General features: G+C 36.3%; 1 pseudogene across 1 annotated transcript; it reads right to left on the minus strand.

Moving 5' to 3' along the window:
- Nucleotides 1-28,584: 28,584 nt before the first annotated feature.
- Nucleotides 28,585-29,717, minus strand: LOC308355910 (heterogeneous nuclear ribonucleoprotein D-like; annotated as a pseudogene). The gene is made up of 2 exons: nt 29,215-29,717; nt 28,585-28,928 (listed from the first exon to the last, which is right to left on the minus strand). The product of its transcript is annotated as a heterogeneous nuclear ribonucleoprotein D-like (transcript).
- Between the last annotated feature and the right edge of the window lie 42,372 nt (nt 29,718-72,089).

Raw genomic sequence — 72,089 nt, forward strand, 5'->3', positions numbered from 1 at the left:
ACGGAATAAGGATTAGTTCTAAAAAGGTATGATAGATTACAAAGTCCATAGGAATAGAAATTGGCTGGACTGATGAATAATGTGATAGGTTGAGTGGTTTTTTGTAAAGAATGTGACATGAGATTCTTGCTTAACATAAATTGGTACCTATAGTAGAGACAGATAATTCAGGAAAAGAAATAGGTTTGAGGCATAGATCCTGAGAACATTTTTGGACATGCTGATTTGGAAGTGCAGTGGGACATCTAATTGAAGATTTGAAGGACATAGCTGTGGGCATGAATCAGAAGTTTGGGTGAGAGTCCTGGGCAGAAATGAAAAATGTGTATTGTCAGCACATTATCAGTTTATTGACCCAACTGAAATCAGTGATGCACAAACTCAAAGGTTTTATTTTTATCCAATTATTGCTTTTGAGAAAGAAAAGAAGTAGCCCCTCAGCTGTCAACTGAGAGCTGACCTTGCAGTAACAGCTAGGCCATAGAATTCGTCTGTTGAACAAAACCATTTCACAGAACACCAATATCAGACAAGGTCATTCTGTGACAGTGATGGAGTGAGACAAAAACAAGACCCTTCTGTAATCATGACTGAGCACAGATAAATGCAACAACGCTGTTCATACCACAAAAATGACCAAACATCCCCCTCTCCAGGCTAATTTGAATGCCTACTTCTTTCCTGTTGATGTGGACTTTTGCCCTGTTCTACAAGCTCTCCTAGTTAAAAAGATCCCCAACCACGGTTCATTCTGAATGACATTATCCAATTCGGAGCTGCACCGTGGTGTTCTGGATGTGTGAAGCATTTACTGGTGGTACACACTGCAGATTCACGCTCTTTAAAAAACAGATATGTATTTTTAAGATTTTATTTATTTGAGAGAGAGACAGACAGAGCATGGGCAGTGGGGGGAGGAGCAGAGGGAGAGGGACAAGCATGCCACTCCCCTGAGTAGAGAGCCTGCGTGGGACTCAGTCCCAGGATCCTGAGATCATCACCTGAGCCAAAGGCAGACGCCCAACCCACCGAGCCACCCAGGCGCCCTGCAGCTTCATGCTCTTAGGGATATCATTGCTGCCAAATCCTACTGTTCTGTGGGGTTTCAATAATAAACCAAAGTTGCAGTTACCTTTCCTTTGCCCAAAATAAATTCCTTCGTGTGCCAAATGTAGGAATGTGTACTTTACTGATTCAAGTCTTATCCATTCTAACATGAGTCCTTCATTGTTTACTCTCTCTACTCAAAAAAAAAAAAGTCAGAAAAGTCAGCTCAGCTGAGCTGTTCCATAAAAAGCAGGGTATGGGATGCTAACATTCCTTTCTTGCTCTCATCCCTGATATCTCTGTGTTCCTTGATACACCAGATTTCTGAGAATGGAGCTCCCTTCTTGATATTAATAGTGAGGGAAGGAAAGTGTATATTTTCACCGTGTGGGTAAAGGAAGGGATAAATGTATCAGCATCATACCTGAACTCTTCTGTCCAGTAGAGTAGTCACTAGCCATATGTGGCTGTTTGAATTTATCCAAAACTAAGTAAGTTTTAAAAATTCAATTTCTCCGTTCCACTAGCTATATTTCAAATGCTCAATAGCCATTTGTGGCTGGTAGAATTAGATAGCTCAAATATGGAACTTTCCATCATTACAGAAAATTCTATTAGACAGACTGCCATAGAGAAGAAGACACAGACTGGTTGAATAGAATAGAATAGCAGAACAGATTTATTAATTTATTCATTTTCAATTGCTGTGTAACAAATTACCACAACTTAAGAAGTTGTATCAGCACATATTATCTCACAATTTCTGTGGTTCAGGAGCCTGGGCATGGCTTATCTGGAGCCTCTCCTCAGGGTCTCACAGACTGTAGTCAAGATGTTGATCAAGCTGTGTTCTCATCTAGAATTTGGGATCCTCCTTCAAACTCATTCACGCAGTTGGCAGAATTCAGTTTCTCGTAGTAATATGACTGAGGCTCCTACTTTCTTTCTAGTTGTCAGCCAAAAGCTGCTCTCAGCTCTTAGAATCAACCTGCCCTCCCTCCCCCATGGTTCCACAGACAGTTCATGACATAGCTACTGCATTCTTCCAGGGCAGTAGGAGTATGTTTACCTGACTTTTTGCTGTATGAGCAGCCAGAGAAAATATCTTACTTGTCAAGGTCTTACTTGATTAGGTTAGACCCAAAATAATCTCCTTTTTTTTTTTTAAGATTTTATTTATTTATTTGACAGAGAGAGAGAGATCACAAGTAGGCAGAGTAGCAGGCAGAGAGAGAGGGGGAAGCAGGCTCCCCGCTGAGCAGAGAGCCCGATGTGGGGCTCAATCCCAGGACCCCCAGATCATGACCTGAGCCGGAGGCAGAGGCTTAACCCACCGAGCCACCCAGGTGCTCCAATAATCTCCTTTTTTTGACAGATAACATAATGAGTTATGAAAACAGTATCTGATCTTGATAGGTTCCATCCAAAGTTAGTGGAATCATACAGCGTTACACCAGGAGAAAGTTATCTTAGGGATCAGCTTAGAACATTGCCTGCCACAATTAGCCTTTTCATTCTTGAAGGGGTATGTTACCCACAAAGCACTGCAGGTTATGTGAAATCATTGACACATTTTATTTCAGATTTAGAACCCATTTATCAGATTCATAAAGGGAATCCTCTCTCTAACAACCACACAAAAGTGGTTGAGATCAAGCAGAGAGATTGCATAACATTAGATGAGCAGAAAGAAAGAAAAAATAATCCGGGAGGTCAGCAAATATTTAAGGGGTGGATGGAGGTAGTGGAATAAAGGAAAGGTAGTTGTATAATCTGGACAGAAATGAAGAGAATATTTCTCTGTCATGTCAACAAAGCCAGAGGAATGAGAAATATTAAGACTGACAACCACAACACAGTAAAATAGAGGAAAAAGTTTTGGTTTTAAGGAGAATCACTGATTTATCAATGAGTTAGATGGTGACAAGTATAATAGACTGATGGAGGCAAGGTTTATTAGAAAAAAAGAATTAAGGACAAATACATACAATGGCTATTTGAATGAAGGTGTTGTAGGAGACGTGGAAAACAAGGTCAAAATATCTTAGATTTGTTTTGCATTATATTTTTGTTGCTTGTTTATTTCTAATATGAGAAAGACTTGAGGTTATTTGTAGGCATTAGGAAAGGAGCCAGTACATAATTAAGAGGTTTGAAAAAAAAATTTTTAAGTGTATGAGAGACAAAAAAGTAATTGATAGAATAGAAATCTAGAAGAGAAGAATAAAGGTGGAATGAAAGATCAAAGTATGAATAAAAATCATCCTGGACGGCATGAAGAAAGGACATAAAAATGGGACAGAGATACAAATAGATGCATGCATGTGTAAAGTGAGTGGGCAAGATATCAAAGGAGAATATATTAGATGCTTTTAGATTTCTAAGTGAAACAAATTCAAAGAAACTATCATTTGTTGAGAGTAAGAGTTAGATGCGTTGAGTAAGGAACTTTATTAACCTGATAAAAACTGGGAAAATGCACTGTAACCATGAGATGATCAAAGCTACATAAAGGAATGACAGAAGGAATAGACATGCAGTAGAAGCAAGGTCAGGTTTTTTGTTGGCATCATGTTACACAAGTATGTGACTTTCCACAGCAACAGTTAATCATATATAAAAACAGTGTAGTTATGTACACAGGAGCTCAGCTGTATTGAGAGAGGGTTTACATTTTCTAGTTTGTTCAGGATTAAATAGAGTTGGATTTTGGAGAATAGGTAGGTGACCCGGAGTGGGGATAGCAAAGACCAGGGTCAAAAAGAGAGGTGAGACCAAGACTCTAGAAAATACAGTGTCAGAAAGATTGTGTCAGACAGAATTAGAAAGATAGGGCAAAAGTTGGATGTGAAGAGACAACCTGAGTGTATCAAAAATAAGGGCATTGTTTAATTTTGTTACAGCAGTTTTTGTTGAGGAATTTTATGTAAATAGTTTTGCTTGTTGTATCTGTGATCCTTAGCAAGTTTTTATTTTTAGTTAAGTAGCAATCCAGTTTCTTTTCTAATATGCCTATAAAACGTGAAGAATTACTAAAATTCAGTAAAATGCTTACGAAAGAATTGAGGTAACGTGTAATACTCTGCTTCAGTATGATCTTAGACACACAGAAGCAATGAGATAAAACATGCAAAGATAATAGTGTTTCCTTGCCAAATCGATACAAATAAAGAGTGTGAAAAAAGTGCCATTTTGTGATGATGCAAAGTGTGATTTTTGACATGAAGGTCATGCTCTCAGTTTCTCAGTTCTCAGTTATGGAAAGGAGGAGCCTGACAGTTTGAGTAAATTAGCAAGGGTCTGAAATCACTAAATGCTCTCTTTTCTCTATACAGTTAATGTCTTTCAAACACTATAAACTTGTGTTCTATTTAGGATGATTATTACTGTTTTAATGGGAACTCATAAAAATAGTGTATTTAGAAAATAGATGTACTCCAATAAAAAAAAACACTATTAAAATATGTTAAGAGTAACAAATTCTGATCTTAAATTGACAGTATCATATTGAGAAAGCATATTAATTCATTGTCTTAAAAGACACTTTTATGTAAATTTGTAATGAAAAGCAAAACAACTATATTTCATCTTGACTGTGGGAGCTCCATAAATGATAGTTACTTTGTATTTCAATGAACTGGTGTTAAAGGTTAACAACAACAAAGAAATTGTTTGGAAGAAAAAAAATACAATAATTTGGTCTGTGGAATAATATAAGAATCTATTTCTGATATGAAAAGGAACACCACTCTTATTCAAAAACACATTAAGCTTAATTTTGCACATTTTCTAAGTCAAGACATACTTAACTTATGCATAATGAGGACACATTTTGTTTGCAGTTACAGTAAACTATCTTTCTGCCAATGTCACTAATTTTTGAATAAAATATGGTTATTTTTCTAATGTCCCATATTTTATAAACACATAACAAATCATTGTTCAAAGTAAAATGCAACTGACAGATTTATGTTATATTCAAAAGGATATATAGTGTTGACTTTTAAAATATGCAAAAATATATATATATAAATATTCTCTTCTATCCTACATATGTTTATTTAATGATAAGAGAATATTTCTCGAGAATGGAATGAACATAACAAACAACTGAAATCTGCTGCAGGATTCCACACTGTAGCACAATTGGTATGAGGGTTTTGCTTAAAAGAAAAAAAAATAGTGTATTTTAATTTATTTTCTTGAAATGGCATTTGTGGCGTTATAGTAAGAAATATATTTAGTCTCCCTCCCATTTCTGGTACAGAGCTCCTAAAACCCCCAAATTTTCTGAAGTGTTGAGAGAAACAAAGGTATCCTTTGTTATGTTAATGAAGTAAATTTTTGACCCCTCCTAAGGGAGGGGGCTGATTGCCAGGAGACCCAATGGGGTGGGTAGAGTGTTAGAACTTTTAGTCCCACCCTGCGATTGCCCTGGAGGGGAGAGGGGCTGGAATTTGAATGAATCACCAGTGACCAGTGGTTTAATCAGTCATGCCTATGTAATGAAGTCTCCAGAAAACCCCAAAAAGAGGTTTGGAGAGTTTCTGGGTTGGTGAACTTGTAGTTCTAGGAGAGTGGTGTACTTGGGAGGGCATGGAAGCTCCCCACCCTATCCCTATACTTTGTCCTACACATCTCTTCTGTCTGGGTGTTCCTGAGTTATATCCGTTTACAATAAATTGGTGATCTAGTAAGTGAAATGTTAGTCTCTTAAGTTCTGTGAACTGCTCTAGCAAATTAATCAAACCTGAGGATAAGGTCATAGAAATTGTAGGGAAGGACAAATTCTTCCTCTGCCCTTCAAAATCTTCTAGCTGGACTAAGAATTAAATTTACATGAGATGGATTAACAGGAGAAAAAACCCAAAATTTTATTACTTACACACGGAGGCCCAGTAAAGAAATTGAGACTTACAGAAATGACCAAGGTGACAGTTTCTATACTTTTTAGATGAAGAGGCAATTCATTAGTGAGGAATTGACAGAATAAAGAAAACAGGTATTTGGGAACTTTGATCAGTAAGGAACTGTAAGTAGAATTTGGGCAGCAGTAGTGAATTAGGGAAAAAAAGGAACAAGGTTTGTTTCTATAGCTTTCTCACCTTTAAAATTCTTTATTTCTGGTGATAAGGATGTCTTAGTCCAGGGCGGGTACCTTTATTATGGGAGATTTATTTCCTGCTTTCAGAGGGACCTACTGTTTCCCAAGTAACTTTTATTTCAAATAATCAGTTTGCCAAAGTGGCACATTTTGAGGTGGCCTGCCCTTGGCCCCTACAGAATGTCTGATTTATAGCCAGTTGGTCAAAAGTACAGGTAACAGTCTGGGCTTTTGACTGGCATCTGAAGTAGGGGGAGTCTCATAGGACTGAACTCTTGCCCCTGGAATCCGATGCTGTCTGTGCTTAGATAGTGACAAGATAAGGAGCTGAGGGCAGAAGGCAAACTGACATTCAACACACCCCACCCCCTCAGGCACTCCTGACTGCCCAAGAACAAAGGAAGGAAAAAGCCAGGGGTTAGATGATAAAGATCACAGTCACTAAGGACTTGAAACTCCATCAGTTTGTCACTGTCTTAATTATTTACAAGAAAAACGAGGTCTTAATAGCCAGACCTCCAGGAACCTATAGACTCCATTTCCTGGAGCCCTAATATCACCCTCCTTTCCATAGGATAGAAAACCTTACATAATCAATCACCCCTCACACTTATAATGCAGCTTTTTCTGCCTGTGGGTCCTTTTCCTGTGCTTTAGTAAAATCACCTTTTTTTTGCACTGAAAACATCTCAAGAATTCTTTCTTGACCTTTGGGGTTGGTGATCTGACATCAGATAGTGTCAGAATTATTTGTCGATATGGGGGGAAACCCTCTCTTCCATGTTGGACATTAGGTCCAAGAACCTAATTTAGCACTGTATTACAGAGTGACTAAATTTTTAAAATACTCCTCCTCCTCCTCCTCCTCAAATGTTCGTAATTTAAAAACAACAACAACAACAAAATGACTGTATAAGAGTGTTACAATTTTGTAAAAAAAAAAAACAAAAAACTTTACTGCCTTAAAGCTCTAGTTCAATATAAAAGACATTTGTTTTCATCCTTTTTTTAAAATTTATTTTTATTTTGGTACCCTTGATACCACCATTACAGAAAAAATCAAACTCCCCTTTTTATGGCAATTTTTAGACAGATTCTTCTGAACACCCTGTATGAAAGATCAAAAATTTTCTCAAAATATCTCACTTCCCTCTCAATACCAAACAATTCATGCAAAACCTTTTTTTTTTTTTTTTTTTTTTAATCAGATGGAGATCACAAGTAGGCAGAGAGGCAGGCAGGCAGAGAGAGAGAGAGAGAGAGAGAGGGGAAGGGAAGCAGGCTCCCTGCTGAGCAGAGAGCCCAATGCGGGGCTCCATCCCAGGACCCTGAGGTCATGACCTGAGCCAAAGGCAGAGGCTTTAACCCACTGAGCCACCCAGGCACCCCCATGCAAAACCTTTTGCTGGTTGCCATTTAGACTTTAAATACCATATTAAATCTGCATTTCTTGATAAATCAAATTTTAAGTATTTTGACCATTCCAGGTAAAGGAAAGTAGTGCTGATGCAGGATAGCTGGAAGGCAGGCAGGCAGGGGCCAAGCCCCCATCCCCCAAGAGGAAACTGCTTTAAAATCATTTTATACTACCCTGGAAGGAGCCCTCCACCTTTCCCATATGACAGTTGACAAAAACCTGATTGATTGGAGGACAGGTGCAGGGAGGGTTAATCAGATTAAAACAGCTCACCAGCAAGACCCTAAAAGCCCCTAGAACTGAGAAACTCTGGTGGCAACCTACTGGGTCCCCTCCCTCCTTGGGAGCTTTGTGCTATCACTTTACTATCGCTCAATAAATATTGCTTTGCTGCCCACCACTCTGTGTGGTCTACCTCTCCGTTCGAAGTGGTGTGACCAAGAACCAGGGGCACTGATGGAGGAAAAAATCCTGCAACAGTGCCTCTCTATAGCTTCTTCCCACTCATTTCTTCCAATCTTCTAGTTCTGTCATCTATATATTGTCACCTGTATTTTCACTCTTAAATTCACAACGTTTACATTTTAAAAATATTGTCTTCTGTACTATAGCTTATACTTCTGTCATATCTACAGTTTAATCGTATAAATTTAAAAATAAGTATTAATAATGTAACATATTTCTGACAGTAGATAGAGGTAGAATGATTGATCCATAGAGAAAACTTATTCTAATACATATATTTCTGTGGAACAAAGAATTCTACAGAAAGAAGTGGTCTTTGAATACTGGACACATTTATGCATCAGTACAACAAAAGGCAGTCAATCATCACATTGAAGTAGACATTAGACTCTGACCTCAGTCTATGTAATGCACCATTTAATATAACAGAAGATAAATAAAATAGAAACTGAACAAATATTTGTAAGCTAAAATTAAACACTCTGAAAGAAAAGTGTCACAATGATTTGAGAGCCTTTAGGGCATGAAATTTGTGATTCAAGGCGGGATTATTAAAAGAAAAAAAAAATGTCCCTTCTGTTTACCTTGCATTGCCATGAGTTAGTTACCAGGACAGCAGTCCCCGTTCTGTCACTGGGAGAGACTGTGTCAAGCTCAGCTACCCAGAGGAGTGGGGATTGCTCCTTATTTTCTAATTCAGTTAGCCATGGACCTCATGTTGCCAAGTATTGGGCAACTGGCCTTCTCAGACAATTACTGTGAACCGTTACCGGCCAAATCCAGTGAGCAATGGGTGCATTCTTTTCAGTCTTAAAAGCTGTTCTTGTGCTATAGAACAATAGAGAGTGCTATGGTCTGAACGTTTGTGTCCCCCCAAAATTCACATTTCGGAATCCCAATGTGATCACCCAAAGTAATGGTGTTAGGAGATGGAGACTTTGGGAGGTTGAAGGGTGGAGCCCTCATAAATGGAATTAGTTTTTGTTTTTGTTTTTTAAAGAATTATTTATTTCTATTTAGAGAGAGAATGTGAGCCGGGGGAGGAGCAGAGGGAAAGAATCTCCAATAAACTCCACACTGAGCAGAGTCCAAAACCGGGCTTGATCTAACCACCCACGGTGAGATCATGACCTGAGCTGAAATCAAGAATCAGAGGCTTAACTGACTGAGCCAGGCAGGTGCCCAGGAATTAGTGTTCTTATGCAAGAGATCCCACAGGGCTTCCTGGCCCCTCCCACCATGTGAAGACACAGAGAGAAGCTCCAACCCAGAAGAGGTCTCTCACCAGAACCCCACCCTCCTTAACTAGATGTTAGCTTTTTGCACAAAGTGAATCATGTTGAAAGTGAGGAGCACTATCAGAGCTCCTCACCCATAGTATAAGGGCCTTACTTTCCTGGGGTACTTACAGATAAATACTTTAATTAATATATTTAATTGATTAAGAATCATTAGCAATGAGTCAGAGAAAGATGAATACTATATAATTTCACACAAGTGGGATTTAAGAAACAAAACAACTGTCATGGGGGAAAGAAAAAAAAGAGAGAGGCAAACCAAGAAACAGATTCTTAACTGTAGAGAACAAGCTGGTGATTACCAGAGGGGAGGGGAGGGGTAGGGGGGATGGGTGAAATAGGTGATAGGTATTAAGGAGGGCACTTGTTGTGATGAGCACTGGGTGTTGTATGGAAGTGTTGAATTGCTGTATTGTATACCTGAAACTAAATTACACTGTATGCTAACCGAAATTTAAATAAAAACTTAAAAAAAAAAAAATAGCACATTCAGCTAACCAGGATATATATCTCTCTATACTATACTTAAGGGCTTGGTTTTGATACCTGTCATTGTCATTGTGAAATTCATAGTTGTCTTTCACTAACAGTCTTACTTTTTAAAATTAGAATTTACTATTTTAATGCTGAATATTTTGTATAATGCATAAATGATTAAGAATAACAAGAAAACATCCACTTATTTACCATTCACTTTAAGAAGTAATGCATGATAAAATTCCCCTTCCTGAGAGATAACCCCCATCAAGATACTTGGTGCTTTATTATTACTGTGGATTTCTATGCACAGCAACTATATGAATTTTAACTAAACAATATATAGTATTTTGCATGCCTTCGTGAATAACAGTGCCTTTAAAAATCGATAGTAGTTTCCTTTATTTATTTACTTTATTGATTTTTTTTAGTCTTTGCCACAATTTGAGATAAGTTTGAAACATGCTATCTCTATTCTCCTTCAAATTTTGTCTACTTCTGTATATTGCCTTTTCTATGTTCATAGAACTTTCATGACATTTTTCCCATTGGTGGCACCTTTTATTAATAGCCAAATTTATGGAAAATCTGGCAGTTATTATTTATGATCATATGCTAGCTAGATGAGAAAATGAGGATTTCAGAAGCTCTGTAACTTGCCAAGTCTCACAACTAGTAAATGATACAATTGGGACTTGTGCTTAGATGTCTCTGCTTAAAGTATCTTACACTTCACTGGTGTTCTGCTGCTTCTTAGTATATTATAATTATTTATGTATCACTCTTTTTAGCTTTCTGTGTCTTTTGAGAGGGACTGGGATATTAGACAACTTTATATAGGTCTGTTGGACATTGCCTTTCCTTGAATAGGAACTTCCTTTCACCTGTTAATCACTTAAATGAATGGCCTTTTCATGCTTTATTGTTCAAAGGCTAAAGAGACTTAATAGTACTATTAATCAGAGTAGGACAGTCAAGTCACTCAAGAGTCCAGCCTTGCTTGCCCGTGGACATAAATTTGTGTTGTCTGATTTGAATTGACAGATCCTAAATATGAGAGTCTAAGTATTTGGAATGAGAGAAAAACTGCACAAGTATATTAAGACCCATTTACTAATTTCAGGTGTAAAACATAAGAATCAGTCTTTAAAAATAACAAGAAAAATTTTATCAACAAGAAAAAAGTAATGAAAATCCATATACAAATAGGTCATACTCTGAGTCTATGTGATTATAACAGTTCAGAATGTAGGAACACCACGTCTAGAATCTGGAGTGAAATTATTCAACTAAAAGTCAACAAGGAGTAATTTAAAACTCTGTCTTCCAGAGCAGGGGCTGATTAAAGAAGGAGGGCATACAGAGAAAGCACTTAGTGTCTTTACCCAGAAAGAGAATAATATAGAAAGAAGCCCAAGTGTCTGAGAGGAAAAGAAGATGAAAAGAAAAGAATCATGTAAAGCAGATGGGTAGCTAACAGAATATTTATATAAACAATTCTAACTAATACATAATGTTAAAATATTTATTTTAAGTAGATATAGAATATAATTTCTTTTCTATACTGTATTGAAAAATAAAAATTACTATAAAGAAATACTCTTTTTAAATAATTGTACTTGGATAAGAGGTTAGAGATTATATAAGTATCCAACTTGACCAACTCTTAAATGGTGGATCTAGGATTTGAACCCTGAGGTTGGACTCATACTTACTAACAGATTCTTCCTGTGTAGCCATTTCTTTCATGAGGTCAAATACCTAATTTTGCCCTTCTCCAGACAATCACAGTGTACCTAGAGGTGGCTGTCGATATTTTATCAGGCAGTGATTAGTTCACCTCACTTGAATCATGTATCCTCAATCTTAATTCAGTGGCAGACGCCATTGCAAGGATGACTGCCAACTGAATTTCCTGTGATATAGTTATGGTACCCAGTAAACCCGCAGTATATATGGGGGAGTAATCCACTAAACCGGACCCTAACTGAAACTAACAGGTGCAAGCTGCATTTATGAGAGAATCTATGCATCCCTCTTCCAAATGTCTGGTTTGTCAGCAGCAACCGTCATAGCAGTATAACCATCAAGATGTCTTTATGTGGGTGATAAATTGACTAAACAAGGAAGCCATTGGACAGAGGTGATTCTAATACCTTAGCGGTCTATGTAAGCAAACAAAAACCTAAGCCTGTAAGCCCTTCAAGGTTAAGAAATCAAAACCTAAGGACAATGAATCAGTCAACTAGGTCTTCCCAAATAAAGCAAATGTTTAAGCTATGGCCCAGTCATTTCCTTGTTTTGCTTCTGCCTTTTTTCTATAGAAGTCTCTTCCCTAGCTCTGTTTGGTTGAGGGCTAGTAACCACTTCCAGTTTGGCTCTGCCCAATTTGAATAGATTTTTGGCCAAAAAACTTTAGAGAATGTAATATGCTTTGTATCAGAGAGATCATATTATAATTGTGTTTTGAGAGGCAAGGCGGGGAGTCCTGGTGAGCAGGGAGGGAAAAAATGAGACAAGAGGTGACCAGGGGGTGCCCGGGTGACTCAGTGAGTTAAGGCTTCTGCCTTCGGCTCAGGTCATGATCCCAGGGTCCTGGGATCAAGCCCCATATCGGGCTCTCTGCTCAGCGGCGAGCCTGCTTCCCCCTCTCTTTCTCTCTGCCTGCCTCTCTGCCTACTTGTGATTTCTGTTTGCCAAATAAATAAATAAAATCTTAAAAAAAAAAAAAAAAAGTGACCAGGGAGGGAGACAAAGCATAAGAGACTCTTAATCTTAGGAAACAAATTGAGGGTTGCTGGGGGGGAGGAGGATGGGAGAAATAGGGTGGTTGGGTTATAGACATTGGGGAGGGTATGTGCTATAGTGAGTGCTGTGAATTGTGTAAAACTGATGATTCACAGACCTGTACCCCTGAAACAGATAATACATTATATGTTAATTAAAAAAATAGAAAATGCCAATAACTAATATCAGTTAACACTTAGTACTTATCAGGCCCTGTTTGTTATCTCAATTAGTCTTTTCAGAAACATATGAAGCAGGTATTTGTATTATCATCGTTTTACAAACTAAGAAACTGGGACTTAAGGAAGGAAGGAAATTTTTACAAAGCTGGGGTTCTGACTCAGAGATCTGTATTTCTCAGGATTTACTTACTATTAAATATATTAACAAAAAACTTTAAAAGCTTTAAAAAAACATTAAAAAATATTTTCTGGTCTCTGGAATTGACATGAAATTAGATTGTGGCCAGTACTGTAGTGAAAGTACTAGCATCTGGGTGACATACAAGCAGCCATGATTTTAATGACTCTAGATCTTTCCTATCTAGATATTGGTTATTCCTATAACCAAGAAAACAAGTTATTCTTGGCACTGCTAGATTTTTTCTTACTGACTAAATGTTGCTTTGAGGAAGTAAAATCAGAAAGAGGAGTAATCTAAGAGCCAGCACTTCTGACCCTGAGATGGAACCATGATACTGATATTGACATTCACCCTAACTAAACTTATAAATAAATCCACAGAGAAAACTTTAAACCAAATCCTAAACAAACCTCCAGTATAACGCTATCCCTAAGTGCAAAGCTATAAAGGCTTCAGTGTCTGATAGCCCATCTGTCAAATGGCCCTGAACAGTGTGTTGTAGGATAAGCAATCAAAATAGGTCAGGGGACATTGAAAGACCAATGATAAGATGGTCAAGAACAAAATTTTTATCATGATAAAAGTAACAACTTTGTGGCATTGTTGAAACACACGCACAGTGTTTCACTGAATTAATATTAAACTAATGATTACTACTGAAGGTATCAAAATCACAAATATATGAATGAATACACGTTGGAATTTTAATAAGTAATTATAGCAATATTATTTAATCTTCTGAGTAATTGGGAAAAAATATCATAGGTCCTTGAGCTGAATTCATTTTGTGAAGTATCTTGACTCTGTGAAGGGAAGGGCATCAGTATCTCTGTTAAGAGGTAAATAAAGTAAAACAGAAATCAAGTTCATTGGATGAGGACTAATTTTAAAGTGAAAGGCCCTTATGTTGTTCAGGGAGTTGGAAAATCACTTGGAGAACAATGGAGGCTATCAAGGTTTATTTGCTAGAGAAACAGCTTGTGCCATGACATGAAAACCAACATGTACAGTGTGGTTCCTATTCTTTAAGGTGGTCTGTATCAGTGATTCTCAAATTTTAGCATGCGTCAGAATCATGTGGAAGGCTTATTAAAACAAAGGAGTCCAGATTTTAATCCCAGAGTTTTTGATTCAGTAGTTTCAGAATGGGAACCTAGAATTTGATGGTTCTAACTTCCCAGATGAGGCTAATGTTTCTGGCCCAGGGATTACATTCTTAGTATTACTGGTTTTATTTTTTTCTTTTCAAATTGTGGTGAGTGTAAGAATCCTTGTAGATCTTGTTTAACATCCTAACTCTGTAGCATGGTTTCTTCCCTATCCATCCTCATTCATTTGGTTTGTGTGTCTCCAGCAACGTGTGTTTGTGTTTGTGTGCGTGCGTGTGCGTGTGTCTTTTCAAACACCCTAAGTGATTTTTATGATGAAGTAAGATTGTGAAAACACATCCAATACCTGGGGTGGAGAGGAGGAGAATAAAAGAAAGATTGGGTCTGTTTGCCATAACTGTATATGTGTAGAGCCACCTAAGTGCAGATGGTAACACGTTTATGAGGCTGACCCCTGAATAAATTGAACCATCCTCGTTTCCCCATAGGACTGCATTTCTGTCATGATAGAACTGTGGCTTATTATTGAAACTGCTTAAATAAAAATGACTTAATTCAGTCCTTGGACACTCAGCAATCAAAACAACGGCTGTAACTCTTACTCATTTTGAAGACAGAAGGTTCCTGTTTAGAAGAAGATGATGGAGTTTGATGTTTTTTAATTAGAAATCTTCAGTTAATAAAGCAGAATTTTTATCAAGAGGAAGCACATATTTTTTTAGAACAATTTCAATTCCAAGAGACTCTTCAGACAAGCATGAGCTGCAATTGTTGCTCTTGTTTTCATGATTCACACGTCTTTCTTTGATACCAATAGAGTATCTTTGAAAAACATTGTAATACAATTCAGCTGCATAGTGTCAGCCTTAAATATTAAGGTTTTTACATGCTTTTCTGCTTCTGATTTGGACTGAAGTAAGTTCATGGTTAATAAGGGCCATTTTAGAAATAATTCAAAGTTCCAAAATGGAAAATGGTACTTACATATTATGTAACTTGAAGGTATATTTTACTTCTTGATTTCTGAGAACTGAATGCCAGTTGAGCAAGATATTACTGCCCCCCCAACCCTCAAAAAATTCTGCAAGAGGATTTAAAATTTATTTTGGAAGATGTATGGATGACAAACTGAGAAGAATTATGTTAAGTGTCATTAAAAAATTCCTCTATCAAAAAATCTGGAAATGCTGTATGTTATTTCCACTTCTTAGAGAAAATGCTGAAACCTAATGTTTCCAACAACTAGTATGTAACTCATATTTCTAGTCATTCCCATACTTCACAACCCACAGTTCCTGAGGCAATATCAAAGTGGACAAATGGTCAGCCTAATCAGATAGGACTGTAATACAATGTTGCACAAGGTAAGCTAAGTGTGTTTTCTCTGTAAATGCAATATTTCCATAACTCCTATCGGAATAAGTATTTCTGATATAATACCATTTTCTCTGAAAAAAGTGTTAGTTTCTGAAGGAAATCTTTCATAATTCTCAGAAATGTCATTAAAGGTAGTAAACAACTTCATGTAAGGGTGAATATCCATTTGAAGTAAATAGCAGAATTGCAAAACTAGGGGAAAAATCTGAACAACCCACCAATTCAACCATGTAACCTAGAGCATTTTAAGTACAAAGCATTTCATAGACATGCATGTTTCAAGTGGTAGAGGTTTATTTACTGATATTTTTAAATTGATAGGAACATGGCTAAATAGCTTATATGTCAAATTAATTAATCTGAGCATGAAAACTCTAATTCCTTAAGAACAAATTAATGCACAAAAGTAAGGGTCTTAAATAGATGCATAAATGTTACTAGGCAACTTAGAGATAACCCTTCATTTACTGAATATTTTTATATACATTTACTGAAAAATATAATTTTTAATCACTTAAAACAGTGTAAAGTGAATACCGTTCATACTTTCAAGAATGTTTTATTGTGACTATTGTGTAGAAATATTGACAGTGCTTCTAGATGTAGTATAGAAGACTAGTTCTTGTATAATCTTAGATTAAGTGAAAAATGATTTCAAAGAGTAATTAAGTTGACATCTAACAATGGAGTTACTGGTACTAGAAACTGGAGAAAATACAGTTTTTATTCAGGCACCACAGGACTGCAATTCCTCAGAGAAGAGAAACCCACAAACTGAGGCTCATCTCATTTAGCTATTGAATCTTAAGGATTGAAGTATTGGAAGTGAAAAAAAAAATACACTAATAGATATTTTTATAGGAATTCAGAAGGCTGATGAATTTTAGAGTGCTTTATAATTATGTAGTTATTACAGCTGGTGTTGAAATAGAGAAGCCAAAAATCAGTAGAGCAACTGTTGTTTAGTCTGAACCACTTATGAGAAAAGTACAAGGGATCTCTAACTCAAAGAAATCAGTCGCATACAATCTGGCACAAATTAGGACCAATATTCCTTTAAAACTGCTTTGTCCATATCTTTTTCTCTTTGAAGCAGGACTCTTACCATGAAAGTTCAAAATATCACATTCTATAAAAGAAATCCCCCTTTGGGAGTTTTTCTCTGAATTTCCATCAAATTTCTGTTATATCTATACTCATTTCCCTCCTGATTTCCTTACTCAAACACATAAAGCTATAAAATTTTAGTGGCAAGAGTAAAATTACTTGGATCTTCTTTGTATTTTGGTCAGTATTATTGTTTTTTTGTGTTAAAGATGTAGGATGTAGTTTGGGACACGTGGAATTGGAACATGAAGAAATAACATAAATTATTAAATAGAATATGTTTAGCCAGACATGGAGCTTGAAATTTGGTGATCAGGCCACAGTGTTGCATAATTTGGACTCTGTAGGATTATTGAATATGACTCTGAATCATCCAGTGGGGTAGTCTATGAAAAGGAAAATACAAAAAGGAGTGCCAACAAACAGTGGGTCAAAAAGCTGAACACCTCTGTGAAGTAATTCTAATGAGATGACCTCAGAAGGAAGAATCAAAAGGGAATACTGGAAGGAAAAAAAAGAAAAAGGAAAGAGGTGTGATTCCTCCCACATTCTCTGCCTCTTTATATGGCCCCTTTACAATCTTTTGTCTAGAAAGAGGAGGATTTATTTGCACTTTTGGCTTTGTCCACTCATGGTTCAGTCCAGAACCTAGCGCCACCATCATGTCAAAAGGGAGGAAAAAATTGAGAAAAACAGCTGTGAAATTCGACCGCTTGAGGATCATAATGTTTAGATGGTGGTTTCCTCTGTGACCTACCTGCTGCTGTTAACTTTTCTTCATTCTCTGGTAGTTGTTATTTGGGTTATTATGTTCTGAGCTTTGAGATTGTAATGAGCAGGGGAGACGGGTTATAAGGATCTCCCTCCATCTTGCTTGGCAAGGTTGCCAGCCACAAGAGTAATATACCAGACACAACAGAATTTGCATAGACCAGCAATACCAACCAGAATATAAGCACTTCTGGGTTGGATGGCATTTGAGAGACAAAATGGAGAAAAATAAGACCAAATTCCTAGTGAGTGCCTTGCACAAGGGTGAATTCAGATGAAATAAGATGATCTGTAAAACCACAAGTAGTGTGGGCAGTGTGGGATATCACTGCAGTAGAGGGCTGGAAAGCATTTCTATATACATGAAAACCAAAAGGCATAAACTAAAAACCAAAAAAATGAATTTGAATATATCAAAATTAAAAATTTCTGTTCAGTAAAACAAAGCACATCTTAGAAATAATTATCAGGAAGTAACACTTTGAGAAAATATTCTTATTGTTTCAAATGAGAAAGGATTAAAATATACGAGAGACTCTTAGAAATCAGCTAGGAAAAGACTAGAACCCTGATAAACTGGGAGTTTTTAAAGTGGAATCCCAGGAAGCTGAAAATCGTATCGATACTGAAATTCATTTATAACCAGAGGAATACAGAATAAACTAATGATGGGTATTACTTTATGTTGATAAGATTTGAAATGTAGAGAAGGAAGTAGCTATATAAGAACCTTCATGCTCTACTCCTGAGAATGTAGTTTGGAGCAGTCATCATGGAAAGCAATTTGGCAGTATTTACTCAAGTCAAGAATGTGCATGATTTATTCCATTCTTCAATATATATTTCAAATAAATTCTAACACTGGTCCATAAAAGGACACATTAGGGGATATTCAGTATGGCATTATATGTGGCATTTTTGTGACATTGGAAAGTTGGAATCAATCTGTCCATTAGTAGGAGAGTATATCAGTTATTTATAGATTTGTGAAAAATGGAGTGGTTAGAAAATAAAAGCAGATTCAATGTGCTCCAACAACACAAATGAAGCATAGGAATATATTTGAGTTAAAATATGATATGTATATTTAAAAATATATATAAATTTAAAATTTAATATGTCCCAGAAAGAACACATATAAATAAGAAAGCAGAATATTAAAATCATTAGAATTATTATCTTTGGGAACATGGAGGAAACAGGAAAGGTGAATGGAAATGAAGCAGAATAAATACATAAGATGTTTTATTTTATTTATGTTATTTATTTATGTTATTTGTTTATTTATTTGAGAGAGTGAGAGAGAGCATGAGAGAAGGGAGGGTAGGAGAGAGAAGCAGACTCCCTGCTGAGTGGGGAGCCCGATACAGGACTCAATCTTGGGACTCTGGGATCATAATCTGAACAAAGGCAGTCGCTTAACCAACTGAGCCACCCAGGCTCCCAAGACATATTTTAATAGATAAGAAATTATGCAGTGTTTTTTATAATTTTCCTTGAATTCTGAAGTACAGTTAGCTCAACCCCTAATACTTCTTTTTTTTTTTTTTTTTGATGAACAAAAAATAATAATGAAATGGTCTTGTCATAAGGTTTCAAAATATTTTGGATGAGGCTGTATAACAGCAAGAGATTAAATTTCCTTAGGGAATTCCTGCTAATGTTTCCTGAAGAACTTTTTTTTTTTTTTTAAAGATTTTATTTATTTATTTGACAGACAGAGATCACAAGTAGGCAGAGAGGCAGGCAGAGAGAGAGAGGGAAGCAGGCTCCCTGCTGAGCAGAAAGCCCGATGTGGGGCTCGATCCGAGGACCCTGGGATCATGACCTGAGCTGAAGGCAGAGGCTTCAACCCACTGAGCCACCCAGGCGCCCCTCCTGAAGAACTTTTGATATGCATCTTGAAAAATAAACAGAAGGTGGCCATCAATATGAGACAAAACATTCCAGAAATAAGTGTCGGTACTGTACCCTAGCCTTCATCCTATTTTGCAACCTTTCTTTCAGTATAAATGTAATACGACCTGAGTTTGTATAAAACACAAGTTTGACCATCTGATTCCTCCACTGCTTTAAAACTCCACAGCTGTCTGATTTCTGCAAATAGATTACAACCCTCCAATTAGCATTGGTCCACTTAATTCATGTCTCAAAATGGTAGACTGAAATGTTGGGCTGTGATTGGTATTGGGTCCCATCTCTCAAGGTGTTCCCTGTTAAAGTGAGGTCATTGATTGGGAATGAATAAGATCCTGAAAATTATAAAGAGGGCATCTGTGCTGATAAAGCTGCGGACACTGAACCTCTAAATTTTGCTGGGTCTTTTCTGCCAATAGAAGCAGCCCTTTCACTCCTATGTGAGAAAGTTAACCCTGTTTCGCCTGAAGAATTTATAATGGTCTCCCCTGAAGTAGTTGTCCAAGAAGACAGATGAGTCTCCTTAGGATCTACCCCTACCGCCCTTCTTTGCTTCAAGACCTATAACTAGACTCCAGTCCCAGAAGGATCTGAAGGGAGAGGTACAAAGTATAACCCATGAGGAGTTATACTACAGTCTAAAATAATTGCATGAGGTTTTCTAATTTATATGGACAGAATGCTGGGTAATAAAGCGGGAATGGATACTAATGATATGGGGCAATGATGGGGAAAAAAAAAACAAGTTATATCAAGACAAATTTATTGATACAGGCCACTAAGTAGAGATTCTGAATTCATTGCAGTCAAGAGATTAGTAACTCTGTTTGTTTTATTAGCTCAAAAAGTGGCCTACACTAAATGAAGCCAAAATCCAGAACTGATCTGTAAGGAAGGTATCCAAATGTTTAGAGAGATTGGAACTTTAGAAGGGATTTATCATTTAAGACCAGTTTACCCACTCCTCTCACCATGACTCTAAGAAATAAATTTGTGAGAGGAGCTCTGGCATTCCCGAAGAGCTCTGTAGTTGTTCTCCTGTACAGGTCATACATTACGGTGGGAACTATTGCCCTTGATTATGAATAGCCACAATGGGAATAACTGGATATCAGGAGGCGGAGGCCAAGAGGCAACCTAATTTACCAAACATAAGGTCATACTGGTGACTGTAATGAACAGCAGAGTGAAAACACTACACAGGATAGTATAACTCACAGAAACTTATGTTGTTGACTAGCTGATCATGGATTCCCATGAAGGGAATCCCAAATAGAAGGGAATCTACGAAATTCTTGTTTGACTTTACAAGGGGAAGAGTTTTACATCAAGTGAGTAGAAGTCCAACTTGAGTCATGAAAACAGAGTTACAGTCCCTCAATCCCTAGACTTAAGTCATTCTACTGTCCCACACTCTGTGAAGGAAGGTGAAACAGATTTCCTTGAGGAAAGACCCCACAACACTACCAAAAATTTCTACTTTTAAACTTTCTTCCAACTTTCCCCAACAGAACCTATGGCCTATGCATAGTGAATGTGCATTTAGGGAAAAGGAAATAATCAGAGTTTACAGGAGGTAATAGATACTGTCTTTGAACTGACACTAATTCCAGGAGATCCAGAATGTCCCTGTGATATTAGTAGGGATAGGAGCTTATGGAGATCAAATGGTTAATGGGATTTTAGCTCAGGTCCATCTCACAGTGGGTCCAGTGGGGTCTCCAGACCCATCCTTTGGTCATTTCCCTGATTCCAGAATGCATAATTGGAATAGACATACTTGGCAGTTTGCAGAATCGTCATATTGATTCCCTAATTTTGGTTAAAAACAGCAACAAGAAAAAGCCAAGTGGGAGCTACTGCCTAGGAAGAGTAAAGGAAAAGCAACATCCTAGTCCTGGAGGGATTACAGAGACTAGTGCCACCATGTGGGACTTGAATGGTGCCGGGGTGGTGATTCCCATGGAATCCTCATTTAACTTACCTATTTGTCCTGGGAAGAAAACAGAAATTTTGGAGAATAGCAGTGGATTATCATAAATTTACCAATTAATCCAATTGTAGCTACTCTAGTAGGTGTGTCTTTATTGTTCAGTGCATCCCTGATATTTGGTATGCAGCCATTAATCTGGCAAATGCTTTTCTCTTTGCTTCCTTCCCCCCCCCCCTCAGTTATTCTTAATAAAAACCACCAGAAGTGGTTTGTTTTCAGCTGTCAAGGCTGAAACATGATCACTGTCCTATCTCTGTGGCATATCACCTTTCTAGTTCTGTATCATAATTTAGTAAACAGAGAACTTGATTGCATTTTTCTTCCATAAGACATCATACTTGTCCATTGCACTAAGATTATGCTGATTGGATCTGGTGAGCAAGATCTAACAACTATTCTAGATTTATGGGTATGGCATTTGCATGTAAAATAGTGAAAAATATTCTGACAAAAACTCAGAGGCCTTCCACCTTTAGAAAAATGTCTAGTAATACAGTGGTATGGGGCATGTGGAGATACATACTTTTTAGGATGAAGGATAAAATGTTGTTTCTGGCCCTTCTTGTTTTCATTTCTCTCCTTTCTCTTCTTACTTTCCTGTGAGTTATTTGAACCTTTTGGGGAGTCCATCTGAATTTATTTATTTATCTCTTTGTATACTTTTTATCATGATTGCTTTGCATATTCCATAATATGTATGTATAGTATAATATGTACTTAAAACAAACAATTGGTAACAACATTTACCCCTTCAAGTGAAATGTGGAAATAGTCCATTTACGTACCTTTCACACTTTTTCTCTTTTTTCTTTCTTTCTTTCTTTCTTTTTTTTTTTTTTTTGAGAGAGAGAGACAGGGAGATAGAGAGCATGCACACAAGGGGGGGAAGGGCAGAGGGAGAGAGAATCCCAAGCAGACTCCAGACTCAGCACAGACACCCATGTGGGGGCTCTGTCTCACAACCCTGAGATCATGAACTGAGCCAAAACCAAGAATCCCATGCTCGTTAGGCTGAGCCACATAGCCTTTTCCTTTCCCCACTTTTAAATATCATTATCTTAAGTATCTGGTGGTGTTGCACATTTTTGTTTTAATCGTCTAATATTATACAACTCAAGAGGAAAGGATAGTCTGTTGTATGTACTCATCTTTCTATTCTTTCATGATCTCTTTTTCCTTTTGGATGATCTAAGTTAACTTCTTTATCATACTCCTTTTGTACTTCCTTTAGCCTGTCTTTAGGGGTAGGTCTGCTAGTGACAGATTCGTTTAGTTTTCCTTCACCTGAGAATGTGTTTACTCCCCGCTTCATTACTGAAATATAGCTTCATGGTTGCAGAGTTTGCCAGTGACATCTTTTTTTTTTTTTTTTTTTCCTCCAACACTTGAAAAATACTGTGCCATTTTTCTAGCCTCTGTGGTCACCGATGAGAAATTTAGTGCCATTTTAATTGGTGTTTTTTAAATAGATAATGTGGTCTTTTGGCTGTTTTAAAGTTATTTTGTCTTCAGTATTTAAAAAAAGTATAATTGTAATGTCTTGACGTGAATTTCTTTGGTTGATTATGTTTGCATTTTGCCTGTCTTCTTGGGACTGTACATTCGTGCCTTTTGCTAAATTTGGGGAGTTTTCTGCTATTCTTCAAATATTCTTTTAGCTCCAGTCTTTTTTTTTTTCCCTCTCCTTTTGGGACACCAGTGTACAAATGTTGGATCTTTTGTTATTTTCCCACTGCACTGGACCTTGAGGCTCTGTTCGTTTTTTTTTTTTTTTTCCAGTCAATTTTCTCTGTTCTTTTTTGTTTGTTTGTTTTAAGATAGAATGAAATCTATTTCTCTGTCCTCAGTTCACTGAATTTTATCCTGTTTTATCTTGTTCTAATAAAAATCCCATGAGATTTAAATTTTTGCTTTATATTTTTGTATCTATAACTTCTATTCATTTTTTTATTAACTTCTGTGTCTTTGCTGACTATTTCTATTTTCCTTTTTTTTTTTTTCATTTGATTCAAGAGAATGTGCAAATGAATGTTGAAACACTTTAATGAGGATTGCCTTGAAATTGTGGTCAGGTAATTCCATCCGATTGAACTGTATTACTGTTCATTGATTTCCTTTTCTCATTCAAGCTGTGATATTACTGATTATTGGTTTGATGGTTAGTTGTTTATCATATCCTAGACTTTTTTTGTCTGTTATGTTAGGAGGCTCGAGGTCTTATCTTAATCTTCTATTTTAGTTGGCAGTCAATGTTTAGAATTGGTATGTGGGTATTGGCCTTCTTTGGTGTGATGTGTTTTTAATGACAGCTTAATTTTTGGAGACTTTTCAGCTGTTTGGTTTATATAGTGCTGCTTTTGTTCCCATTGGATCCTACAGAGCAGAAACCGGTTGCTTGGCTTCTCTAGGTAGAGGAGGGGCATGGAGGGATCCTGTTGTTAAAGCTGCCCTGTGCTCTTGAGCAGATGTAAATACTCTTGGGCCTGTGAGGACAAAGAGGCTGCCTGGATCATGCTGTTTAAATCGTGGTTGAGTCCCTTCTGTCTTTTCTGCTCACTTGTCAGGCATATCTGGGCAGGCCAGGAAATTCTTGAACACATAGGACAAATAGGCTTCTAGGATAAGGCCACTTACTATGACTAGACCCCTTTTTCTTGTTCCACAGTCTCTCTCCAATATCCTTGAGTGAGGAGGAGAACCTTTGCCTGGAAGGACATGGTTATTGACTGGTATGCTTCCTGTAAGTGGGTCTCTTTTGTTGGTATTGCCTACATACTCTAGAATCTCTTGGCTGGAAAGTGGAGGCTCAGACCTGGCGGCAAAAAAGAATGCTTCCCCTGGCCACTTATTTTTGGGTTCTCAGCAGATTTTCCTTTCCTAATAGTGTTCGATTCTTCTGAGGTTTTCAGAAGGATTCCCATCTAACCTGACAATGGAATAAGTTTTCCTAGCTGCCTTCTGTTGCTAGGTCAGGAATTGGGATAAGGGAGGTCTGACTGCTCTTTATCTGTTTGTTGAAGGGGTAACAAGTAGCCTTGATTTCGTGATGTTTCTTCAGTCCTGCGGCTGCAAACCAGCTGGCCGCCGCCTTGCCACCATTAGGAGTTTTATTTTACTTTTATCTTGTGTCATTTCTGGAGTTTGCAGCCATGATTTAGCAGGATAGAGCAGGGGAAAAACATCATCTTTTTCAGTCTAGACATCTTTGATTTAATAATTATCATTAAAAACATGTTTATTATTTCTAGTTAATTCTTGCACGATTTCAGCTGATCTCTGCCCATCATGAAAATTACATATTTGCTTAACATCTTCATAAATGAATTGTGTTTAGTGACTAGTTTATCTTATTATCTTCTTATTATTTATCTTTTATAATTTATTCCATTTTCATTTTACAGTTGAGGAAAATTTGGATTCAGAAATGTAAATTTCCCAATTTTACTTAGCCACCAAACAGAAGAGCAAGGATTAAAAGACTAATTAGACTCAGTCCTGATACCATTATCTTTTCTTGGCTTTACGTAGCCTTTGTGTGTGTGTGTGTGTGTGTGTGTGTGTGTGTGTGAGAAAAGCACATATAATTGGGTGTTCCTTTTCTTAACATAGAAGTAATTAAATGTCATTTATGTGTGTATGTGTATGTTTAATAAAGTCTTGGATAACACGACTGCCGTCCATTCCTCACAGATAATGTTAAGCATGTCACAAACTTTGTAGGGCTAGTATTTTTAGTATTGTAAGTATTTTTCCTTATGCCAGTGGTATGCCCATTGTTTGTAGCATGACTGAGCTAGTTCCTGGAGAGACTCACATGCATATTTTCCAGTGTGTACTTGACAGTACAACCTATCCATAGTCATTTATATATCTCAATGGATATGTGTTATAAAAATAGGGGATTATTTGCTAATCTAAAAGAATTATACGTCATGGTTATATTTTTGTGATCTTTCTTTTTTAGAGTCATGCTTTTTATTGTTCAAGTTTAATCCAGTTTCTAAAATATACTGATATACATATAAGAACACTCATGCCATCTGGTATTCATTAAAAATAGCATGGAGGCCCCCCTATATATAGTAATTGATATAAGTTCATCATATACTATAGATGTTATCTTTTAGAAGGAAGTGATTTCCTGAAGGAGCATTAGTATTTAAAGGAAGCAACATAAAAAAGTTATTATTTATTATATATCTTTTTGCTATACCTAAAAAAAAAAAATAACGTAGGGCTTATTGTGAACTGTAAAATAAACTTCCAATACTATTAATAAGAAGCATTCTGAGGACTTCTACTTCCAGCCAAGATAGGGAAATAGGGATCAGATTTATCCTTCTGACTGAAATAATTGAAAAATAAATAAAAATATATGCCATAATGGTTTTAAAGCCTTCGAACATTAGCTAATATAGAAGAGTGATCCTTAACCACAGGAAATACAGAAGGTGAGGGGGAAGACTCTCTAGCTTACCACCTTGAGAGATCTTCCAGACTGTGGTGCAGGGAACAGGGGCCAGTGGCAGAGTCTGGCTGACTCTCTGAGTTGAAGGGATGTAGCTGAGAGGTTAGGGAAGCTGTTGCAGATGAAGTTCACAGGGCAGGGAATGGAAAAGAGATCCACAGAGACCTCCAGATATATACACAAATACTGAGTATTGAGAAGAATGCCAGCGAGCTCACACGTGAAGTAGTGAAGACACGACTTGAGAATGGGAAAAGAGCCACATGAAAGGGTCAAAGGAAATAGTACTCAGTATTCACAGAGGCCATGAAACTGGCCTCTTTTTACCATAAGTTATGGAGTTGTGGGTATAGGACACAAAAAGCTCTTGCCTTAGCAGTGAAAGATACTGAGACTTAGACTAAATGCTGCCCTAGACCTGACTAACATATCTTACATATCTTAAAAACAAAATACAACTATGGAACAACAGGTCATTGTTCAATGTGTATGATGTTCTAGTTATGCTAGATGAATAGGTTCCAGAGATCTGCTCTACAACATGATGCCTATAGTTAACAATACAGTGGTGTTTTTTATGTTGAAAGAATAAAAGCCTGGTTCTTAAAACAAAAAACAAAACAAACAAACAAACAAACAAAACAATACAGTGGTGTGTACTTCAAAATTCGTTAAGAAGGCAGATCTTGTGTTAAGTGTTCTACCACTAACACACTAACAAATACTACCAACAAAAACAGCAAAATCAGAGATGGAAGGAAATTCTGGTAAGGTTCCTTCTTTTCTGTGCTTTTCCGTCTTTTTCTTTTTAAAGATTTATTTACTTATTTATTTATTTGACAGAGAGAGAGAGAAAGCACAAGCAGGGAGAGCAGCAGGCAGAGGGAAAGGGAGAAGCAGGCTCCCGGTAGAGCAGGGGACCCTTTGTGGGGCTTGATCCCAGGACCCTGGGATCATGACCTACACCAAAGGCAGACGCTTAATGAACTGAGCCACCCAGGAGCCCCTGGTAAGGTTCTTTAACATGGCATTGGTAAAGTGGCATAATATCATTTAGAGACAACTGGAAAGTAGCTAACGATATATACTATAAACTCTAATAAAATAACCACTGAAATAAAATTTGTTAAAAGTGTTGTAGCTAATAAGCCAACAGAAGATATAAAACAGAATAAAAATATTTGATTGCTCCAAGGTGAGAGAGAGAGAGAGAGAGAGAGAGAGAGAGAGGTGTAAATGGAAGAAGACCAGATGGGGCACACATAAACAAATAGCAAGTTGAGAGATTTATACACAGACATAATAAAATTGTTAATTATAAATGGCATTATATGGACATCCAAATTAAAAGCCCAAGATGGTCAATTACATAAAAAGCCTAGAAACAACTGTATGCTACCTTTAAGATATCCATTGTAAATATAAAGATGCAGATAGTTCAAAGTTCAAAAGGTGGTGGAAACATATATAACTTCCTAGCATTAATCAAAAGAAATGTGAGCTGGCTCTTTTTTAAATATCAGATAAGGTAGATTTCACAGCAATGAATAAACCAGTTACTAAAAAATATTTTATCACAAAGAGTGTGATTCATGAAGAGGTCATAACAATACTAACCCTAATATTGTACACTTAGTAACAGAGATTCAAAATACAAGGAGCAAACAATGATAGATCTCCAGGGAGAAAAAGACAAATCCATAATTATAGTTAAATATTTTTATACCACTCTCAGTATTTGATAGACTAATAGACTAACAGACAAACAGGCTAAAAATCACTAAGGGATATAGAAGACTTAACTGCATTTTAATGAATTGAAATTTTTCCACATTCCACCAACAAGAGAAGACAATTTCTTCTTAAGACCACACCAAACATTTAGTAAGACTTTCTTTCCATATTCTGGACAATAGAACATGTTTAATACAATTTTTAAAGAGTTATGTTGTACAAAGTATGTTCTCTGAATATAATAGAATGCAATTTAAATTTGATCTTAAAAAATTCCCAAATATTTGAATTTTAAATGAAACAATTTAAAATAATCCAGACATTGAGGAAGCAATAAAATTAAATTTGGTTTTTAAACATTATTTATCCAGATTTGTGGGATTCCACTAAAACAATACTTAGGAAATTATTTATAACACTAAACACCTATATAAGAAAAGAAAAAAAGGTTTTAAATGAAGAACCATAGTTTTCATTTAAAACAAACAGGGGCACCCAGGGTGGCTCTGTCCCTTAAGAGTCAGTCTTCAGCTCAGGTCATGATCTCAGGGTCATGGGATGGAGCCCAAATAGAGCCCCAAATTGGACTCCCTACTCAGCAGGGAGTCTGCTTCCCCTCTCTCTCACTGCTCCTACTCCCTCTCTCTCTCAAATAAATAAATAAAATCTTTAAATAAAAACTAGAAATATTTACAAAAACTAGAAAATGAAGAACAGGTGAAACCCAAAGAAGGGAGGAGAAAAGCAAAAATAAAAATGAGAGGGGAAATCATTAAACAGAAAACAGAAAAGTAATAGGGAAAATCACAGTAACCAAAAGTTTTTTCTTTTATATTCATTTATTAATTTATTTATTTCACAGGAGGAAACATTTATTTGAGGATTAGCATGAAATCATACAGATAAAATTTGTATTAACACAAATCCACATAGAGTCATAGCACAGATAGCAAAAGCCAAAGTAAAAACAAAGAAAATTAAGTGGCAACTATAGACAGTTGATTGCAGTTGTGTCTTATACATTAGAAAACCTTTTGCAAAATAATCATCTTAGATCAACAGAATACCAGTCTTCAATGTTGTCCTGCAAGATGGGTTAACTTTAGCAGTCTCCTCCTGTCTTCTCCAGCATCCTCCTCTAGTATGGCTGCTAACTGTCTTGGTGATTGCCACCCCCTCCAGATACCTTCCTTAAGTGTTCTGTTGGCCACTGTAGTCTGTATGTCCCTGTCCATATCCATAGTTCCCATAGTTATGCCCAGTATAATCACAGCCTCCCTAGCCAGACTACCACCATAGGCACTGTTATAATTTCCATATGCTTGATCATAGTGTTATTAAGTCCTTGGTTCCAGTTTTGGCGTGACCTCCTGCATAACTCCTAGTACCATCTCGTCTACTAGTTGCAGTATCTCTTCCTCCTTGTTGATATTGCTGCCTATATACCTCTTTGGGTTGTACAATTTTGATTCCACACTTCCCAGAACCGATTTGCTTATATCCATTTTGTTTTCTCTTTTCTTTTCATTTTGTTTTTCTTTTCTTTTCTTTTCTCTTTTCTTCTCTTCTTTTTTTTTTTTTTTAAGATTTTATTTATATATTTGAGAGAGAGTGAGCTGGAATAAGCATCAGCAGCGGAGGGGGAAACAGAGGAAGAGGGAGAAGCAGACTCCCTGATCAGCAGGGAGCCCAATGTGGGGCCCCTGGGATCCCAGGCCCCTGGGATCATGACCTGAGCTGAAGGCAGATGTTTAACCAACTGAGCCACCTGGGATCCCCAATGATATCTTTCTAACAATTTCCTTATTGGCTCTTCGTCTATATATGTGATATAACAAAATCCTCTTCTTTCATTTGTTTTTGTATCCATGGAGTTCAATATTTTTTAATCTCTTCGAAGTCTCCAAAATATCCTTTAATTTGTTCTTCATAACTATCTGGGCTAAATCCACCCACAAAAACCTTTTTGAGGGTTCTTTCCCTTTTAAAGCTTTGGCCCTTTTGGGGCTTATCAATTTGCCATCCAGTTTGTGTTCCTTCAGTTCCACAACTTTATCAACACTAGCAGCGTCTTTGAAAAGCTCAAATCCAAATCCTCTTGATCTGCCAGTCGCTGGATCTGTTTTAATTGTATAGTCTACAACTTCCCCAAATCGAGACAAATATTCACTTGGAACTTTCTTGCTTGTATCCCATCTCAAGCCTCCAATAAACATTTTACTGTCATCCTGCTGATTCCTGCTCGCATTGATCTTGGACACCTCTGCGAATACCTGTGTTGCTGTACTCCTTCATGTACTTCATGGGGGTGGGGCTGTCCCCTGGGGTGCTGGTGTACACTGGGGACCACAGCAGCAGGAGGTAGCAGAGCCTTATATGGAGCAGCATTTAAAGAAGAGAAGAGAAAAGTTGGTTCTTTCGGAAGATCAAGAACATTGACAGATCTCTAGCGAGACTGATAAGGAGAAAAAGAAAGAACACCCACATGACAAATGCCACAAATGAGATGGTTACATCTCTACAGATTTTAAGGGGAATATAATAAGGAGAATATAATAAACAGTTTTATGGTAGTAAATTCAACAACATAGAAAACCAACAAATTTAGGGGCACCCGGGGGCTCAGTCAGTTGGGTGTCTGATTCTTGATTTTGGCTGAGGTCATGATCTCAGGGCTGTGGGATTGAACCCAGAGTCAGGCTCAGCACTGCTGGGGAGGCTGCTTGAGATTCTCTCTCTCCTTCTCCTTCTGCCCCTCACCTTGGTTGCAGGCTCGCTCTCTCTCAAAATAAATCAATCAGTCTTTGGAATAGATAAATCTAAAAGCCATTCCTAATGAAAACTGTCAACAAATGGAAATACCAGGGAACTCCCTCAACTTGACAAAGGGCCTCTGTGAAAAACTTAATGCTAATATCATGTGAAATGATTAAGACTAAATACTCAGAAAAAAGGAAGAACGTCTGCTTTTATTGCTTCTATTCAATATTGAATTGGAAGGGCTAGCAAATGCAATAAGAAAAAATAAAAATGAAAGCATTCTGGCTAGAAAGGAAGTAGTAAAATAGTCTTTACAGAATACATTTTTGTACAAGTAGAAATTCAATGGAATCTACCAAAATCTGCTAGAACTTATAGTTGAGAAGAATATGGTTTTTAGATATAAGAACAATATACAAAGTTTCTATTTCTATGTATTAACTTTAGGGTAATATATAGATATTATATAGAATATATAGAGAGAGTATATATAAATAAAATTTAAAAGATACCACATAAAGTAGAGAAAAAGGTATGGTAAGCTGATTTTAAATTTTACTTAGGAATTTACAGGTTCTAATACAGACAAAATTACTTTGAGAACAAAAATTTTGAAGATTCACAGTATCTAATTTTAAGATTTAGTATATAACTCTATATTCCATGTCAGTATGAAACTAACAAAGATGGGTATAAAAAGGATTAACACATGAATTAAAGAGAATAGACAGTTTAGAGATGTGTGTGGATATAGGTATGTGTATATACACAAAAAGAGAGACTGAGAACATAGAGAAAGGATAGATAGGGAGAATAACCTTTTAAAACACAGGTTTTGGGACATTTGTATATCAAAATGCAGAAAAAAAAGAAAAATATCTTAAATGTATACATCTTAAGTAAAAATTCAAAAAATATCATCAATATGAAAATAAGCTACACAGTTTTAAATTTCTAAAAATAAAAAAGAGAAAATCTTTGTGTCCTTTGTGTATGCCAAAGTATGATTTATTTAAAAATATATATAAATTGAGCTTACTAAAAAATAAGAATGTCCCTCAAAAATGTCCCTCAAAAGATATTATTAAGAGAATTAAAAGAAAGACTGGAAGAGAATATTTGAAAATCACATATCTGATGAAAGACTTCTATCCAAAATATATAGAGAATTCTCAAGACTTGATAATGAGAAAGCAGACATATCAATAAAAAGTAAGCAACATTTCAGCAGATAACTCTCCAAAGAAAATGCACAGATGGCAAACAAGTCCATGAAAGGTGTTCAAAATCATTAGTCATTAGGGGAATGTAAATTAAAACTACAATATGATACTATTGCATACACATTAAAGTAGTAAAAATAGACAAAAAACCTGTTCAAAACAAGCATATGCAATGATACGTGGGAACTGAAACTTATATCCTATGGGTAGGAATATAAAACAGTACAAGTTTTTCCATTTAGGAAAAAAGTTTAGAAGTTTGGAACAAAATTAATATAAAATATAAGCCTACTATTATCTGTGTATTTCTAGGATTTATCCAAGCCGAATAATAGCATATGTCCCAATACAAAGACTTGTGCATGGATATTCATAGCATCTTCGTAACCGCTAAAACCTGAAAACAACCTAAATTTCCAAAAGGATGAATGGATTAACAAAGTATGGTATAACTACACAATGAAATACTACTTAGCAATAAAAAAGGATTAATCACTAATACATAACACAACATGGTTGAATCTCAAAATAATGATTATGAAAGAATCCTGACAAAAATCTTACTCTGTAATTGTGTTCCTATAAAATTTAGTCAAATATATAACAAGAAATAAAAACAGATTAGTGGTTGCCTGGAAAAGGGTTTGGATGGGAAAGGCCTGGAAGGAGGAATTAAACAGGTAGGAGAAAACTTTCAGGATTTATGGATATGTTTAGTAATGGGTAATGGTTTCATGGGCATATATGCCATAAGTCATAAAGTTGAACACTTTAAATAAGTGCAGTTCAACTTTACAGGTCATAAAAAAGTATTCTTGTTCACTTTCAGAAAAATATAGAGCCATGCTCTCCCATATCACCTGTACCAACTCAAGGAAGTTAAATATTATTTGTAAAACAATCTCAGTCACATACTTAATCTTACAAAGCTTCACAAATTCTTAATCACAAGCATCTGTGTACAGGTATTTAGGTAGATAATGTAGCTGATGTGATACATTTATTAAGCCCTATGAGCAATGTTAACAACAATTATACTCCTCAAGCTAATAGAACATTCATGTTTGATGTTTAAATAATTTCATTATCAAGATGAATAATAGGATTGACTTTGACAACTTTCTTAATTACTGATTTTGACAGGAAGCCAACACTAATTAGAATTTCATTTTTATAAAATGAATACACTGTTTGTAATCAGCCAAACATCCCTCAATTAAATCAGAGCTCTAATAGTGCCCAAGTTGTCATTTTAATTACTATATAATATATGTAGAAAAATAAGTATTTATGTTAATTTTAAAATATTACTTTATAAACAGACTAATTCATATGTGAATTTTTGGTAATCTGCAATTTTTACAACATGTGAAAGAGACATAAAATATGTTTGGAACTTCAGTTAATGTTTAAAAACTACAAATTTCTAAAGATTTACATTTTTAAATTATTTTGGGCATAAAAATATTTTACTCTCCTATGGAAATGGGGACATTACAATAACAAAAACAACACCCAAAATTTTCTTTGAAGTTCCTCAAGTTTGACCTGTGGGGCACAGGTTGATAGTGTGGCCAAAGTGCACCCAGACAACTGGTAGACCATATGGTTCCTAGATCATTTGGAATTGTTGATTCTTATCTGTTTTTGGAGAAATTTCCTGAAGGAAGTTGTTCCAGTATGGCCTTTTTGTTCACACCAATAGCAAGGTGACATTTCCACTCCATGAAATGGCTGGAACTGGATGTAGTCCCACTTGGGGTCCCTAGTAATGGTAAATAACCCCTTCTTTCCAGGAGTACCTTGTGTGTCATTGGGATTTACTTCTTGTATGGGGAACAAGGCATAATTTCCATCCCTCTTAAAAAATAGTGACTTGCACCTTAGGGTTATTCATGAGTCTTTTAGGTGTTTGAGAGTTGCTGGAGTGGAGGCGAATGGGAGGGATGGAGTGGCTGGATGATGGACGTTGGGGAGGGTATGTGCTGTGGTGAGCACTGCAAATTGTGTAGGACTGATGAATCACAGACCTGTACCCCTGAAACAAATAATACATTATATGTTAATAAGAAAAATAAAATAAAAATAAGGTCATAGAAGGCATCTAGGTAGGTCAGGCTGAACTGGTTGAACTGCCTTACTTGTAGTCCAAGGTGTAGTTGGGCAATCTTTCATACATCCTGCTCTTTCTGAATTGATGCTTTGGACCAAGTAGAAGGGTGTTACGTGGCTTTCTAAGCTAAATGTTAATGGTTTATATGGTTTATTCAGCCGAGAGTGTTGGGTATATAGTTGAAGTCAACAGTGCAAGTTGTTATCATTTTGCTTTGAGGGTCCTGTTGATATTAGCTTAGTTAAATGCCACATAAGACATTTCAAATTGATTTGGTTCCAGTCCTGTCAGTCAAATCAGAATCAGAGTGGCAGAGAGCATACACATATAGGAAAATTCTAACAGTAGTGATTTGGTATAGAAATGAGGATTAGGGGGCACTGGGTGTCTCAGTGGGTTAAGCCTCTGCCTTCAGCTCAGGTCATGATCTCAGGGTCCTGGGACTGAGCCCCACAATAGGGCTCTCTCCTTGGCAGGGAGCCTGCTCCCCCCCCCCCCCCCCGTCTGCCTCTCTGCCTACTTGGGATCTCTCTCTGTCAAATAAATAAATAAATCTTAAAAAAAAAAAAAAAAAAAAAGAAAGAAAGAAAAGAAATGAGGATTAGGTATTGTGGGGAGATAGTTCTCCATGAGTCTCTTTCATTTTTGAATGGCTTATATTAAGTTGTATTGTTTGAACTATCTTTTCAAGGATGATTACACAACAAAGTGCTCTGTGAGTAAAGGAAGCCTGGGATTACAAGGTTTTCAAGTGTATGTATACCCCAGATTCTCAATCCCATGTTTCAGGGTCCTAGACCTCTTAGATCAGTACCCTTACATTTTCATAGTGAACTTGCTGGGTTTGAGAATTCAGTCTCAATATTCAGCTCCATTGTTGTCAAGGTGGCTTTGTGATAGAGTGTGCTAGTCTCATGCTAGCTGGAAGTAGAGAAATGCAACCCAATGTGGGGTTAAGGGATGGGAGCGGGAGCTCTATCCATACAGCAGGAACTGGAGGAAACAGAGTTTGAGTTCACACCCCTGAGAGAGTTGGCTCTGTTATCAGAGTGTAAGCTCAAATAGAGTTAGTTTTAGCAAATAAAATTGGTTCATCTCCAGAATTTGTAGATATCAAATTTAGGGAGGTGGGAGGGGAGGTTATTCTGATCTAGCCAGTAACTGGAGGAAAAAGGAGAAACTTTGATGTTACTGAGGAAAGCCAGTCAGTCTGTCCAACCCTAAGCAACACATTCTAGTAATTTGTTCTAAAGTGAAGAAAAAGAGCAAGGTAAAACTAGAGCACAGGCCAACTGCCAAATATTGGACCAGGAAGAACTTAAGCAGACACTCTTTTCTTTCTGGCTCCATTCTTCTCTTCCTCCTCTATAGCCTGCATGTATGGCTTTGCTCTTTTCTTCTCTTGTAGCTTTCTTGTCTCTGCAGTGCCTTTTGAGGGATGAAACATTTAGCTCATAAGGTACACGAGAATAAAGAAATGGTTAGAGGTATTATGCAGAAACTGTGGCTGAAGCAATATATTGGACAAGTAAGGGATTACAAATCCCTTACTACCTCCAATCCCCATGTCTTTTTTTTTTTTTTTAAGATTTTATTTATTTATTTGACAGAGAGAGATTACAAGTAGGCAAGCAGAGAGAGAGGAGGAAGCAGGCTCCCTGCTGAGCAGAGAGCCTGATGTGGGGCTCGATCCTAGAACCCTGAGATCATGACCTGAGCTGAAGGCAGAGGCTTAACCCACTGAGCCACCCATGTGCCTCCTATGCTTTTGTAAATGCAAAAGTCTTATATCCAGATGACACCTCATTGATCAGGGAGAGAGAGATTGGGCAGTTGGTAATTAGTTCCGTACTTAGAAACAACTGAGATGGAGGTAAGTGGAGGCAGGCATAATATTAAAACTATCAATAGAAGACAGTGGATACATACCATGGAAGAAAATGTATGTGAGAGAAGGCAAGAAACTCTAAAGAAGCAATAACTTAATTTATTGTTCATTTGTTAGCCTATTTAAGAAAATTAAATGGAATGAATCCATTATTTCATCAACAATAGGATATTGATAACTATGCTTTAAGATAAAAGAAATGTATGTTTAAACAATATTAGCAATTAAATAAACAAATGTTCATATAAAGCCAATATAGTTAAAAGTATATTTCCTTTATTCCTTTATTGACTTCCCTCAGGATACAACTAAGAACCATAAAGTCAGTAATTGTACAAACATTTCCTTTTAATGTCATGAGGTCTGTTGAATTCTTAATAGGATTACTTCTCTGAAACATAGGGTATAATATGGGTATAGATGTGATTGTTTTCTTCCTTTCTGAATGTACATAAACTAACCCCATATCCCTAATTTAGGTGACTGTTTTCACCCAGAGAGTGAATTTCTTATAGAATCCCTATTAATAGAAGGATTTCCTAATAATAGAATTCTAGTATTTGATATAGTTTAGAAAAATAATATATGAGACTTTAAAGAAAATTATCAATTTTCAGAAAGAAGTCTGAGTGAATTATTCTTTTGGGGAGGATAATGTCTAACTATATAAGTAAACTAGAAATTTTGTAAACTCAAACTGTATAAACTATAGAAGCTAACTCAAAAGAATATATGCCATGCAACATCATCAATACTAAATGTCTGGTGAATGCTTACATAAAGAAACTTTTCTTAATGATGCAAATACAAATATACAAATCTCTAGAAGGAATTAATTGTTGTTAAGAAGTAACATGGTCTCAGTTCAAGAACAAGGTGCCGATGTGGCTGGAATATGGTCATCTGGGAGAGAACAGTAGAAAACAATGCCTGAAAATGATGCCCATGGCCAGATCATACAGGGCATTTTGGAACATAGTAAAGATTTCTGATTTTATGTGAAGTGTGAGGCTTGGAGATTGTAAACAATGAAGAGACACCATCAGATCTGTGTTTTGAAATGATTACTCAGATTGATGAGTGAAGAATAAATTATAAGGGGAATGCGATATAAATTATAAATAAGAATACCAATATGGAGGCTATTGCAAAGTCAGATAAGTGACAGTGGTGGCTTGGATTAAGATGACAGTGGATTTGTTGATAAATGATCAGATGTGGGATATATTCTGAAAGTAGATGACAGGATAGTCTTCTGTTTTTATCTGGAGTATGAGAAAGAGCAGTCAGGATGCTTCTAGGGGTTTTGGCTTGAGCAACTCAGGAGTAGAATTGACATATAATGAAATAAAGATTTTGGGGATGGATCATGTTGGGTATGAGACATCAAGATTTCTGTTTTGGACATGTAAACTTAGTGGAAAATCTCTGCCTTGCTTTTCAATCTCTTACCATTTACTGCTTGAAAATTCAGCAACAGTTTTGGTAGAACAGCTGCTACAATTTTGAGCTCAGTTCTCCATTTTTCTTTCACTAGAATCTTCAGCATTTAGGTCTCTAATTTTTTTTTTCCTGTTCAGCTCTGTAAAGCTGTCTGCACTGTGTTCAGCCCACAGCTAGAACCTCAGACTTGCCTAGAATCAGCAGATGTCCTGCAGGACAATATTGGTGCAGTGTGATGGCCTTTTTTTGAGAGATTTCTCACGTCTGTGTTTTTTTCCTGCTAAAGTTCTATTGCCTAAACAGTTTGCCAGTATCTTCAGTGTTTCTGTTATATTTTCTTTTGTATTTCATGTAGATTTTCTAGTTGAGCTTGGTGGAAGAGTCAATCTCTCAAAAGAGACTCATTCTCACTGTGTGATATGTTCTTAAGTATCAAAAACAAGAGAGTAAACTCTATTGATCTTGGTCTGAAGACATGCATGCACACACAAGCATAATTATTAAAATGAGTACTGTTCATCATATATAGTCAATGATACTGTAATAGTGTGTGGTGACAGACGGTGGCTACAGTTGTGGTTAGCACGGCATACTGTATAGACTTGTCAAATCACCATGTTTTATGCCTAAAACTAATGTAACATTGTGTATTAACTACAATTTAAAAACAATGGGTGCTCTTCACTTTAATCCATAGTCTCATTTTTAATTTTAATTTTGTTTGTTATTATGTTACTGTAGTTTCCAAAATTTCTAACAATGAAAATGGAAAATTATCCTTTGCAGAAGTAAACTTAGAGAAGGACTATGTTTTATTAATGAGATATGGATGAGTACTATGGAAATTAGATAGCATAATGTATTTATTTGGCATTTTTAGATAATTCTTCTATAATACAATAACAAAAGTGTATTTAAGTGTATTTAATGATGCAAAACATTTTGATTGATCTACTAAAAATGACTTTAAATATTATCATAACAGTTTGGGATAGTGAGAGGTGTTATTTATTCATTTTTCATAAATATAGTTTTTATTATTAACTAGAAGAAGCATGGCTTTCTAAAGACCATTCTGGTTATCTTTGGTTTTCCTTGGGGGGGAAAGAACTCTGTGCATGTGGTATTGTTATCTAATAAGTTCTTAGCTCTGAACAGTTGAATTACTTACAAGATTGCTTTTTAAATAATACATGAGCTTGAACCTTGTGATAACATTTTCAGAAGATAATTATTTGGTAGAGGAGTGTATTAGAGAGCATGTAAGAATCTTGTGAATCCTTGTGTTCTCAATCACTGTAAGTGCCTATCTAAAAAGCTTCCAAATTAAATATACATTGCTGGTTGATGTTCACTGGTTTGTGGTTATTTTAACTCACACTGACATTTATATACTGTCTCTGTGTATATATTGTTTATATATGTGCATATATGCATTGTATATATAGGAGTATATACACTGTTTCAGTTTCAGGGATGCAAAGATCAACATCAAGCAATATATATTCAGAATATTTAGTTTATATAAAAGGTAGTGGCAGAAATATATTGATCCTTTTAAAGCTGTTTTGTTTATTCGAGAGAAATTTAAACTGTATTCTGCATTACGGTGTCTTTAGAAGTTTTCAACATTTGATGGAAGAACATATAATTAAATAATATGACTTAGCTTGTTTTAAAGTATTGGGTTTATAAATATTGTTACCGAGGTGATGATTTCATTTAATGAAAACATCCTTTGACTGAGTCAGATTTGGGACATTAAAAAGTTCAGTTAATAATTATGTAGTGTTTGAAAAACAGAAGTAACCTTTGCTTATTAGGAGGTGCTTATTTATTTATTTACTTATTTATTCAGATGAGAGAGTAGCTTTAATGGATTCCCCAACTGCATAATAGCTAGAGAAGCAAATTGGGTCATGATAAATAAATGAGGATTCTGGCATACTTCATTTTTAAAAGGTACAAGTAGTTCCTTATCCAGGGAAAAGGTAACCAGGAATGGGTATTTAAGGAAGATATTACTGCATTATTATCACAAAGACTGAATAGTCTAATGGGTAAGAACCTAATATCAGGAGTAAGATTGCCTTGGCTCATATCTCAGCTGTATGCTTAACTAGCTGCATGGTTTTGAAAAAGTTAGCACGTCCCCCTTTCCTCATCTTTACAGTTGAGGAAATAAATAGTATTCATCAATAGGGTTAGTGTTGGGATTAAATTACTGCACATGAGATGCTTTGAAAAACAATGTAAGCTTTAGTATTATCATTGAGATCAAATATTGGAACAGTCTCTGAGAAAAACAGATAATATATTCACATTCACATTTTATTTGAAAGACATAACAAACTTTCTTCAATGTATTGTTCTTATGACCAAAAATACATTCTGAAAATGTACTGAAAACAAACATTGGTAATAGTCCACATTATCAGTGTTTGCATTCTGAAATGTTGAGAACCAGTCATATTGTTGAGACTTTTTCTTTTCCTAATTAATATTTTATATGAGGCATCTTTCTATCACAGGAATTAATGTTTTTAGTGTAGGGTATGCATAGAATAGCTGTTTGCTATTTTTACAATGAGAAATTCAAGCAGTCTTCTGTAACCTTTAGTTCTGTTTGCATTAATCTTTGCCACTTTTTTATGTCTTTCATAGGAAGATATTTCAGGATAATTTTATACTTTCTCTGCTCCACCCCTGGAATCATCAATTTTCCCAAGAAGCTTTGTTTCCTATAATATTAGAAAACATCTGGGTATTGATATTTTTTGTTGCTGCCGGGTTCTCATTGCTTCTCGTAGATATGTGTTTATATCTATGTTATCTATCCACCCACCCACTTACCTACCTGTATATAGGTATTAAAAAACATAGATACATACTAAAATCTTCCAATTCCAATCTAATTAGCACTGGGTTCTTCTAGCATCTCCATATGTGTGTGTGTGTGTGTGTGTGTGTGTGTGTGTGTATGACAAGGAATTGGAAATATATACAATATATATTATATAAGGCAAGGAAGTAAAAAAGAAAATACATATATACTTACTTTTTATTTTTAATTTCCTTGTCTTTATATATATATTATAAAATACATATATATTTATATATTTTTATTTTTAATTTCCTTGTTTAATAGAAATATGTTTCCCATTTCATACATATATGGATATATATATATAATTTGCTTAATGCTCAAATAGAAATGATGATTCAGACTCACTAATCTACATTGCTATGGAACATGAACTTACTGTCAGGAGTTCAGTGTGAATTTACAGTTCTTTGATTTTTTTTTTTTTAGATTTTATTTATTTATTTGACCGAGAGAGATCATAAGTAGGCAGAGAGGCAGGCAGAGAGGGAGGGGAAGCAGGCTCCCTGCTGAGCAGAGAGCCTGATGTGGGGCTCGATCCCAGGACCCTGAGATCATGACCTGAGCTGAAGGCAGTGGCTTAACCCACTGAACCACCCAGGCACCCCAGTTCTTTGATTTTTTTAGATGGAAGCTCAAACACTTTCTAAGTGTCTGTTTGTGTGACATTTGCTGGTATGTTGGTGAAACCAAGACTTTTCCATGTAAATGGAAAGGGAACCTCCTACAGAGAATACAGAGGAGAGTGATGCCTGGGGGTAACAGTCCATCACAGTGTGTCACTGGACCCAGTGATTCATAACCCTTCACATCCAATGGTTCACTTCTTAGATCTCAAAAGTCTTATCTAATCATGGCACCAGGCTCGTAATCCCTAATTTTGTGACCATATCAAGTCTGGATGTAGATGGGGCTCTTCTGATGGACCTCCTCTTCATTCAGCGTGCTCTGAAGCAAAAAGACAAAGTTATCCAGCCTGTTTACAATCTCGAAATGGTTACTCTCTGTGGTCTGCGGAATTCTAAGATGCCCCCAAGAGTCCCTCCTCCTGGTAAACATGCCCTGAATAATTCCCTCTCTTTGAGAAGGGATGGGACCTGTGAATGATGGTCTATCTCTTGTATGATTAGATTACTAATCACTTCGCTTTCAGTTAATCCAAAGGGTAATTACCCTGAATGGAGCTGACCTAAACAGGTGATTTTTTTTTAAAAGAAGGGGAAGCATCAGAAACGTGTTCCTTTTGAGTTAGAAGGAAGCAAACTACCAGTTTGTAAAGAGAACCATGTGGCAGAGAATGAGAGGTGTTCTCCAGTAGCTGCAGTCCTTCAACCTGCAGCCACAGAAACTGAATTCTCCCAACAGTGATCTTGGAAGAGTTATTTGAGCCTCAGAAGATATCATGGGGTCTGGCCGTGTACTGAGCCTGGTGAGACTCTGAGCAGGGAACTAAGTTGCTAGTACCCCGACTTAATCCATACGCACTTATTATGAGATAATAAATTTGTATTCTGTTAAGGCAATAGTTTATGGTAATTTATAATGCAGCAGTAGAAAACTAATGTGTGCTCCCGTTTAAAACAATAGAGAGGGAGAGCTTTTTCAGAGAAATTGTCAAATACAGGCCCATTTTTCTGGTGTTCCTGTTCTAGAAGCAGGGAATGGTCTCTGATTAGGCCCCAGTTTTGCCCTCAGGAATTTCATAGCCCAGCTTGCTCTGCAGTTCTTGGCTCTACCCCTGAGATTGCCCTTCCGTTTTCAAAAGAAATTGTCTATGTTCGCAGCAAAGCAACCCTCCTGTAGTTTCTGTTTCAAAAATGGGGCCCAGAGACCTCGTTTAATTTCAGATTTTCCCAGTCCCTGCTTCTCAGTCCAAGCTGGCAGGGTTTTTAATAGTACACTTATTTAAATAACTTTGTGAGTTTCCTATGACATTTTGGAAGGCTTACTCCCTGTCCCAGAAGTCACATTAATTTCATGACAGACTTATCTCTACCTGAGGGGCGTCAGGCTATTATGTAACAATATTCATACGATTTTTTGAATTCCATATTTTGTCAAGCTGATAAGATCTATTAGGCATAGCTTAAATCTTTCTGAAATCTTTAGAATAAAGACCCACTACAACCTTGCTTTGATCTTTTACCTTGAGGCCACTTACTGCTTCAGAATCTTTGCCAGATCCAGAGACTTGAGATGTGAAAGCTTTATTTTCCAAACCAGCTAGTCATGACGCCTCCATTTTTTCCTCCAAATTGACCTTGCAACATGAATGATTCATTTTTCTCTCTTCTCTTTGTTCCCATACCTTATCATACCCAGTTAAAACAAGCCAGAAGATACTTTGCAAATTCTGCTAGAACCCATCCTTAGCCGTCATTAGGCACAGTTACTGTCTTTCCAGGTATTTTCATGTTGGTCAGTTGTTTTGTCCCTGGCACTTGTGTCACTGATACCCTACCCTGCCCGCAGTTTCATCACCATGTTTCTAGATAAAGTAGCAATTTGTTTGCAGTTCCTCTAGGCTTGACATGAGGCTTCTCCCTGCTTTTCTTCCCTCCCTGCTGATCACCTGCTGATACAGACACAAAGCAACATTTTAGGTTTTTGTTGGGGCAGCACTCCATTTCAAGGCACTATTTCTATTTCAGATATAGATCTACAATTGTACACACACACACACACACACACACACACACACACACACACATATGTGCTCGTGCACCTCAAAAGCCAGAGGCTTAAAACCCCAACAATATTTTTTCTCACAATTCTGCAGATCAGCAGTTTGGGCTACAGTCAACTGGATGTTTCCCCTGTTGTTTTCTACTGGAGGGACTCATGTGGCTGGTCGTTCAGTTGAGGCTGGTTGGAATCACAGCACATTAGGTGGTTAATGTGGGTTGTCATCTGGGCTGCATGTCTACACCTATTAGCCAGGGCTTCTTCCCATATTAGAAATATTACAAGAAGCCTCAGTGCAAGAGAGGTTGTGTGTGTGTGTGTGTGTGTGCATGTGTGTGTGTGTCTACTTGTGTTACCTTCATTTTTGTCTTATTAAGCTAATCAAGTCATATGACCAAACCCAGAATCGTGGAGGCGACTACAGAAGACTTACATGCAATAGATCCAGAAAGGTTTATTGGGTGGTCATCACTCTGACACCTTTCAATTTGTTAGTAGGAATGTTCTGTAATGCTAAATGATGAGTTAGAAATTCTGTGAATTCCTCAACCTACAATGACACAATTACTTAAAATTGTTGGTACCATCCCTGGGTTTGCCATGTGTCTTTTTCAACATGCATTGGACCATCTGGTTACCTTTATGGAGGTCATCTCTGTTAACAAGATTATTTTTCTTAAGTCTCACCAGGTATGGTCTGAATTTTTTTCCTGTCTTCTTATTAGTCATTGTTGAGGGCCAGCATTTATCTCTCTTGGTTCCATATGAGTTTCTAGAGACACTCTTTAGAGAACATAGACCTCCAGGCCTTCTGTGATAACTTTATTCTGTTCCCCTCAGGTAGAAAGTGCTTTCTTCTCTAAAGAAGAGATACTGTCATCTTTAAGTTACAGTGATGTCTAGGAATGACCTCTTTCCTCAAATAAGTCATATTCTTAATTAAAAGGGAAGATTTCTGAACAACTTGATCTTACAGTAACCCTAATTTAACTTAGATGGGTATGATTTGGAAGAAGTGAGTTTGAAGGAATCTTCTCTTTCTGCCGTAATTTCCTAATAAAAAGTTATTATGAGCCCATAGCGTAATTATAAGTTTTTCCTTATATTTGTTCTATCAGTTCATGGCTCCAGTGTATTTTTGACTGACTCAGAATAAAGAAGTCATTTTTTTTCTTTGATAGTGTAGGCATTAAAGTATGATCTCCAAAGTTCCAGTAGCCATCCTCTTCCACACTAAGTGAGGAGGACAATTTGAAGAGAGGGAATGAAAAGGAGGAAAAACAAAGAAAAAAAAAAAAGAAAATCCTAATGACTTTTGAGTCATTTGTTCTGGTCAGTTCTAAGCATTAGTATGGTTTCTTTCTTTTCTTTCCTTTCTTTTCTTTCTTGGATATATTTAGTCATAATTACCTTCCTTTTATAAGTATTTAGGAATATTTTTCTCTGTCACTGCAACTAACACTGCACTTGATTGATTAATATAAAACCCTAATTAAACACTGATTTCAGGGGTGCCTGGATGGCTCCGTTAGTTAAGCATCTGCCTTTGGCTCAGGTCATGATCCCGGGGTCCTGAGATTGAACCCCACAACAGGCTTTCTGCTCTGTTTGGAGTCTGCTTGTCCTTCCCTCCCACTCATGCTCTTTGAAATAAATAAATAAAATCTTAAAGAAAAAAAAAATCATAAAATCTTAAAGAAAAAAAATTCCAGGGTATAAATAGTTATTCTAGATTATACAGAGTAACCAAGATTATTGTGAGGAAAGTTCAATTATAACCACACATTACCAAAAATTAATGACTTTTCTTGTGGATGTAAAAGGTATATGTTTACATATAGTATGGTCAATCTCAATTTATATTTTTTCTGTAAAAGTCACTACGTTGTCCTCTTTCATACCATCTCTGTTTTGTTTAGACTCCTTCACACTAGCCATTCATCCTGCAGATAGACATTTGTCATTAATTTAATCTAGATACGGTGCTTTGTGCTGAGGACCAATCACCAACAAGGTATATTCCATTCGTTCAAAGAGTTTCTTTGTCTACTTTAGGAAAAGAGACAGTGAATTGAAGTTCAATATGATGAAAGTTGGAGGAGCTTTCTGGCATGATGGAAATCTATTTTAATTGGGTAATGCAGATGTAAACATTTGTCAGAGCTCAGAAATGTACAAATACAATTGATGTTCCAGTTTTATCTTATTTTCATGTTAAATACACCCTATTCTAGTGTGTTTTGCAGTTACATTTTTCTTTCTCTGTTTTCCTTTCTCTAGGTGTATTATTGTGGCCTTAATCAAATTCTAGCTATGGGCTTAAATTTGATCACATATTCTCCTAGTGGGTCATGAACATGTTGAAGGTGACATACAATTTTTCTCTGCTAATTACACAATATGCCTCGCTATAAGAAAAATTACTGAAAAGCAAAACTTGAAAAAATGTAAAATAAGGGAATCACTTTGGAAAATATTGCAGGAGTAGATGGATAAGAGTGAAAAGTTAAATGAGACTGGGGAAATAAGGGCTAGGAAAAAAAATGTGGTTTATAAAATACACACCCACAACTCATTTGTGAATGTTTCAATTTCAGCTTGGGCTTTCTGCAGTTTTGTTTTTATCTGTTTAACAGATTATTAGCTCATTCTTTTAGTTGATCTTTCTTTTAATAAAGGAAACATATAACTTGGAATAAAATAAAATAACTCCAAGTTAGAACTAGAGCGATGTGCCTACCATCTGGAAGAGTGACCTAGTTGATGACCTCCACAGTTCCATTTTTCTGTCCTCCATGCTCTTTGATGTAGAGCTAGAATCTCTCACCAAGAAGTAATTTATATGCAGAAAAATGATATCAACACAGCTCTGGGGGACCATCTTCCTTTATTTAGTCACTGTGCATGTTTCTTTAATGGGCATTTCAATAAAATAAGTACCCAGTATTTAAATATTTAGTTTCTAAGTAATTTTTAGATGCAGATTTCAACTTTTACATTCTTAGCAGGATTTTTTTTTTAAGATTGCCAGAACTTAGCTTTTAATTTTAGTTATTAAAACTTTATTGAGATCTTTAACATTATTTAAGGTACTTTATAATATTTCTCTATTATGTATTTTGAACATATATTCATTTCTCAGAATATTATTAAAAAAAGCCATTTGTGGGGGATTGTTAGACTTTTTTATATAAGTTTTATGTGTATGTGTATAGATGTATTTTTTATTTTTTACTTTTTTTTTTTTTTTAAGAAAGGCTGCATTGAAGTGGTAAACCCAGATCTTTTTGTTTTAATTTGTCAGTATCGTCCTTAGATTTAAGCAGCTGCATGTCCAAGGCTGTCAAAATTTAGAAGAATGAGAAGGATAATTAGTTTGGATTTTCATTTCACCCTTGATAGCAACTGACTCTGGAAACTTTTATAGATTTAGGTTTATAAGGCTAGACTTTGAAAAGTGTTTTTCTTCCTCATCAACAATGATCCTGAAATTGAAATTGTCCCAAAGAACTATGTACTTTCAGTATTCTCTTTTTAAATATACAGCAGAACATATTTGAATAGTATATGATACCAGTAAAGTTTCAATTCTATATTGATTCTAATAATTCAGAATTTTTTTTAGAGAAATTACAAACATAGGTATGGTGATCTCTTAAGTGTCAACCATTGTTCTTTACATCTTTTAAAATTCAGAATGAAAGAAATATCTTACAGAGGAAGTTGCCATATTTCACAGAGTAGACTTTTTTTTTTTTTCAGTTTTGAGCCAGTATATTGCAGAAAAGAAGAGTGACCACTATTATGTTCTGGGGTCACTGCCTCGATTTGTGCTAAGGCACCAACAACGCTTCATACCACTGCATGGTAACATCAGAGGCAATGTTAACAGAATTGTTCTAGGATAAATCAGGAAATTTTAAAAAATGTACTTAAGGTTCTATGATGTCAGTATTTTAGCGTTATTGCTCAGCATACACACACACGGAGGCACGTACACACACACAGACACACACACTTTCAGCAATAATTTGGAACTGAACCTGAAAGGAAGCAAGAAAAACAGCAAGTTCCGTCACACTGGGAAATCCATCCACTGATCAGATACTAGCTTACTTTTTGCAGTTAAATCTATAATTTAACAAAATATTTTTTTGGGAGCCCAGTAATTTTTAAGTGTGTAAAGAATCCTAAGAAGTTTGAGAAACACTAATTTAAGACATTTATCAAAAATATAGGAATAGAGTTATCATTATTTCCCTTTTATACACAAGGAAGTTAATTCTCAGGTAAGTCAAGAAATTTGTCCATTCCACTCACCTAGAATATGACTTAGATTAGATTAGATTAGAGCTTAGATTAGATTAGATCGTAGATTCTGACCCAGGCTTTGATTTAAGAATGTCTGTGGAAGGGGCGCCTGTGTGGCTCAGTGGGTTAAAGCCTCTGCCTTCGGCTCAGGTCGTGATCCCAGGGTCCTGGGATTGAGCCCCACATCGGGCTCTCTGCTCAGCAGGAAGCCTGCTTCCTCTCTCTCTCTGCCTGCCTCTCTGCCTACTTGTGATCTCTCTCTGTCAAATAAATAAATAAAATCTTTAAAAAAAAAAAAAAAAAAAAAGAATGTCTGTGGAAGGTCAAGAAAAATAGGAAGAATAAGGGAAAAGGAAAAAGTGATTTAAAAAAAAAAATAGTGCATGGAAATCTGATCCTGAGGGATAAGAGGGGATTATGAATTCATGTTATTAGACCCTGTTTTTGCAGTCTAATGTGCTTTCGGTAATTATTTGTACTTTCTCGTACTAATTCTGCTGAAATTGCTACATTTTATTGTTTTGGTTTTGAATTTTGGATTTAGAATTCTTTGTTATTTTATGTTATTTTTTGGTTTGCCTTCAAAGTTTCATTGAGAGAAGTTAGGCTGAGATAAAATAATCATTTGCTTGAAAACTAGTGATGCCTTCAGGAAATTGTCATTCAGGGTTCTAATTTTTTTTTTTTTTTTTTTTTGAGGGCTTACTAGAGAAGATGTATTAGAAATTTCAAATTTCTTCTCCTAACTCCCTTTTAACATTATTCTTTTCCTGATGACTTTAAAAATGTGTTTCATTATCTCCATCTTTTTCTCTCTTAGTTTGGTGATTCATAACTTGCCATTAATGATTTGCTAAAGAAAAGCAATGAAATAACGATTTCCATCTCCCATAGACATATGCATTTTAATGCATATTTTAGGTGATAAGCACTTCCAAAATGGATATGAATTTTTGGTGACTTTATAATTACAATAAATGGCATCATTTATTCATAGAGGATTCTTTCGATTATACTTTTTTTAAAGTTTTTATTAAAGGCTATCTTATTAAAACATGTAGAGATGTCTTATTAATGCTGATTAATAGTTACTGATACTGGTAATACTTATAGAAGTAAAATGGCAGATATGGTCTCTATTTTCTTTTTTTTTTTGATTTTTAAAAAGATTTTATTTATTTATTTGACACAGAGAGAGAGATCACAAGTAGGCAGAAAGGCAGGCGGAGAGAGAACAGGGAGCAGGCAGGCTCTCCGCTGAGCAGAGTGTGGGACTATATCCCAGGACCCTGAGATCATGATCCAGATCATGACCCAAATCTAAGGCAAAGGCTTAACCCACTGAGCCATCCAGGCGCCCCTGGTCTCTATTTTCCAAGCGCTTACACTCTGGGAAGCATAGACAAATACAATTAAATTAATTAAAAATTCATTTAAAAAATAGAGTCACTGAGTAGTAATAAGTGTTATTTTGAAAATAAAACAGGGAAGGAATGTGGGCCAAATGATAGTAAATCATTCTTTTATAGGCAGGAAAGGAAAGACCTCTAAGGGACTTTAACTGAAAAGTAAACATTCAAAGGACCAGTTGAAAGGGAGGAAAACTTTTAGGTGAGAGTGAACCACAGTGCAAAGGTCTATGTGTGGAACTAACCTGGGTGCTAAATGGCAGGAAAAAGCAGAGTTTGCCAGATCACAGTGGGAAGAGTGAGGGTTCATCAAGACAATAGATGAGCACAAGATCACATAGGACTTTGCAAATCAAAATAAGAAATTTGGGTTATATTCTAAGTGCAATAGGAAAACATGGAGTGTTTAAGGAAAGATGGCATGATTTAAAGTTATATAGATTACTGAAGCTACTTTGTGGCTAAGAGGCTGAGAGGGGAAGGGCAGAAGCAGGAAAATCATTTAGAAGACTATTCCCTTGCTCCAGACAGCATCCAGTATTGGGCTGCATGAGGGAGGGTGGTGGACACAGAGAGCACAGTGGTGAAAACCAGGATCTACTTTGGCAGAAGCCACTCACTGAGGTGTGACTCGGGCTGCTACTCAGTGCTTTGGCTCTACTGATTGGGGGTGGGGTGGGGCTGGGAATGATAGTACCAGAAAGAGAGATTGAGTTGGAGGCGTCAGAAGTGGTGTTTGTTGTGGAAGCTGTGAAGCCAGACTTGTCTAGAGCAAGTACATTCAGACTTATCCCCTAGAAACTAATACACGCTAGTGGGAAAAAAGTAGTCTGGTTTCGTATATGCTTTACTTGTTTTCATGGGTATGTTTATACAACTTGGAATTGATGATGATCGCTTCCCCATCTTGGACATAATCTTTTCTGTTAATTTCTAGTAAAAGATATCCAATATTAGCATAATTGAACTCTTTTTTTTTCCTATCGTAACAACACTTTTCAAAACTTGTCCTTTAATGAAATTCTTTCCCTTAAGAAAGAGGAGAATATTTAGAGTTTACAACTGATGATCTCATAACATATCTTGCAGTATTAAGTTTCAAGATATATTGGATTCTTCAGTAAGCATTTTTAAGTGTATTTATCACTTGAAAAAGTTCCACATTTTCTTTTTATTTTTAATGTGGTTACCATGGTAATCATTGCTGTTACTTGGTGTTTGCCTCAAGAAAGGAGCCATGTCATTTTAGACAGAAATGATGAGGAATGTAGTTTCCCAACCTACTCTGTATCTTTTTTCTTTATTGTTAGGATAACGTGATGATAATTTTATTTTTTTGTGATGATAATTTTAAAGTTCAGAATATATAAATGTCACTTGCTCAAGGACTTGTGGCATGTGTTAGATCTTTTTGCTTCATGTTGTTATAATGTAAACACTACACGACTACCTGATTTTACCACTTAAGCAACAGTTGTTCTACTATGATAGTTCTGTGGCATGAAAATTGATTCCCTGTGTGAGTTAGAGACCTTGAATCATGCAGCATAATGAGTGGTTATATGAATTATTGGCAACGCTTCTAGTAATGGTGAAACTGCTGCTAAAATACTCATATATAAGATTTGAACTGTGTGATGTGCTGTGTCTGCAAGTCTTAACTTTAAAATGGGGTTCCTCATCGAGATTTTAATTTTATCTGAGTCAACTACCTATTTCAGCTAAACTTATGCTCATCTTTAACCCCTTTTTAAAGAAAATCTGGTATGGGAGAGAGCTGCTATTTGACTGTTTAACATCATTTTTCACCTTTAACTAGTGAAACTTGGTTTTTTTTTTTTAATATTTTATTTATTTGACAGACAGAGATCACAAATAGGCAGAGAGGCAGGCAGGGGGCGGGGGAAGCAGGCTCCCTGCTGAGCAGAGCGCCCAATGTGGGGCTCGATCCCAGAACCCTGGGATCACGACCTGAGCTGAAGACAGAGGCTTTAACCCACTGAGCCACCCAGGTGTCCCCGAAACTTGGTTTTATTTAGGGTGGCAGTGTCCCTGCTTCTTTAGCAGGTAAAGATTCCCATAGAGCTAAATACAAAAAATATGTCAGTCTGTAGGGTTTCTGTGAAAGCTTTTTAAAAGACTCTCACCTGTGCCATTTGCTGTTTTCCCTTTTTTCTTACATACTTTCTAGAGGATACGGCATATTGCTTCTGGGGCCATATTAGACCATAAAGTATTTTGAGCATAGGAGATTTGAGTTAAGGATGGCCAGGGAGAAAGAGTTAAAATAAGAAATAGGAGGAGAGGAGAGGAGAGATGAGGGAAGGAGGGGAGGAAAAGGGAGGGGAGGGAAAAGAAGAGAAGAGAAAAAAAAAGAGAAAAGACAAGATGAGATGAGATGAGACAAGACGAGACAAGACAACCCTGAGATTCTTACGTCATTCTGGAGCCTCCTGTACTGCCTACTTCTAGATTTCATGTTATATAGAATAAAATGAAACTTTTACACTGGGTGAGTCACGAGGTTTTCTGTTATGTGGTACCAGATGTACTACCCAACTCATTGGCCTATGTGACGAAGTCCATTGTTTCATGTACATATTTCAGTATGCAGTACCTGCTACTAATATTGGTAATTCTTTCTGAGGTTGACTGTGTTCCTTCTGTATCAGCTGCTTTGAATCGCTCACTCAGCCTTTACAACAGCTCTGTGGGGGTAGATTGCTATCTTATTTGGTGAGAGAAATAAATACTAGGATGGATAAAGGCTTTTACGGTGGTCATGTGGCTTCTGAGCGCTGCTGACTTTTGAATTCACCCCCCCTGACCCAGAGGCCACATTCCTCCCTAAGAGCCTTTAGTGGCCTTCTAGACTGCTTTAGCTCTGGTTGAAACAGGGCCCCAAAATGGAGTTTGTAGAGGAATAGTTTGCTGCTGAAGGGAGCTTGCTATAAACCTGGTAGTAAGGTAACAATCCTATGCAGTTTTACACAGAAGCTTATTATTTATCTGGCTAACCACACATTTCTCGTCATTTGTTTTAAACTTTGTGCTTCAAGGAAAGAAGTTGATAATAAACAAGTAGAAGAAGTTCTTTCTTCTAATAGACTTACCGTGGATAATCTGTGGATTGAAATAGGAAAGTGAAACTGAGTCTCAAAATTATAAATAAAGGAAACAATGATGATACAATACAGAGTCAAAATTCTAGAAAATGCTCTATGGGAATTAATGATATGGGTCCTATAATTGGAGAGATATCGATTAATTTATTGAGTAAACTGTATCTGCTGGGGTGTGTGTGAAGCTCAGTACAGAAATTATATTTAATTCAAGCAACAACATTATACCAAGGATGCAATACATTCCTCATTTCACAGGGAGATAGAGAACTAAAGAAATACTAGGTAATTTGGCACATTTAAAACACAGAATCCACAAGAATTGGAACAATCTCTTATTTCATGTTGTATTACTTCTCCGAAAACAGTACCTGTCCTACAGTAGATACACAATGATACTGTCTGTGAATAAAAATAACACATCTGGGAAAGGACGAAGGTAGTTCTAAGAAAACTTGCCTTGTTTAACTCCACAATGCAACTTTATTTATTTTTTTTTAAGATTTGTGTTTTTTTAAAAGATTTTATTTATTTATTTGACATAGGGAGATCACAAGTAAGCAGAAAGGAGGCAGGCAGAGAGAGAGGGGGAAGTAGGCTCCCTGCTGAACAGAGAGCCCGATGCGGGGCTCGATCCCAGGACCTTGAGATCATGACCTGAGCTGAAAGCAGACACTTAACCCACTGAGCCACCCAGGTGCCCCTTTTTAAAAGATTTTATTTATTTATTTGACAGACAGAGATCACAAGTAGACAGAGAGCCAGACAGAGAGAGAGAGAGGGGGGGAAGCAGGCTTCCCGCCGAGCAGTGAGCCTGATGTGAGGCTTGATCCCGGGACCGTGGGATCATGACCTGAGCTGAAGGCAGAGGCTTTAACCCACTCAGCCACCCAGGAGCCCCCACAATGCAACTTTAAACCACTATTCAGTATTCTTTAATTTGGAGAAATTGACAATTCTATTCTGAGAATAGAAATTAGAAGAGACAGTTAAAGGATAAATAGACACTAGTAAAATAATTATTATGCTTAGATATTATTTCTGGAGGAAGAACACTTTGATAATTAGAAGAAAACCAGGGGTTTTAATGCCAAGCTAATATAAAGCAAATTATAATTATATTATATATACATGATTATATATATAATTATATATATGTATGTATGTATATCTATATCTATATATATCTTAACTCATTGAAATTGTAAGGATGAAGATTAACTTTTAAACTTGTGTTTCTCCCTTGACTCTATTTCTTTGCCAGTAGCATCTGCTAATATAAGATCCATACAGGGATCTCTCATAGCTGTATCTCATTAAGCCTAAACCTTTTACTGAAATAATGATTTAACATAAAGCTTATTGATTTTATTTAAGTATAAAAGCAATAGTAATAATAATAGTTACTCATTAGTGCACTTACTCTGTGCCTTTTCTAGTTCTCCAAACTGACCCCGATGATCTTTTGTGATAGTACCTAAGGAAGCATTGAATCTGACTTGTCCCCTAAATACCATTTTAACTATGTGTATGCATTTGTGTGTGTGAGCTGATGTGGTATTTATCTGTGAATGTGTGAAAGAGGTGTTGGTTGAATTAGCCAGATAATCAGATAATCGAGTCTTAAGATACTCATCCATGTACTCATGTATTTAACAACTACTGAGCAACTGTCTGACATCTATAGAAAAAGATTTAATATTTAGAAAAATTAAATACTTATTCAGACTGACTAGCTAAAATTGAAATAAGAGAAATCAGTTCTGCTCAATCTTTTTTCCCTACTATTGTCTACACTAAGGAGCTTTTTTAGATATTATTTTTGTAAACTCCCTTCCATGAAATTTTAATACACATATGTACTGTATATTTGCTTGTGTACTTTACATGTATCTGTGCTTTTAAATACATGCATACATACATACATTTATACTTTTTGCTCCTCCTACGGAGATCAGATTTAGTGGCCTCAGGGGTGATACCTCTCATGAGAATGCATGAGATAAATGATCATTTGTATAGTATCTTTAGAAGGACTTCATGACAATAAAAATAAAGGAGTTGATGCACACTCAGTGAGACTTACTTCATTATTTAATAGTGAAACTGAACTTCGAATTGCTTATAAAATGTGTGCGCAAAGTTTTTATGGGGTACCTGGGTGGCTCAGTCAATTAAGCATCAGACTTGTGATTTTGGCTCAGGTCATGGATTTTCAGGGTCATGAGACTGAGCCTCGGATTGGGCTCTTTGCTCAGCGGGGAGTCTGCTGGAGATTCTCTCTCTCCCTCTTCCTCTGCCCCTTCTTACCTCTCTATGCTTGCTCTCTGTCTCTCTCAAAGGTAAGAAAGAAAGAAAGAAACCTTAAAAAAAAAGTTTTTGCTATTACTCCCTTCAGGAAGTGGAGCTTAATATTTTTCTTAAGTGTGGGATTTAGTGACTTGTTTCTAACAAATAGAATATGACAGAAGTGACAGTGTGTAACTTACGAGAGTCTGCCATAGAGATTATCGCAGCTTCCTCCTTGTTCTCCCTTTGGGATCATTGGCTTTGGGGAAAGATCTGTCATGTTGTAAAAACACTCAAGTCCTATATTATTTATTCACTTCGATAAGGAGTGGATGGTTTTTAATTTTGTTTTTGTTTTTAAGCATAGTATAGTTTCAGGTCTATAATACAGTGATTTGAAAATTCTTTACAGTACAAAATGCTCACCATGGCAAGTATAGTTACCATCTATCACCATACAAAATTATTTTGTATACAGTATTATTGACTATATTTGCTATGCTGTACTTTTCGTTTTTGTGACTTATTTTATAGCTGGGAGTTTGTACCTCTTAATCTTTACCTATTTTGCCTATCCTTCTACCCACCTCCCCTCTGGTAACTACCAGTTTGTTCTCTGTATGAGTCTTTTTCTGTTTTTTATTTTTCATTTGTTTTGGTATTTTGGGGGGGATCTATATATAAATGATTTCATATAGTATTTATTTTTTTCTGTCTGACTTATTTTATTTAGCATAGTACCCTTTAGGTCATATTTTAAAAATATATTAAATATATATGTATGTATTATATTTTGCAATATGTATACATATATATATGTGTGTATATGTGTATACTACATCTTCTTTATCCATTCATCTTTCAATGGACACAGGTTGATTCCATATCTTGGTATTGTAAATAATGCCACAATAAACATAGCGCTGAATATATCTTTACAAATTAGAATTTTTGTTTTCTTCAGATAAACACCCAGAGGTGGAATCACTGGGTCATATGGTATTTTTATTTTTAACTTTTTGAGGAAACTTCATACTGTATTGATCTCACCAATTCACATTCACCAACAGTGCATGAGAATTCCTTTTTCCTCCACATCTTTGCCAATGTTTATTATTTCTTACCTTTTTTTATTAAATTATTATTTAAAACTTTAATTCCAGTATACTTAACATACAGTGGTCTATTCATTTCAGGTTATTTCTTGTCTTTTTGATACTAGCTATTTTGGACAGGTATGAGGTGATATCTTATTGTGGTTTTTATTTGCATTTCCCTGATGATTAGTGATGTTGAGCATCTTTTCATGTGTCTGTTGGCCATCTGTATGACTTCTTTGAAAAAATGCTTATTTAGGCCCCCCGTTTTTTTTTGTTTTGTTTTGTTTTTTTAAAGAAGGTATGTATACACACACACCCCCTAATCTTTTTTTTTTTTTTAAGATTTTATTTATTTATTTGGCAGAGAGAGATCACAGTAGACAGAGAGGCAGGCAGAGAGAGAGAGAGAGGGAAGCAGGCTCCCTGCTGAGCAGAGAGCCCGATGCGGGACTCAATCCCAGGACCCTGAGATCATGATCTGAGCCGAAGGCAGCAGCTTAACCCACTGAGCCACCCAGGCACCCCCCCCCGTTTTTTTTTTTTTTTAATGTATTTTTCTTTTGTGTGTGTGTGTTGTGCTGTATAAGTTCTTTATATATTTGGATATTACCCCATATTAGGTATGTCATTTGCAAATATCTTCCACCATTCAGTGGGTGAAATGTCCTTTTCATTTTGTTGCTGGTTTCTTTAACTGTGCAAAAGCATTTTAGTTTGAGTAGTCCCAATTGCTAACTTTTGTTTTAGTTCTCCTTGTCTGAAAAGACAAATCCAGAAAAATATTGCTAAGGCTGATGTCTAAGAGAGTACTATTTTTTTCTTTGGGGAGTTTTATGGCTTTAGTCTTAAATTTAGGTCTTTAATCCATATTGAGTTTATTTTTGTGTGTAAGAAAGTGGTCCAGTTTTGGAAAGGCTCACATGGCAAGAGGCTGAGGTCACCGGCAAACAGCCACATGAGTGAGCTATTTGGCAGTGGATCCTCAAGTGCCTCTCAAACCTTCAAACTGCTGCAGCCACTGCCAAGATCTTGACTGCACCCTAGTAAGAATCCCATGTCACAAACACCCAGCTCACATGGCCACAGCACCACTCAGAATTCTTGCCCACTGAAAATATGAGATTAAAAGTTTGTTTTGTGCTGCTAATTTCTGTGACAATTTTTCAAACAGCAATTGATAACTAATACACTATGTTTAATGATTTTTTCGTGTATTTGCTTTGTTTTGATAAAATTATTCTCATTATGGGACTAGAGTCTGTGGGATTATGTTATTGTATTTAAATAGTATAGCCAATTACCTCTTCTCATATCCTAACCTTTTATTTTGTTCAAGGATCTGCAAATACCTTAGATTTTAAAGCTGTGGTAATAATAAAATTTAATTTTGTATTTGTCTATTATTTAGAGTTTACAGGCACTTTATCATTACATTACCATGTTTAAGCCTTAAGTAATGCTGAAAGATACATTAATCGTATTTTCCTACTTTCTTAAGAAAAAGAAAAGGCTCAGAGCTTTTAAATATTATGTTTCCAGAGTCACACAGCAGGTGACTCAGTGCCAGACCTTTGATTCAAGAATAGTGCTGTTTCCAAGGCATCATTTTGCCTATTAATGGTTTCTAATATATGACATGTGAAGATGAAAGAAATGGATGTAGGCTGACTGGTTTGCCACTAATAAAAAGTATCTATCTGAGGCAAATTATATTGGAATGTTAAAATATGTATTTATGGTATAATCATTTTAGGCAAATTATCAAATAAATAAGTGCATTAAATGAAACATTCTAAAATATAAATGATTCACTTCCTAGAAGTACATTATTTATTTTTAACTAAGGGTTTCATTGTAAGAACAAATGGAGAAGAAATCACAATGTTAGGCTATTGTTATTGAATTAGGGATAAATATTAGTGTGGACATAATATGATTAAAAGGCACTCTTAAATCTCTATCCGTCTGGTCCTTTGAATTTTAGATGTTCTCTTTTCCTTATATATTATTATTATTTTTTAATTTTTTTATTTTAATAAACATATAATGTATTTTTATCCCCAGGGGTACAGGTCTGTGAATCGCCAGGTTTACACATTTCACAGCACTCATCATAGCACATACCCTCCCCAATGTCCAATTCCCCACTACCCTCTCCTGTCCCCCCTCCCCTCAGCAACCCTCAGTCTGTTTTTTGAGATTGAGTCTTTTATGGTTTGTCTCCCTCCCAATCCCATCTTTTCATTTTTTCTTTTCCTTCCTACTCCCAACCCCCCCGCCTTGCATCTCCACTTCCTCATATCAAAGAGATCATATGATAGTTGTCTTTCTCTGATTGACTTATTTCGAAAAGCATGATACCCTCTAGTTCCATCCACGTCGTGGCAAATGGCAAGATTTCATGTCTTTTGATGGCTGCATAGTATTCCATTGTGTATATATACCACTTCTTCTTTATCCATTCATCTGTTGATGGACATCTAGGCTCTTTCCACAGTTTGGCTATTGTGGACATTGCTGCTATAAACATTCGGGTGCACATGCCCCTTCGGAGCACCACGTTTGTATCTTTAGGATATATACCCAGTAGTGCAATCGCTGGGTCATAGGGTAGCTCTATTTTCAGTTTTTTGAGGAACCTCCACACTGTTTTCCAGAGTGGTTGCACCAGCTTGCATTCCCACCAGCAGTGTAGGAGGGTTCCCCTCTCTCCGCATCCTCGCCAGCATCTGTCATTTCTTGACTTGTTAATTTTAGCCATTCTGACTGGTGTGAGGTGGTATCTCATTGTGGTTTTGATTGGTATTTCCCTGATGCCGAGTGATGTGGAGCATTTTTTCATGTGTCTGTTGGCCATCTGGATGTCTTCTTTGCAGAAATGTCTGTTCATGTCCTCTGCCCATTTCTTGACTGGATTATTTCTTCATTGGGTATTGATTTTGATAAGCTCTTTATAGATTTTGGATACTAGCCCTTTATCTGATATGTCGTTTGCAAATATCTTCTCCCATTCTGTCAGTTGTCTTTTGGTTTTGTTAACTGTTTCCTTTGCTGTGCAAAAGCTTTTGATCTTGAGTCTATTTTCATGTGTGGTGTAAGGAAATAGTCCAATTTCATTTTTCTGCATGTGGCTGTCCAATTTTCCCAGCACCATTTGTTGAAGAGGCTGTCTTTTTTCCATCGGATATTCTTTCCTGCTTTGTCGAAGATTAGTTGACCATAGAGTTGAGGGTCTATTTCTGGGCTCTCTATTCTGTTCCATTGATCTATATATCTGTTTTTGTGCCAGTACCATACTGTCTTGATGATGACAGCTTTGTAATAGAGCTTGAAGTCTGGAATTGTGATGCCACCAACTTTGGCTTTCTTTTTCAATATTCCTTTGGTTATTCGAGGTCTTTTCTGGTTCCATATAAATTTTAGGATTATTTTTTCTATTTCTTTAAAAAAAAATGGATGGGATTTTGATAGGGATTGCATTAAATGTGTAGATTGCTTTAGGTAGAATAGACGTTTTCACAATATTTGTTCTTCCAATCCATGAGCATGGAATATTTTTCCATTTCTTTGTGTCTTCCTCAATTTCTTTCATGAGTACTTTATAGTTTTCTGAGTATAGATTCTTTGCCTCTTTGGTTAGATTTATTCCTAGGTATCTTATGGTTTTGGGTGCGATTGTAAATGGGACTGACTCCTCAATTTCTCTTTCTTCTGTCCTGTTGTTAGTGTAAAGAAATGCAACTGATTTCTGTGCATTGACTTTATATCCTGACACTTTACTGAATTCCTGTATAAGTTCTAGCAGTTTTGGAGTGGAGCCTTTTGGGTTTTCCACATATAGTATCCTATCATCTGCAAAGAGTGATAGTTTGACTTCTTCTTTGCCAATTTGGATGCCTTTAATTTCTTTTTGTTGTCTGATTGCTGAGGCTAGGACTTCTAGTACTATGTTGAACAGCAGTGGTGATAACGGACATCCCTGCTGTGTTCCTGACCTTAGCAGAAAAGCTTTCAGTTTTTCTCCATTGAGAATGATATTTGCGGTGGGTTTTTCATAGATGGCTTTGATAATATTGAGGTATGTGCCCTCTATCCCTACACTTTGAAGAGTTTTAATCAGGAAGGGATGCTGCACTTTGTCAAATGCTTTTTCAGCATCTATTGAGAGTATCATATGGTTCTTACTCTTTCTTTTATTAATGTATTGTATCACATTGATGCATTTGCAGATGTTGAACCAATCTTGCAGCCCTGGAATAAATTCCACTTGGTCGTGGTGAATAATCCTTTTAATGTACTGTTGGATCCTATTGGCCAGTATTTTGGTGAGAATTTTCGCATCTGTGTTCATCAAGGATATTGGTCTGTAATTCTCTTTTTTGGTGGGATCCTTGTCTGGTTTTGGGATCAAGGTGATGCTGGCCTCATACAATGAGTTTGGAAGTTTTCCTTCCATTTCTATTTTTTGGAACAGTTTCAGGAGAATGGGATTTAATTCTTCTTTAAATGTTTGGTAGAATTCCCCTGGGAAGCCGTCTGGTCCTGGGCTTTTGTTTGTTTGGTGATTTTTGATGACTGTTTCAATCTCCTTACTGGTTATGGGTCTGTTCAGGTTATCTATTTCTTCCTGGTTCAGTTGTGGTAGTTTATATGTCTCTAGAAATGTATCCATTTCTTCCAGATTGTCAAATTTGTTGGCGTAGAGTTGCTCATAGTATGTTCTTATAATTGTTTGTATTTCTTTGGTGTTTGTGATCTCTCCTCTTTCATTCATGATTTTATTTATTTGGGTCCTTTCTCTTTTCTTTTTGATAAGTCTTGCCAGGGGTTTGTCAATCCTATTAATTCTTTCAAAGAACCAGCTCCTAGTTTTGTTGATTTGTTCTATTGTTTTTTTAGTTTCTAGTTCATTGATTTCTGCTCTGATCTTTATGATTTCTCTTCTCCTGCTGGGTTTAGGCTTTCTTTGTTGTTCTCTCTCCAGCTCCTTTAGGTGTAGGGTTAGGTTGTGTATTTGAGACCTTTCTTGTTTCTTGAGAAAGGCTTGTACCGCTATATATTTTCCTCTCAGGACTGCCTTTGTTGTGTCCCACAGATTTTGAACCGTTGTGTTTTCATTATCATTTGTTTCCATGAATTTTTTCAATTCTTCTTTAATTTCCTGGTTGACCCTTTCATTTTTTAGAAGGATGCTGTTTAGTCTCCATGTATTTGCGTTCTTTCCAAATTTCCTCTTGTGATTGAGTTCTAGCTTCAGAGCATTGTGGTCTGAAAATATTCAGGGAATGATCTCGATCTTTTGGTACCGATTGAGACCTGATTTATGACCCAGGATGTGGTCTATTCTGGAGAATGTCCCATGTGCACTAGAGAAGAATGTATATTCTGTTGCTTTGGGATGGAATGTTCTGAATATATCTGTGATGTCCATCTGGTCCAGTGTGTCATTTAAGGCCTTTATTTCCTTGTTGATCTTCTGCTTAGATGATCTGTCCATTTTAGTGAGGGAAGTGTTAAAGTCCCCTGCTATTATTGTATTCCTGTCGATGTATTTCTTTGATTTTGTTATTAATTGGTTTATATAGTTGGCTGCTCCCATGTTGGGGCATAGATATTTAAGATTGTTAGGTCTTCTTGTTGGACAGACCCTTTGAGTATGATATAGTGTCCTTCCTCATCTCTTATTATGGTCTTTGGCTTAAAATCTAATTGATCTGATATAAAGATTGCCACCCCAGCTTTCTTCTGATGTCCATTGGCATGGTACATTGTTTTCCACCCCCTCACTTTAAATCTGGAGGTGTCTTCGGGTATAAAATGAGTTTCTTGTAGGCAGCATATTGATGGGTTTTGTTTTTTTATCCATTCTAATACCCTGTGTCTTTTGATTGGGGCATTTAACCCATTAACATTCAGGGTAACTACTGAGAGATATGAATTTATTGCCATTGTATTGCCTGTAAGGTGACTGTTACTGTATATTTTCTCTGTTTCTTTCTGATCTACTACTTTTAGGGTCTCTCTTTGATTAGAGGACCCCTTTCAATATTTCCTGTAGAGCTGGTTTGGTGTTTGCAAATCCTTTCAGCTTTTGTTTGTCCTGGAAGCTCTTTATCTCTCCTTCTATTTTCAGTGATAGCCTAGCCGGATATAGTATTCTTGGCTGCATGTTTTTCTCGTTTAGTGCTCTGAATATATCATGCCAGTTCTTTCTGGCCTGCCAGGTCTCTGTGGACAGGTCCGCTGCCAATCTAATGTTTTTACCCTTGTATGTTATAGACTTCTTTTCCCGGGCTGCTTTCAGGATTTTCTCTTTGTCGCTAAGACTTGTAAATTTTACTATCAGGTGACGAAGTGTGGACCTATTTTTATTGATTTTGAGGGGCGTTCTTAGCATCTCCTGGATTTTGATGTTTGTTCCCTTTGCCATATTAGGGAAATTCTCTCCATTAATTCTCTCCAATATACCTTCTGCTCCCCTCTCTCTTTCTTCTTCTTCTGGAATCCCAATTATTCTAATGTTGTGTCATCTTATGGTGTCGCTTATCTCTCGAATTCTGTCCTCATGGTCCAGTATTTGTTTGTCTCTCTTTTGCTCAGCTTCTTTATTCTCTGTCATTTGGTCTTCTATGTCACTAATTCTTTCTTCTGCCTCATTTATCCTAGCAGTAAGAGTTTCCATTTTTGATTGTACCTCATTAATAGCTTTTTTGATTTCAACTTGGTTAGATTTTAGTTCTTTTATTTCTCCAGAAAGGGCTTTTATCTCTCCGGAGAGAGTTTCTCTAATATCTTCTATGCCTTATTCGAGCCCGACTAGAACCTTGAGAATTGTCATTCTGAACTCTAGATCTGTCATGTTACCAACGTCCGTATTGATTAGGTCTCCAGCCTTCGGTATGGCCTCTTGTTCTTTTTATTGAGGTGAGTTTTTCCGCTTTGTCCTTTTGTCCAGATAAGATTTGCTTTCTCCTGCTGTGGAATTCCGCTGTTCTTGGTGACTGAAGTTGGTTTTGGATGGGTTTCTTGTTGATCTTTTCAGGGAGGGGCCTGTTGTAGTGATTCTCAAGTGTCTTTGCCGCAGGCGGAATTGCACCGCCCTTGCCAGGAGCTGGGCTAAGTAATCTGCTCGGGTTTGCTTTCGGGAGCTTTTGTTCCCTGAGCGCTTTCCGTAGAGTTCCGGAGGACGGGAATGAAGATGGCGGCCTCCCAATCTCTCGGCCCGGAGGAGCTGAGAGCTTGGGGTTCCGCTCCTCAGTGCACCCCCAGAGAAAAGCGCCCAACTGCCCCGCCTCCCTGGGCTGTGGTTGCGCCTTGAGGAAAGCAGTCAATTGCTGGAACCTGGAGAAAAGCGCCCGGTTGCTTCCTTCTCCATGGCCTCCTGCCGCGCTCTGAGCCCACCCAGCCTGCAAGCGGCACAAGGTAACCCCGGGCTGAGAGCTCAGTCCTGGGCTCTGTCGCTGTAGCCGGCTTCCCCGCTCTAATACCGGCGAGCTCCGCTGCCCTCAGACACCCCCGGTCCTTCTGTGATCCGCGGGACCTGGGGTTATGCGGACCCCGCCTGGGTTTCCCCCTGGTTTAGCCCCTGGATCGATGTCTCCCAGTGGAGCAGACTTTTAAAAGTCCCGATTTTGTGCTCCCATTGCTCCACCGCTTCCCAGGAGTCGGCCCCTCTCCCCGGGGTCTATCTTCCCGTCGCTTTGGATTCACTTCTCCGCAGGTCCTACCTTTCAGAAAGTGATCGATTTTCTGTTTCTAGAATTGTTGCTCTTCTCTTCGATCTCCCGTTGGATTTTTAGTTGTTCACAATGGTTAGATAATCTATCTAGCTGATCTCCTGCTACCCGATGTTGTCTCAGCCTGCTACTTCTCCGCCATCTTGACTCCTCTCCTTATTTTTGCATTTTTGTGACATGTTTAGAAACTGGCAAAAGATTCTTACTGCAGATGATTGAGAAAATATTGGTAGTACTTATTGCCTGATAGTTAAAAATGTAATTACATAGATTCCCAAAGCTGATTTTTTGAGCACTACTATTTCTTTGAAAAATTTTGGATTGCTCAGTATAATCACATCAAATTAATTTTAATAAATAATAATAATTAAAATAATAATAATAATTAAAATAATAAATTAATTTTAATCACATCAAAAAGGCACTACTATGATAGACTTCTTTGGAAACAGAAACAGCATCACATTAACTTCCAAACAATTGTATCAAAGTTTTATAAGAAAATTTTGCATGTATTAAATTTGCCATCTTCATATTTTAGGATCATCAGCCTTAAAAATAACACAAGTCATATTAAATGTTATTGTCTGATATTTTTCCAGGAGAATCTAGCAGGGTAGAATATATAAATGTAATATATTTCCCTAAGATATTAAGACTATCTATATTAAGCAGAAATACAGTGTGGTAGTTGAGTGCACGGGTTTAGCTAGCAGACTTAGTGGGCTTGAAACCTAACTCTGCCATTTACTATATTTGGAATACTGGACAAGTTACGTCAATTCTGTCTTAATTTCCACATGTTCCCGTATCTTTCCTAAGCCACTAAATTTTATCTTATATATGAACAGTAACAGTTTCTAACTGATGAACTTGCTGGTAACATGTTTTCTTTGCATATTTTGTTATTCATTATTTTCTGTTACTCTTAATAATGTTAAATTAAGTATTCAATAATATTACATATTATTATAAACAGCATGAACTATCTATATCGACCTCATACTAATGGTATAATCCATCCATAGTACAATTTCTCCTAAGACTTGTGTTAATGACTTAGTATTTTATTTTTCCAAAGGCTACTCTGGGAATTGTCCTCTCTCTTTAGGACATACAGGCTCAAAATAAAATTATTTTTTCATCTTTCTAATTAGTTAATTTTAAAATACAGTTCTTTTTGGGTACCTGGTTGGCTTAGTCAGTTGAGCATCCAACTCCTGATTTCAGCTCAATCACGATCTCATGGTTATGAGATCGAGCCCTGCATTTGGGCTGTGCGCTCAGCACAGAATCTGCTTGAGATCCTCTCTCCCTTTTCCTCTGCCCCTCCTGCTTGTGCTCTCTTTCTCTCTAAAAGAAACAAATAAATCTTTAAAAGACAATAAAATATAATTCCTTTTATTGTCAAAAAGAAAGATTTTTTTTCCTGATGTTACATTGTAATGAGGACATTAATTTGTAGTCTTTTTTTTATAATCATTTATATATGAGCTTTAGGAAAAGAAAACATCAAGAGTAACCTCGACATAATATATTTCTTTAGTCTTCTTATAATGAAAGATACTTCTTTTCAGATTCTGTTCTCTATTTGTTCCTTGAAGAAAAGAAAAAAAAATCCTTGGGGAGCATACCTTGTGTAAATGGTGTATTATACAAACATCTTAGGTTAGTGGAAAGTGAATCTTCCAACTTGCTAAGTGTTTTATATTTGCTATGCCTTTCTGCCTTTGAAATCACTCACACATTTGGAGATTGGGAAAATCCTATATTTATTGGGGAATATAGGGATTTTCATATGGATTTTTTGTTGTTGTTGTTTCAGAACGGAATCCACCTTGTTTTAATAACCATCATCATCTGCGCGAATCATCTAACATTTCTAAGTACCTCTCTTATGTTTCTCTTTTTCTTTATAGGTTACAAAACATGTGTGCCCTTAGATCATAGCACACATGAAACTTTTAAAAATACTTATTTTCATGTCATGGATGACAAATATTATCCTATGTCACCTGTTAGAAACTTGTGGAATCAGTACTTAAAATTGGGTTTTGTTACTGTAAACCCAGTGATGCTGAGGCTATATTATATATAGTAAATAAAATTGTTGGTTACAGGCATTCACTCTCCTTTTGCTTGCACACATCTGCCGCAACTCCATGATGGATGGAGTATGCTTCCTTGATACTATAAACCATGTGACTTGCTTTAATGAATAGGAAGTGAGTAGATGTGATGGCAACAGGAGCTTGAATACACTTGTGTAGTCGTGATGCCCCTCTTGCACTTCCGACACCACGAGAAGAAGCTGCCCATCAGTCAGAGACAGAGAGACAAAGGAAGCAGACCAAGCTCCATATGACCCAGTCTGACTCAACACCTTTCAACTGTCTGACCCACAGGCACAAGAGCGAGTTTTCTATTGTTTTGTTATATGGCATTATTGTGGCAGTAGCTGATTTTTTTTTTAAAGATTTTATTTATTTATTTGACAGACAGAGATCACAAGTAGGCAGAGAGGCAGGCAGAGAGAGAGGAGGAAGCAAGTTCCCCGCCAAGCAGAGAGCCCGATGTGGGGCTCGATTCCAGGACCCTGAGATCATGACCTGAGCCGAAGGCAGCGGCTTAATCCACTGAGCCACCCAGGTGCCCAGCAGTAGCTGATTAATACGTGATGTTCTAAGGATGAATCAACTATGTAAAAAACAGATGGTGGAGGTATGAGGAAGTTAAATATATGATCTTAATACCTGAGTTGTTTAAAATACTTTGAATAAAAACATGCTAAAGTAAATATTTTTTTCCATTACTACAGCAGTTGTTGGTGGTGCTGCGGTGAAAGTTTAGTTTCCACTATCACATCAGCTCTACCATTCCCAATAGACAATTTTTTCTCGTAATGCAACTTAGAAACTTAGCTACAAAAAGGAGGTCCGCTTGTATGTTGGTCTCAGCCTCTGGATAGCGGTGCTATCACCTAGGAATGCCTGCAGCACTCACCTGGTACTGCTTGGGCTGAGTCCCTACAGACATTGCCCCCATCAGAGACAAAGCCTTTTTCCAGAGGGGCCCTTATCATTCTTATTATGAATGCAAGTTGTACCTCAGCAACAACCATAAGATAACTTTGGAAAAAACAACAAACAATGTTTATTACTCATAGTTCCTGGAGGCTACATGATAGGCCTGATGACACAGGGAGGCCGCAGAGGAACAGGGAGAGTGCAGACCTGGGGTCAAGTCTTCACTAGGTGTCAAGAGTGGGGTTCCTGGGGCTTGGTGGGTTCATATTGGTGAATTAAAAATATGAGCATAAGTTAGTGTGAAGCAAGGGAAAAGTGGGGTCACTGAAGCCATGGGCTATCTAGATCACCCTGGGCTTTCGAAAAAGGGAATGTCATAGGTAAGAGGCCAGATTCCTTATCTAGTTGTTTTGCTGGTAACCTGTCATAAGGTGGCAGTATGTTTATTCAGCTTGGATATCTTTGAAATGGAAGCCTCAGCAATCAAAAGCTTAATGTTGGGCACTTTAAATCGAAAAGGCTTAACTGTCAGGCACTTACACCACATATTCATATATGAAAAATATAAGAGGTATTCTCCTATAAACTCCTTTTTATTTATTTTTCCAAAAATGGTGTATCTCTTAAAATGCCTTGGTCATAAAATGCAATGGAAAACAGGAATATTCTGAACCTTCTCCCAGTAAATGTATAATAGATCTATGTGTGTATGTGTATATGTGTGTATATATTTATATGCACATATAGTCATACGTATATAATATTTCATATTTACCAGAGAAATATTTAAAAGAATAGATTTCCAGTCCTTACAACTTTTAAATTGAATTTGTATATTTTAAATTCTCATAAAGATTTTGATGAATCCCCTTTAGAAAAAAAATATTTGAATCCAGTACTGTTGTTTGAGCATTTGTGTTTTGGGTTATCTTCTAGTTTTTCAACTGATGATGATGATTAGAATATGAGAATAGCATATTCTCTGTCTTTTTCTATCATGAACGAATCTCCTAAATCTTTGAAAACACTACTTTTGTTTAGGGAATATCTCATTGCATTTGGGGAGAGATTTTGGAGATGAGAACTTCTGATACATATTATAATTTCTTTTCAATGAATATTATTTTAATTAAATGTGAAATCACACTAACATTTTAATTTTTAATTGAAGAAACACAAATGTTTATACCTAAATAAATAATCTCCTTCACGTATTAAACCAGATTATATTTCAGAAGTAATTTTTTGCTTTTGGTCAAAAATTAATAAGTATTTTCCATGGTAAATATACCTTTGGAGTGGAAGAAAATTTTCAGCTCTACAGATCTGAGGATAAAATAATTATATTTGAAAAGAGTTGCTTAAACTGAGGTTGAACAGTTATTTTTATAACTCACTGCTTAGAAGTGTATATTAACATTGCCAAAATTTTTCCTTTTCTTTTTTTAAAAATACTTTTAGAAATGACTCTTAAAGGAGATACATGACCAATATTTCCTCAGAAGGGCCATTTTTGGAATTTAAGGAGGTGGTTTTTTATTGTGTTGTAACAGATCTGTGTTATTCTTACGAACTGTATGCTGGAAGTCATACCAAACAAAATCAATATTTTTAAAAATATTTAGAGTCCCCCCAAATCTTACAACGGTAACAAAATAATTTTGGTACTTGGGAGGCCAGTGTATCATTCTTGTACAGTAGTTATTATCACAATGATTGTGTTTGCATTTCATTATTTACTCTATCACAATACCCAAGAACTACTTACATCATGATACATGTATTCATTTATGGAATTTGGTTTCCTTTTTTCTCCTTCATACTAGAGTAACAAATAGAACAACAGAAATTGATTTTTAGTGTTTAATTCCAGTGAACATTTTGGTTTTAGTGTCATAGTAAAACTGTCCTCATAATATAAATTCAGAGTATTTTCTTCTCTTGTATTTTCTGGGAGAGTTTGTGCAAAAGTGGAGCGATTTCTTCTTTAAATGTCTGCAAGAATTTACCAGTGAACCCAACTGGACTGTTTTATGTTGTGAGATATTTCATAATGAAAGGAATTTCTTTAATAGAAGTAAAGACTACTCAGGCTATTTCTTCTTTACTGACTTAATGTATTTAGTTTTTATTTTTCACTCATTTCTTTATTGTTAAAGAGTTGTTTATTTATTTTGGGGAGGAGTGTAGAGGGAAAGAGAATCTCAAGTAGACTCTGCCTTAAGCACAGAACCCAACATAGTTTCAATCTTATGACCCTGAAATCATAACCTGATTGAAACCAAGAGTCAGATGCTCAACTGACTGTGCCACCCAGACACTCCTAATGTATTTGGTTTTTAAAGATATAAGTTATGTGGTAATCCTTTAGGTGCCTCCTTTAAGTTTTGATATATTGATTTTTTATATTAATTCAAAATATTTTATAATATTCTCAGTGACTTATTTATTAATATATTGTTTCTTTTGAAGTTTTTTGGTGGAATTTTTCTCTGGTTAATTTCCATTTTGATTCCATCATGTTTATAAAATATGCTTCATATGATTTAAATTCTTTTAAATATTCCTAGACTTATTTATGATCTAGAATATGCTCTACTTTGATGGATGTTCCTTATGCTCTCGAAAAAAGCATATCTTCTGCTAATATTGAGTGGAGTGTTCTATAATTATCTATTCACTCTATAATTATCCATTAGTTCCAGTTGGCTAGTGTTGTTCAAATATTTCATACTTTTACTGAATTTTTAAACTTTCTGTACTACTTAATAAAAGAAAGTTGAAGACCACAACTATAATTTTGGATTTGTTCACTCCTCTTTTTAGTTCTATCACTTTTTGTTTTATGTATTTTGAAATTTTAATGTTAACACACACAGACATTTAAGATTACTGTGGGTTTTTCTTGGTCTGTGAACAGTTGACCTATTTTTTTTTAATGATGCAGTTTTCCTTTTACTCCTGGTGCTATTGTTTGTTCTGAAGTCTCCTTTGTCTAATAGTCTAGTCACTCCAGAATTTGTTTACTTAGTAGTTAAATACTATGTTCTCCATTATTTACCCTTAACTTATCCAGGTCTTTATATTTCTATCTAATCTGTCATTATCTTTATATTGGTGTATTCTAGAATGTTTGTATTTAACATGAGTAGGATGGTTAAACAAATCTGTTGTGTTGTTACTAGCTTCTCTTTGCTTTTTTCCTCCTTTTTTCATGCTTTTATCTGCCCTGTTGGCCTGCTACTTATATCTCTTTTCCAATAATTTAATAGATTCCTTAGGATTGAGGCATACCAGTAGGAGTAGGAGCTGAAGATGACTGAAAGGTGTTGATCCAAAGCTAGTTATTTGAATTAAAGGAGCTCTGCAATGGGTATTACCCTTCAGGGCAGTTGGGAGAATATTGGCATGTGGGCACCTGCTACAGAGAGGTCATCATTGTCATTCAGTGTGAGCAGAGAAAAATGATAATCAAATCAGATCTTTAAAAAAAACCTAAAATAGTCAGTTATAAGTATGTCACATATTCACATACCCATACCTTTATCATTTCAGCATAACAGATTTGAGAGAGAAGATTTAAAAAAAAAACCAATAACAACAACAACAACAAAAACATTGATGGATTGAGAATCACATTTTTATGCTGCAGAAGAACAAATATAATAATGAGATAGAAAGAATTATTAGTGGTAGTAAGTTCAGAATAGTACAAAATCTTACTAACCAAAGGAGGGAATATTTTTTTTAATGATGATGAAAATATAAAAACCACAGAGAAATCATAAAAGATGATCTCTGAATTTAGCATTTAGTAAGCCGTTGAAGACATTCAGAAGTAATGACTTCTGAGACCTTATTATCATAGTAATATGGATTCATGGAACTTAACTAGGTATTGTAGAAATGTATTTGACAAAGACAGTTTATTCAAAATATTTGTGAAAGTAATATGAGAAGAAAAAAATGGCCTAATAAACAATGGTGAGTAGAAAAAGACTAAAAAAATGAAAGGAGATCTGTGCATACAAAAGGATAAGAAATGAAATAAAGACTGAAAGTACAGGAGTGGAAAGTGGGAAAAGGAGAAATTTGTAATTAGTTCATAAATAAGACTTCCCTCTCTTCCCCCTAGCCTAAGTCACTAGGGTAAGAAAAAGAATGTGGAATTCAACTCTTATCTATGCATTGAGAATGGAATTGTAATGAATATGTTATTTTAGTAATATGGCAAAACCCTTGCTTTTGATAAAATTTTTCTTTTTCTTTTCTTTCTTTCTTTCTTTCTTTTTTTTTTTTTGGTGGGGACTTGTGGAGGGCAGTGGTCTTTTCAAGATTAACGGATCTGAAGTAAAATGATAGTCATTCATTTTACCTGGAGTGAATGGAAATAGTTCAATTGCATTGGTCTATTCAAAGCAGTTTCTTAACAATTGCAGAACTCCTAAAAAGCACAGAGGATAAACTAATCAGCCCAACTTCTCTTTCTGATATTATATTCAGATTGGGTTTTGGAATTTTGGCAAATTAAACTAAAATCAATGGGAATCCCATGGGTCATATATTGTTATGTTTACTTTTTATGTGTTTGTGACAATAATTAATCTCCCAAGGCACCATAGACAACTGTGTGTTTAAGCTGTAGCAAGTATTCCCTTATGATATTTGCAGAAAGGGTGCAATTTGTTCTCTTAAAATAGCATAGTTTTGAAAAGCTATCACAATTCACAAAGGACATTCAGATTCATATGGTAAGGTTAAGTGACATTTAATTTGCATTTTTACTTTCAGGCTTCTTTTGTATGCTGGTGAAGCATTTTGAAATGCTTCTGGTATTTTTTAAAAATGGAAACCCTTGTTCAAGCCTTACACCAACTTCACTACTTTACCATTACAGTAAAGATAAAATATACATGTTAGCTCAGTGTTTTCTGTAGGGGATAATTGGCAACAGATTGTTTTTCCCTTATTTTGCCCATCAAAACCTGTAGTCATTCATTCTCCTATCCTTTTCCCCCACTCATTCAAACATGCAATTATAGGGAATGTGTCTCAGTCACTGTGTTAAACGTTAAGAATACCCCAGAGAATATAACTGGCAGCAGCTCCTTCTTTCATCGAGTTTACAATCTAGCTGATAAATTTTAACAGTGATCTTTTAATTGAGATTGTGTACAGAATGTATTATGAAGCATATAATAGAGTGCTTTGTATAAATCTGAGTACTTGTCTGCAAAAACAGAGACATTTTAACTTAAGAACAAAGGAATCTTTTTGGAAGATATCTAGTAACTCAGAGGGTCAAAGGGAAAGATGGTGGGCCAGGCTCAAACAGGAACCAAGGGAGAGAAGGCATAGCCAACACCCAGCCACCGGCAGTATCCTCTTAGGGTGTTCACATTGTCTTGACTCTGAAGGTGCCATTTTATAGTATCTAAAGGATCCTACAGCACTGAATCACTCCATTGGGATTCAAAGTCCTATAGGACATATATTTTTATGTATTTGCCAAATACAGTGTTTACCATATGTTACTGGCTATCTTAAGTTCTCTATGTATTTTAACTCACTCAAAACTCATCATAACCCAAGGAGCTGGACAGTGTTTTTATGTCCATTTTATCTTTATTTTATATTTGAGGAAGCTGAGGCAGAAAGTAAAAGGAACTTTTCCAAGGTCACATAGCCAGAAAGTGGCATAGCCTCCCAATCATGTTAAATTGCCCCAAATGACTGAAGTGTGAGGTCTGGAACAGGCACAGGGAGAGGGAATTTCTGACCATCATGCAGTCCTTAGTTGAAGGAAGCACTCTGCTTCCCACTTATATTTAGATTCACCCTCAAGTTGGGAGTTTACGCACTGGTCAGCAAAAATGAAAAAATCTTCCCTAGCTGGTTTGGGAGATAGCACCATTCACCTTTTGTTATCTTGTTCTGACTCAGTTCTTAATCTGTGCCTTGTATTTTACTTTCTTCTGCAAGGACATTCTCTAGAGGATAGAAGCTCCTTTATATGAAACCATGTGTCCTCAACTTAAATAGCATTAAGACATCTCTTGTAATTACTTGGTTTTCACATTCAAAAAGTACAGAAGGGATGGTTTTATTGATTGAGAAAAATCATATTCTTTCATTCTTGACTTGGTGACTTGGAAAATGCAGGTTTTATGTTGTTTTTATCAGTGTAATAATTGCTGGTACAATTATGAAACGGGAGGCATTGCTTTTAAATCCATGGAAAATGACGACACACATCAGAAAATGAAGAGTTAAAATAAATCTAGGGGGCACCCGCCTGGCTCAGTCAGTTATGCATCAGACTCTTGGTTTTGGTCAGGTCCTGATCTCCGAGTCATGAGATTGAGCACCACGTTGAACTCCACACTCAGTTTGGAGTCTGCTTGAGATTCTTTCCTTTTCTCTCTCCTTCTGTCCCTCTCCCTGCTCACACACACACTCTCTCTCTCTCAAATAAGAAAATAAATAAATAAAATAAAACTAAAAGCATGAAACAAAATAATAGAAACAGAAATCGTATAAATTATTAAATAAAGAAAACTTTTAAACTCACCACTCAGAAGAAAATTAATATTAGGTTGAATTAAAGTTTGTTTCTAGTGGAAACATCAAGAATGAATAGTACCTGGTACATACTAGGCTCTCAAT

The sequence above is a fragment of the Martes martes genome (genome assembly GCF_963455335.1).
Source record: "Martes martes genome assembly, chromosome: 15".
Lineage (NCBI taxonomy): Eukaryota > Metazoa > Chordata > Mammalia > Carnivora > Mustelidae > Martes > Martes martes.